At 36.8% G+C, this 72089-nt stretch overlaps 1 protein-coding gene and 1 long non-coding RNA gene across 2 annotated transcripts; both read right to left on the bottom strand.

Annotated features, from left to right (window-relative positions):
• Positions 1-51023: 51023 nt before the first annotated feature.
• On the bottom strand, positions 51024-52673 carry LOC133038588 (uncharacterized). The gene is made up of 3 exons (XR_009688086.1): positions 52564-52673; positions 51733-51801; positions 51024-51262 (listed from the first exon to the last, which is right to left on the bottom strand). It is a non-coding gene; the product is annotated as an uncharacterized LOC133038588 (long non-coding RNA).
• An 11560-nt stretch (positions 52674-64233) lies between these two features.
• Positions 64234-64962, bottom strand: LOC133038333 (uncharacterized). The gene is made up of 2 exons (XM_061116452.1): positions 64582-64962; positions 64234-64431 (listed from the first exon to the last, which is right to left on the bottom strand). The coding sequence occupies exons 1-2, from the start codon at positions 64960-64962 to the stop codon at positions 64234-64236; spliced, it is 579 nt and encodes a 192-aa protein (XP_060972435.1).
• Between the last annotated feature and the right edge of the window lie 7127 nt (positions 64963-72089).

The raw sequence follows: 72089 nt of genomic DNA, 5'->3' as shown, positions 1-72089 counted from the left end.
TATTCTTATGTACATTCTGTGTCTTCTAGATTGCCTTCTCTAATTGCCACTAATTTTGAAATTGGAAGAGATAATTATTTTCTACAATTCCTTATCGTCTAAGGAATTTCAGGTGGCTCAGCTGGCGACCACCAAGAACCTTCAAAGGGTTGGCCTCATCGCTCCTCATCAAAAAATTGGCCCAATGTTAGTGAAGGAGTCTATTTAGGAATCACTCAGGGGGGATCTCGACAAGGTGAAGGAGGCCATTGCAGCCATAACTACTGAAGAGACCGTAAAAGATGTGAAGGTCAATGAATAGTGTCTAGTTGATTGGAAGAGAAAGTTCCAATAAGAGTTGAGTGAAGCTAAAGAGCTCATTATCCCTTTCAGGGACGTAGTCCCCAATGAGGGTGCTCTGGGAGATAGTACTTCTGGAAGTGGTGAGACACCCTTTTGTATAATTAGGGCTCCATACTTAGTAGATTTAAGTAGTGTCGACCAAGGGGGATTTGTCTCATATTTATTAAACTTAGACCAGAATAAATACCCTAGTGGAGATTACATAGATAATATAGATTCGAGAGGATATTTCCCTTTTTGTAAGAGGGAAAGTCAATTATGATAAGATAAACAATTTGCATCTTTCTGTCATATCATCCAGTAACTTGTTTTTCTAATCATATCTATTGTGATTTGATATGTTATGTATTTTTTTTATTTTTTCTAGAACCACCTGCCACCTTCGAAATGGGTATCCTCAATGATTTTTTGGACTACATCAGTTCTAGGTCCAAAGAGGTCCACAAAGTAGCTAAAGAAGGCAAGAATAAAGGCAAAAAGGGGCAAGTCTCTAGGAGTGGATCTCCAAAGCCAACACCTCCGACCTTGAGCGAGGAGGTTGCTCTGAAGGCTCCAGCTCTAGAAGACTAATCCACATCCGTCATTGACCTGGCGGAAATAGTTCTTGATGTCGTGCCACTACGAAGAGTGCTTGTGGGGCATGTTGAGAAGGATAATTTTGATTGTGATGGGCAAGTCCTAGTTCTCAAGAAGTGATACGGAACTGCAGATGGAGGGGCCAATAAGAATGTGAGGGTGGAGACCGAAGAAAAAGTGCAACCATTAGAAACTTTGAGGAGGCAAGTTGCTTCTCTTAATCTCAAAAGGGATCTGATGTCTCCAATTGTTGAAGGCAAGTTCAGAGAAGCACTCAAATAACCAAGGATAATCAAGATCTGTCCCTACCACCCCCAACACCTAAAAACAATGCAGACACCTCCTCTATGACCTCCTCTATTTTCTAATCTTTCAGTTAGGCCTACATCAATGCCAAAGGAGGTAAGAGGTCACATGGAAGCCTTCGAGTAGTTTTACTTAGCTCAACAAAACAAAAATTGGCTCGCGCTTGTAAAGACTCCAATAAAATGACCTTGGAGGTGGAGGGCCAAATTCAGAAAATAGATGAGGAGAAGCAAGACCAAGAGGTTAGGACATCAGAAGCATTAAAGCAATCTTTTTTATATTCTCTATATATCATATAGATTCTCGACAATTCTTTGAAGATAGAGAACAGATGATCCCTCAAGTCCTTCAACTAGCGAGAGTAGAAGAAGCCAAGAGGGTAACAGAGGTGGTCAATCTTGGAACATCCCCTTGAGGGTGAGAACTGCGAAGACCCATCTCTTCCAGCTGTTGACGATCCTTTTGTGATTAAATCTGCGATCCCAAAGGTCTCTAATGATGTTCAACCAGATAATGCTCAACCACTGAAGGATCTAGCCATGCCTTTCCCAAGTTTATCCAACTCTTACTTATTTTTTTTTTCATTAACATCTTTAATATTTGAGGGATACGGACCCCCCCCCCCTTTTGCATATGCAGAGATAATTTTTATGCCCTTACTGCGTGGCTTTTAAGTATGTGATATTTGTGATTTTATCTATTTTTTTAAGTTTTAATCTCATTTCTAGCTCCCTAGAGTTCTTGATCCAAAGGCCTCAACCTTTGGTCTTTTGATGAAATTCTTTGATTTGGATTTTTATTTTTAATAAGTCGTTTGTATTCCTTGGAACATGGTTCTATTGGCTTGAACCTCAATATTTTAAGGACTTATTTTTAGAAAAAATTTAGTAAGTATTTTTTACTTTAGAAATTTGAAACTTAAATATTTAATTAACATGAGTTAATTATTTACTCAAGAATAAAAAATTTTCAGAAAGTGTTACTTACTTCCTGGACATTTTAAACTTAAATACTTAATTAATCGAAAATAATTAGTTACTTAAGAAACCTGAACATAAATTAACTGTGAAGCCTGTGTTGGGATTGTATGCCCTAAATAAAACCTATTTTAATATAATCAGATTTACTAACTATTAAAAGATCAAAAATTAATTTATGTTGCATGGTTCACATGATTACATTCATGATTATAGGTTTGATATATAAATTCTTTTAAATCCCAGAGATATGGTTATTCATGATCATAGTGTTGTCTATACAGTGGAAAATAATCATGACTATCTATATTTCAAAGTTAAGTCCCAAGATTTATCAATTAACTAAATTTACACTGACATGATAATTAGCGATAAAGTTTCCTTACACATTGATATGTGGTATGTCCTTCGTAGAGCATTAGCAAAGTATTCTAGTATCAGATGTATGGAGTATACATTGAACTAGACCGGTATTGACATTGTATAAGATATCATAAACTTACCGTTATACATTTCTAATTAAATATCACATTGTTGATATTATGTCAATAAATTTTAATCCTGAGAAGGTTAGGCTCTGGCTGAAATGTATCATTTATGTTCTTCTACTTGTTCATTAAAGTTGACCAAGTAGATCTTCCCACTACTTATTGTTGGGAATATTTTACCAGGATCTAGATATACTACCAAGTAAGTTGAATTAGCATCCTAAATATGAATATCTCTAAAACAATGAAATTAAATACATAAGGGTCTAGGAAAACCTTACACTGATTGCAGCGAAATATAATGACTCATTCCCCCTGAAATCTCTAACCCTTATTCCTTTTGGTCGCAGAGTATTATCAAGATCTAAGCCTAGATCTCTTTCTATCCTTTAGGTTTGGTTAATGTTGACCTCTCTTTTAGCCAACGATAGTGAGTATTATTTAGTAAGCGATAAGTGATTTATAGCAATTAATATATAGAAAATCAATGTAAAGACACAAGAATTTTATAGAGGTTTAGCCCCGAGCAGTTCGGTAATAGCCTAATCCTCTTTATTTGTATTGACTCAAGAACAAGGAGAAAGGTTCCTTTTCTTATAGCTCTTACAACAATATCTCTGAATATGAATTCTTAGATAATATCTCTAGGATAAAATCTCTCGTCCTTTGCCCAGTGAGCATGCATCACTGTTTATAGGGCTAGGAACTGGGAGAGGAAGTATTTCTGTGATCTGATCCCTGAGTTATAGGGATTTCTTTGATGACTCACGATGCGAAAGCTGAATTCACTAAATGTTGATTGCTCTGTGCGGATCGCTGATCGCTTTGCTTCGGGCATGCCTATGAGGCATCCTGTTCGGACCATACACTCCGAGCAGATACTCAAAGTTGATTCCATGTGTCACCATCATGTGATGCCACATCATAGTGCAACAATTGGGATAACATTTGTCCCCAAGTCTGTACAAGACTTCCGAAGTTGCGTGTAGACTTCATCTGAGCTGCTTCTGCCTTTGGATGGGGACATGTGTCGAGCGTGTTTGTCCGAGACTCGATGTGAGGCGGACTGGGTGTCCCTTAAGTTTTTGGCTAATTAATGCTCTGACAATTAATATTACAAAATCCAATTTCTCTTACCACGGTTGACGGCTGCACTTGAATTTTTTTTATTTCCCATATTCGCTTTTTAGAGGGAAACGAGGCGTCTGAGGTCCTTTTGACATGATTACCTCTTTTTGTGACTCGCCTATAAATACCAATGAGCATTGGCACATAAACTCATTTATCATTCTTTGCTAAGAGAGTTTAGAGGGAAAAGAGAGGTTTTTTGGCTTCAAGTTTGCTGAAGTGCCTTCATCAAAACTGCTCGTTGTTTCGACGTTCCTTGAATCCAAACATGTGACTCTTGAGTAAGTTCTCAATTTCCATTATGCTTATTTTTTGGAATGCACCTTCGACTTTGCCGTAGAACATTCAAAGGAAACCCTAGGTTTAGAAACTCTGCGATTCTTCTTTGTCATGGTTTCATGCGATTTTACAATCCATAACGCTGGCTTTCTGGACTACATAATGCCTGTCTTTCATCTTGCTTATTCTAAGCTTCATGAAATTTTTGCCCTAACTCGAGAAAATTTCAAACTTCTTGATTTTTTACTTTTCTTTGAATATTCTCATTCTTTAATCTGTTGAGTACTCCTAGTCGGCATATTTGGTTATTTATCGCTCGATATTCCGGCCAAACACTCATCTTGTGTGTTGTCTTTTGTAGATGAACCCGGGTGAATTCTGGGAGAGCGAACATCAAATCGACCAGGACTTGCTTCAACTTTTGCACGAGGACAATCCTCGTCTCTGTTCTAGCACACTTTCTTCCAGTGAAGGACACTCTCCCTCAAATATTTTATTCAGCCATAGAATGATGGCTCGTACCAGGAAAACAACGGGTATGGCCGGTGCGTCTGATCCTCGAGTGGCTCGGCATGCCACTTTACCAAGCATTGAACATGATCTAGCCGTCCAGGAGGAGGGGTATCATGAAGGGGACGCTGAGGTCCAGGAGATTGAAGAGCAAGACGATGTTCGTCCTAGTAGTCCCTTCGAGGCGGAGGAAGAAGAGGAGCTTGAACCCCCAAACTACGTGGGATACAACGAGGCTTGGGAGCCAGTCGATGCTGACGGAGATGTCCTAGTTAAGGGCGTGGACTTCGTCAGTGAGGAGCTTATTTCTGCGGTTCCTCACAGAAGGCAAGGTGCCTTGGGCACTAGGTGGGTGAGTCCTCCGTCCAGGGTTACCGAGGCACGCCTGCGGACTCTCGACCAGGGTGGCTACCTTCGCGAATTGGACTGCTACATTCCCGCCCACAATAATTGTGCCGCAAACCCTGACAAGGGGATGTATGCTTGGTCGGGCGCTCATGCTCAGCAAGGGGCATTGATTCTGTTGCACCGATACTTTAAGAATGTGGCGGACTTCTTCGGCCTCTGTCCGGCCCAGCCAAGGCCTATTGAACATGAAATTTGCATTAGGGAGCCCCTCTTCCCTGCTCGGTCGTGTTCTCCCGTGCTCGAAAAAGGGAAAGCTATTATTTCTAAAATAAGAGGCATGTCAGGTGATGATGGACTTTCAAGGCCTGCTCGGGCAATCATCTTACATACTACTCCATCTTGTTTTTAAGCTTCTTGACTATTATGCTTTATGTTTCTAATGTCTGTTTCCTCTAACCATGTTGTTTTTGTTCCGTGCAGACATGCCGCAGAAGATTCTTAATGCTCTAAAGAAGTGGATTAGTGGAAGCTCTAGCGGATCTCCTCCGGCCAAGAAGTCTAGAGGCGGTGAAGAGACCTCTTCTAAGGAAAAGACGCATGCCGAGGAGGTCATTGATCTTTCTGAGGAGCTAACAGTTGCAAACCCCTCTACTCCAAAAGTTGCCAAGTCTAAGGAGTCTTGAGGAGGGAGTTTGGACAGGTCTGACCCACCGAGAGGTGGGTCTGAGCTGATGCGGACCCCTACTCCACCTTTGCGAGTGCTTCTAGAGCCCAAGAAAGGCAAGGAGATGCTCGCCCACTATATGAACCAGTTTGTTCCTGAGGTTAGTGAGCAGTTGGCCGGTGCTGACAATGACTCTTCTCTGGAGCCGCTGATGGGAGTAGTCTTGAAGGAATTCACAAGGGTAAGTCTTTTTTGACGATTTCCTTTAATCCTCTTTACTTGGCTCAAATACTAAAGTTTTTCCTCTGTGCAGGCCGGTCTGAAGTTGGCTTACACATACGGGGCTTTGTCCAACACCATGAGGGCGGAGGTGGACTTGGCCAAGAAGGGTGCTGAGGACGCCAGGGCGAAACTTAAAGTTGTTCGGATGGAGTTGGGTGAAGCCAACATAAACTTTTTACTGCCCATAAGAAAATAGCTGAGCTGACTAAGCATCTCGAGGGTTCTGACCGACTTGAGGAGACCATCGAGACTTTATCTGTTTAAACGAACAACCTTCAAGATGAAAGGACATCTCTTCGAGCCGTCCTTCGTCGGGTGGAGGAGGAGAAAGGAACAACCTTCAAGATGAAAGGACTGCTGCAAGGCTAATCCCTAAGCAAACTTTGACTACTTGGGTGAGGCAAAGGACATGTACCTTGAGTTCTACGCTTCCCAAGTGGCTTATGGTTAAACCGAGGCAGCTGCTTCTACCTCCGCCTAGAATGCTGATGTACCTCCCGTTCAAACAACAAATCCTCCAGCTCTTGCCGGCCAAGAAGACTCAAACCAAGAGCCTCGGACTCCAGCTGTTTAAATACTTCTTCTTTTATCCTTTTATTTTTATATTATCTTATTCGGCCTTAAGGCCTCTTCTAAGACATCATGACCGGCCAAGCGGTCTTTAAACTTGGAATTATTTTTCATTTTACGGACAACAGGCTGACCAGGTAGCTTTTAATCACGGTATTACGTGCTTTTGTTAACTTTAATGAATTTCATTATCTATTTATAATCATCGTGCAATTGTGACTGTTTTATCTTTACCAAATTCTTTGTACAGGTATAGGTGCCCCCCAAGTAATCGAGCAGACTTATGACTCTTGGTCACTTGTTTCTTACAAGTATACTTTTTATCTGTTCGGTGCTTTGGGTTTGACCAAACCTTTTTTATGCACTGGATGGTAAATTAGAAACATGTTGATAATTTCGACTCATTTTGAATTTTGAAATAACTATCTTTATTCATTTATTGATCGAAAAATGTGTTTGTTACGTAGTAACTTACATCAGAGCTATTTAATCTAATCTAATCTTTTAGCTTAACACGAAATAAAACAAATTGTAGAAATAGAAATTGTACTTTAAATGGTGATCACCTGACCTGAGTACTTTTTTACTTTTGTCAAAACCTTTGAGCGTAGTCCGCCCAGCAGGCCATTCACTTAAGAGTAAATGTTCATTTAGTACTTAGCGTGATCATCTGACCCGGTACTTTATTGGTAGTATTTTCTTAAATGTTCCCCATTTTAATACCGTGGTACTAGAACGAGTTGCATTTTTTCATTACACCTACCTAATTTGTATGCTCCAGATTCGAGAAGTTTGAGCACTTGATATGGTCCTTCCCAGTTAAGTCTAAGTACATCTACCGTATTGTCTTTGGTGTTTAAGAATACCCTTCTTAGGACCATATCTCCCACAAAGAATTTTCGAGCATTCACTTGTTTGTTGAAATATCGAGGTACTATTTGTTGATGGGCCATCAACTTCAAGTTTGCAGTAGCTCATCTCTCTTCGATTTCATTAAGTGATTCGGCCAGGAGTACATGATTAGTATCTTGGTTATACATCAATCTTCTATGGGATGGTGGCTCGAGTTCTACAGACACCATAGCTTCATATCCGTATGACATAGCGAATGGTGTCTGTCTGGTTGCCATTTTCTAAGTTGTTTGATATGACAATAGAACTTAAGGAAGCTCTTCTGGCCAATTTCCTTCCCCATCTTCGAGTTTTTTCTTCAGTGTATCTTTCAAGGTCTTGTTGACTACTTTAACTTGACCATTCGCTTGAGGAAGAGCCAGTGTAGAGAAAGTTTTGATGATACCGTTGTTCGCACAAAAGTCATTGAAGGATTGGCTGTCGAAGTGCTTGCCATTGTCTGAAACTGTCTTGTACGGCAGTCCGAACCCGTAGATTATGTTCTTCACAATAAAGTCTTGAACTTTCTTTGATGTAATGGTTGCGAGTGGTTCGACTTCCATCCATTTAGTGAAGTAATCAACTGCTACCACTACATACTGTACTCCTCCTTTGCCTTTGGGTAATTGTCCGATCAGGTCAATTCCCCAAATGGCAAAGGGCCGCGAACTCTACATCTGAGTCAACTCGTTAGGTGGAGCTCGAGGTATCTTTGAAAATCTCTTGCATTTGTCACATTTCTTAACATACGCTTTTGAATCTTCAATCATTGTTGGCCAGAAGTAAGCTTCCCTTAGAATTTTCTTAGATAAACTTTGCCTGGCGGCATGATTTCCACAGAATCCGTCGTGGACCTCAGATAGGAGTCATGCAGCTTCTTCTTGAGTAACACATCTGAGCAATGGCATTGAGAATCCTCTTCTGTACATAATTCCCTCTACTATGATATATCGTGCAACTTTCCTTCTCATTTTTTGAGCTTCATTCTGATTATCTGAGAGTTTCCCAGAGTCGAGCTAGGCTGCTATTTGTGTCATCCAGTTTGGGGAAGTGTTAATTATTTTGATTTCTTCCGTGCCAGTGATGCTAGGCTCTTCGAGGAACTGGATAGGAACCATGTTCGCCTTGCCACTTACATTGTTGCTTGCCAATCGAGCAAACACGTGTACAGTTGTGTTTTATTCCTGTGGAATTTGTCTGAGACCGTAGCTTTTGAATTGTGCGAGCAGATCATGGATATTGCTCAAATCTGCTATCATATTTTCTCCCTGAGTCTCGTATTCTTCGGATACGTGATTTACCACCAGCTGTGAATCACTACAGATTTCAATGTGTTGGACTTTCATCTCCTGGGCTAGTTTTAGTCCAGCGATTAGAGCTTCATACTCGGCTTCGTTATTAGATGCTTTAAATCCAAACTTGATTGCAGCGTGCAGGTGTTTCCCCCAGGTGTGACAAGGGAAATTCCTACACCAGATAGTTGATCTATAGCTGACCCATCTACATATAGTTTCCAGGTCAGCTTATCTTCATTATTACTTGGCTAAGGTGTTTGTACCGGCTCGGGGTTGCTTTCTGCTATGCTTTCTTTCTGGCCTGTGCATTCTAACACAAAGTCTGCTAAGGCTTGGCCTTTGATTGCTATTTGAGTTTGGAAAGTAATTTTGTATTGGCCCAACTCCACCGCCCACTTGAGTAGCCATCCAGAGGCAGTTGGCTTTTGCAGTATTTGGCGTAATCGTTGGTCAGTGTACACTCGAACAGGATGATCTTGAAAATAAGGCCTTAACTTTTTTGTTGCTAGAATAAGGCAGTAGGCGAGTTTCTCTATCAATGGGTATCGGCCTTTGGCCTCAATTAGTCTTTTACTGATGTAATAGACTAGGTGCTTTATGTTGCTCTCTTCTCTGACTAGCACGACACTTACGGCATGTTCCGTGACAGCTAATTATATTCAAAGCTCTTCTCCGTCTAGAGGTTTTGAGAGTACGAGGGGTTTTTGAAGTTTTGCTTTTATCTCTTGGAAAGCTTTTTCACATTCCTCCGTCCACTCGAACTGCTTGTTTCCTCGTAGGATATTGAAGAATGGGACACACTTATCTGTTGATTTTGAAACAAACTTGCTGAGTGCGACGATCCAACCAGTCAAACTTTACACTTCCTTCGTTTTAGTTGGCGACTTCATATCCAGGAGGGCTTGAATCTTCTCTAGATTGGCTCAATTCCTCGTGCATTGACGATGAAGCCCAGAAACATTCCTGAGCTGACTCCAAAGGAACACTTTGAGGGATTTAGTTTCATATTGTACTTTCTGAGGACTTTGAAGCATTCGTCCAGGTCATCTATGTGTTGGAAATATTTTACCATGATCTAGATTTACTACCAAGTATGTTTCATTTGTTGGGTTTTATGCCCTAAATAAAACTCATTTCAATATAATCAGATTTACTTATTAATATAGATCAGAAATAACATTTAATGTTGCATGGTTCACATGATTTATTTCATGATTATATGTACATAATGTATAAATTCATCTGAAACCCTTTTCACATACTTGATCCTGTTTATTGTGCCGTCAACACATTGGAAAGTAAACATGACTATGTGAATAAAGATTCCTAGATTTATCAGACATAGGGTTTTACTAATATGATCATCTACAACACAGTTTACTTGCATTTGGAGAAGTGCTATGTTCTTTCCAGAGCATTGGTTAAAGTAAAGCTCAGGTTGGATGCATGGAGTATGCATCGGAAGGGACCGATATTGAACTTTGACTTAGATTTATTAAACTTACCGTAATATCTATTCAAGTCAATATCGCCTAGCTGATTCTAGATCAAATGATCTTAATCCTGATATGATTAGGCTCAATCTTGAGAGGCTATTCGTGTTCTTTGATGTGTTAGTTAAGCCTACTTTTAGGTCAGGGTGATACATACATTTTGGGAACACGGTAGAGCAATTGAGTGGGAGCGCTATCATAAACGTGGAATCTATATCTTCTATCTGGCGAATAGTAAGAAAAGGATGATCCCCTTCGAGCTTGACCAAACGAAGATAAATGGTGGAGTATTCATTTCACATAAGCTGAAATATCATTTATACGGGGTCAAGTGTTTTAAGAAATAAATACATTGTAGGGTGTAACGGTAATTTAATCCCTTTACTGTGTAGATCATTCATATAGAGGATCAGTGATCAAATTAGGATTATAACAATGGATAACTAATGATGTGTCTATATGGTGGAACATATAGAGCATTCTATATACTGAGAGTGCAATTCTAAGTTCTATGCGTGGATTCAACGAAGAATTAATAAGTTAGTGAATTTTAGTGCTAAATTCTTGATCTACTTATTGGATGCTCGGTTATATAGACCCATGGTCCCCCCACTAGTTGAGATAATATTGCTTGTAAGACTCATGTAATTGGTTTTGATTAATCAATTATAATTCACAAATTAGACTATGTCTATTTGTGAAATTTTCACTAAGTAAGGACGAAATTGTAAAGAAAGCGTTTTAGGGGCATATTTGTTAATTATGATACTTTGTATGGTTCTTAATAAATTTGATAAATGACAATATTATTTAATAATTATTTATAGTTATTAAATAGTTAGAATTGGCATTTAAATGGTTGAATTAGAAAATTGGCATTTTTGAGAAAATCAGATGCAGAAAAGATAAAACCGCAAAATTGCAAAAAGTGAGGCCCAAATCCACTTATATAGGACTGGCCACTTTTGTAGGGTTTTTCCCTCTGATATTTTCATTATTTTAATGCCAAATAATTCAAACCTAACCCTAGTGGAATGCTCTAAATAGATAGTGAAGGCTTCAAGAAAATCACACTTTCTTCTGACACTTCTGAATCAGAAAAACCTGAGCCTTCTCTCTCCCAATCTTTGGCCGAACCCACTCTCTCTCTCTTTCTCATTGAGATTTCAAAATTCTTAGTGTATGAGTAGTGCCCACACACAGCAAGTGATACCTCAATCATAGTGAGGAAGATCGTGAAGAAAGACTTTCAGCAAGAAGGAGGTTTCAGCATCAAAAATTCAGAGAAAGAGATCCAGGTTCAGATATTGATAATGCTCTGCTACAGAAAGGAATCAAGGGCTAGATATCTGAACGGAAGGAGTCATATTATTCCGCTGCACCCAATGTAAGGTTTCCTAAACTTTATATGTGTTTATTTCATCGTTTTAGAAAGTTCATATTTAGGGTGTTAATAAACATACTTGTGAGTAGATCTAAGATCTTGGTAAAATATTTCCAACATCATTAACATCCTAATATGAATTCTAAAACAATAAAATAAACACATAAGAGTTTAAGAAACCTTAGATTGGGTGCAGCGGAATATAATTACTCCTTCCATTCAGATCTCTAGCCCTTGATTCCTTTCTGTAGCAGAGCATTATCAAGATCTGAATCTGGATCTCTTTCTCTCCTTCCTTTGATGCTGATTCTCCTTCTTGTTGTTTGGATCTCCTACAGTCTTACACACTATGATTGATATACCACTTGATGTGTGTGGGCACTACTCTATCACTCAAGGAATTTTTGAAATTTGAAGAGAAGAAAAGAGAGAGGAAAGTGGCTATGGCTTTCTCTGAAAGAAACAATGTGCAAAGTCATGAGTTTCCTGAAGCCAATACTTTCTATTTATAGAATGCCTTCTAGGTTTAGGTTAGAATTGTATGGCATTAAAATAATGAAAAAATAAATGGTAAAGGGTTTGCATATTGGGCGGCCATATAAGGAAATTGGGTCTCACTTTGCAACTTTCCCATTTTGTTATTTTTCATTCCCATTTTCTCAAAAATGCCAATTTTCCAATTTAACCTTTTAAATGCCAATTCTAATTATTTAATAACTCAAAAAATAATTATTAAAGAATATTTCCATTTAATATATTTATTAATTTAGACATATAAAGTATCTTAATTAATAAACAAACCTAGAATCTCTTTTCTTTACAATTTCGCCCTTGCTTAGTGAAAATTCGTAAAGTAGACATAGTCTAACTTTAGAATTATAATTGATTAATTAAAATCATTTAACTGAGTCTTACAAGCAGTATGGTCTCAACTAGTATGGGGACCATGGGCCTATATTTCTGAGCTTCCAATAAGTCGAACCGAATTTACCAAGTAAATTCCCTAACTTTTTAATTCCTTATTGAATCCACACTTAGAACTTGGAATTGCACTCTCAGTCATATAGAACGCTCTATATGTTCCATGATATAGATACGTCATTAGTTATCCATTGTTATAATCCTAATGTAATCAATGACCCTCTAATAGATGATCTACGTTGAATAGGCACTAAGTTACCGTTACACCTTCAATGTATTTTATCCTTAAAATACTTAGCTCCGTATAAATGATATATCAGCGAAGTGAAATGAGATCTCCACCATTTATCTCTGTTTAGCCAAGCTCGAAGGATATCATCGTTTCACTTCTAAATTCCTATAGAAGTTATAGACTCCATATTTATGTTAGCGCTCCCACTCAATTATACTATCATGTTCCCAAAATGTACGTATCACCCTGACCCAAAAGTAGGCTTAACTAACAAATCAAAGAACATGTATAGTACTCTTTAGATCGAACCTAAACATATTAGGATTAAGATCATTTGATCTAGGATCAACGGGTGATATTGAATTGAGTAGATATTACGGTAAATTTTAATATATCTAATCAAAGTTCAATATCGGTCCCTTCCAATGTATACTCCATACATCTGATACTGGTAAACTTTGCCAATGTCCTGGAATGGACATAAAACTTTTCCAAGTTGTAAGAATACCTATCGCTGATTATACCATGTCAGTCTAAATCCAGTGTTCTGACAAATCAGGGAATAAACGTTCGAACATATAATTAAAATTATATTCCACTGTGCTGACAAAACTATAATCATTAACAAATTCATAAGTTCTGGAATTAAATAGAATTCATACATTATATATATAATCATGAAATAAATCATGTGAACCATGCAACATAAAATGTTATTTCTGATCCTTATTAATAAGTAAATCTGATTATATTGAAATGGGTTTTTATTTAGGGCACAAAACCCAACAAACTCCCACTTGCACTAATATAAAACAAAATGTGCATTTCAAATAATCTCAACACCTTGATATACAAATCAAGTGTAGTATTAGTAAACTCCTCGTAATAGGATCTGACAGGTTGAATTAATAACAACCTTTTCTCCACCATTACTTTCCCTTAATCACAAAATCCTTGATATTGTGAAATTCCTCTCTATATTTCTACTCTCTTAGGACACTGGATTCTATACTTTTGGCAACTACTTTTTGGTTATTCAGGAAGTAACACTTGTAGTCAAGACAAGTTGGAATGGTGCCACAAATGTATAGAACTTTCCTTAGACTGAATAAGTACCTTTCCTGCAACTTTAACATTCAGTCTCTTTCTGGTAGACCTAGAGACTTCAGATAGGTTTTGACACTTCTCCAAAATCTCTACTCCACCCCAGAGTAATCACCATCTTATCAGCAGACTTTCTAGCACAAAGGTAAGTCTCGAAAACTAATGTGGTGTAGTCTAAGAGTTTTAAATACACCCTTATTGACTAACATTTAGTTCCTCTCCTTAATCTTAAGATTTACTTGATTGTCTTCCAATGTTCTTCTCCTGGATTAATCTGATACCTACTCATTACCCTCACTCAACAGCAGGTGTCTGGTCTAAGGCATACAAAAGCATATCTGAGACCTCTCACTGTTGATTTAAGAAATTCTTTCATGGCTTTATCTTTTCTAAAATAGTTGAGACTTTTCCTTAGATAAATAAAATCTATGTCTAGAAGTTGTGAAGCTTCTATAGATTGCCATTGGAAAGAAAATGCTTCAGCATCTTACTAGAGTAAGTTGCTTGCATTAGAGTAAGTAATTACCAGGTATACCACAAGCCATAGGTTTAGATAAACTCAAACCTATAATATTAGGAACAGGAAGTTTTGTTAAGTCAATTGAATAGACTTATTAATGAAAATTTCCTTTTATGTCCTTGTAATAGAAAACTTTAAGTTACTTCATCTGAATGGATTAAATCATAGCTCTCTTGGCTTTCTTCTTAGTTTCTTATCTTGACAATCTATTACTTGTTTAAACTCACAATGGATTTTAATCACTAGTGTCTTCCAAGTCATAATAAGGTGAGTTCCTAGAAACCCTCATACTACGACAAGGTACCGTGAATTATGTCTAAGTAAACTAAATGGTATTTAACCTCTTCGGTTGTCTCAAGACAACTGAGGCAGTGGGATCATCATAAGATGATAGAACACTTTTGGAATCAAGAAAAAATAGCTCCTTTATTTGCTACTTTATTTTCAGACTTAGTCATTTTCTTAGAAAAGTAGTATTTGTTTAAACAAATACTTTCTTATCTATTGACTATCGGATGTTCCACCCCTAATCACTTAGAATAGCTAACAAACATGCAACCAAGGTTAACAGTTCTAGCTTTTCTTAAGATTTCGATTTGGTCATCCATGAATCTAGTAATGATTTACATTAAGTATACAACCATTGCATCATTCTGAAATTATATTACCATAGAAGGATTTAGGCAACAACTAGTAACTAATCATCAACATGCAAATCGAATTTCTGGGGAGGTAAGTTTGGATATAATTCAAAAAATCAATTTAATGATCTTTGAAATGCATATCTACTAACTATTTCTCTACCCCTATCAGTTCGCAAGATCTTTAACCACTTACCTTAATGGTTTTTCACCATTGCTAGAAATTCATGAAATTTTTCAAACATTTCAAATTTCTTTTGCATAAGGTAAAATCTAGAGTGATCCTTTTAAGAATACAACTAAAACTCATATCCACCCCTGAATGTACATCCATCTGCGAATGAGATGAACTTAATTTCAGTGGATATAGGCATATTAACTCTTTGCAGAGAATGATCTTGTCAAAACCACTATGAACAAGATACAAATGCCATAGATTAAAAAAAAATGGTTCTAGTCTTTTGATGACTTAGGTTTAGTTACATCAAAGAGTTCTTAGAATAGTGTAAGTGCATCCTGGTCACAGAATACCTAACTCATACAGTTCGAATCCATTGAAAGAAAATGGTTATTAAACACCTGTGAAAGTGTAACTGTATAATGAGTAATTCTTTCTTGGACCACCGCTACTAATCTAACTCTAAGTTTGATTTGCCCATACAAGTAGGAGATTTATAAGATTGAGGATTAATATCATTTTGGGATAGAATTTCAGGAATATAATCATATGCGTCATTTAATATCTTAAGAGAAAATATAATGACACTATATGATTTATAGACCATTCATGCAATGATATGTTATTGAGCTAATTCGAAATGAATAAGCTAAGAGGAATTTAGGATAATTTCGTATTTAAATAAGAATCCAACGATGCTTCGAGAGTCAAAGTAATCTTATTTATACAATCTTCTTGTTTCATATTGTAAATACTAGTCTAAGGTGTCATCAATTGATGAACAACTAGATGTCGCATTTACAATATTTATCTTTCAAGATCTAACACTATTATGTTTGTCTAATGGTGAAAATCCATTAGGGATTTATCTCATTAGAAGAACAAACCAAGTTAGACCAACAATGAAGATTCAAAATTAAACTACAATTTAATAACAGAAAATAACATGGTTCAATATAAATTCGTACACAATTCAAAAATTATTAATCATATAGCAAGTAGGAATGACAAGTGAAAATACTAAAACATACAATCCTAAATAATTTCCAAGGTCTTCAGCAAACTGATATCAGTGTCCCGTTTAGGCGAGAGTCAAAGCTACCATCCATTGAATAGAGTTGTCAGCTCATCTAAGATTGGAATCCGCGTTGTCATGTTTAGGTGAGAGTCAAGGCTATTCTATCTTATGAGCTTCCACCATTGTTTCATACTCTTGCAAGTCTTATACAGTCGCCACCATTAGGGTGATCTATACTATATAAAAAACTTACAAAAATACTTATCTTTCGAGATTAAACGATGCTAACTTGCTAATGACCGTTCCTCCATTAGGGAGGATTACTCACTAAAACAATAGCTATGTAAAACTTGTTGGGTTTTGTGCCCTAAATAAAACCCATTTCAATATAATCAGAATTACTTATTAATAAAGATCAGAAATAACATTTTATGTTGCATGGTTCACATGATTTATTTCATGATTATATATATAATGTATGAATTCCATTTAAGTCCAGAACATATGAATTTGTTAATGATTATAGTGTTGTCAGCACAGTGGAATATAATCTTAATTATATGTTCAAAAGTTTATTCCCTGATTTTTCAGAACACTGGATTTAGACTGACATGGTATAATCAGCGATAGGTATTCTTACACCTTGGAAAAGTGTTATCTACTTTCCAGGACATTGGCAAAGTTTACCAGTATCGGATGTATGGAGTATACATTAGAAGGGACCGATATTGAACTTTGATTTGATATGTTAGAATTTATCGTAATATCTATTCAATTCAATATCACCTGTTGATCGAAGATCAAATGATCTTAAACCTGATGTGATTAGGTTCAATCTCAAGAGTGTTATTCGTGTTCTTTGATTTGTTAGTTAAGCCTACTTTTGGGTCAGGGTGATACGTACATTTTGGGAACACGGTAGTGCAATTGAGTGGGAGCGCTAACATAAATATGGAATCTATAGCTTCTATCTGGCGAATAGAAAGTAAAGGATGATTTCCTTTGAGCTTAACCAAACGAAAATAAATGGTGGAGTACTCATTTCACTTAGCTTAAATATCATTTATACAGGGTTAAGTGTTTTAAGGATAAAATACATTGTATGGTGTTACGGTAATTTAATCCCTTTATAGTGTAAGTCATCTATATAGAGGATCATTGATCAAATTAGGATTATAACAATGGATAACTAATGACGTGTCTATATCGTGGAACATATAAAGCGTTCAATATTACTGAGAGTGGAATTCCAAGTTCTAAAAGTGGATTCACTAAGGAATTAATAAGTTAGGGAATTTACTTGGTAAATTCGGTTCGACTTATTGGAAGCTCAGTTATATAGATCCATGGTCCCCATACTAGTTGAGACCATACTGCTTGTAAGACTCAGTTAATTGATTTTGATTAATCAATTATAATTCTAAAAGTTAGACTGTAATGACCGCTCTAGTATATGGATTAGTAAAGGCAATTAGCACTAATTTTTATTATTTTACTATTATTTGTGAATTAATTTATTTGTGGACCCCAATATTTAGAAATAAATATTAGAGTTATAATTTCTCAATTCCGGAGATTTTATTAAACTCTAGGGGTATTATCTAGCTTATATGTGTAATATGTTATTTTTGTAATTTTTGCTTGGCGACAACGGAAAATGCGATGGATGGCTAGATTGATCACATGGGTAAGTTTAGAACCTTATTTCATAGGGGGAAATATTTTAGAGAATAAATTATCGGGATTGAGCAGGGTTATGGAATTGACCATTTTACCCCTAGTTTTAGAAATACCCTAAGTTTGAGTCAAAGGGCAATTTGGACATTTTATTTAAGTTATGGAGAGGTGGCTTTGTGGTTAGTTGACACCTAGCAAACTTTATTCAGCAAGGAAAAAGGATTTTCCCAACCTTAATTCATTTTGAGAAAATAGGAAAAACTTAGAAATTCATCTCACCATTTTCTCTCTCTCTCTTGCTTTCGGCTGGGGTTAATCAAAGGCAAAATCAGAGTTTTGCTTTCATTTCTTTGGATTTTCAGCAAGGTTTCAAGGGGGAAACTCAATCTAAGGTAAGCCCTAATGGTTCCTTCTCTCTTTTTTCAAGTTTTGAAGTAGTTAAAATAGTGAAATGGTGTTATAGGAGCTGTTAGAGTTTGATGATGGTTTGGTTCGAATTCTAGGGTTAGGTTGAGTAGAATTTAGGCCATAGCAGCTGGTTTTGATTGGTGTTAATGATTTTATGCAATTTTAAGTTTTGAATGCAAAGCTTTGTTCATTAATGGCAAATTAATTTTGGATGGTTTGTTCTGCGAAATACTGGCTGGGTTTTATTGTTTATGCATTGAATAGGAGCTCTGGAAGGTTTCATGGCAATTGGTGAAGAATTGAGCAACAAATGAAGAGTTTGGGGAATACTGGTGCAAACCGGCTAGCCGGTTTGCAGTGCCACAAAAACCGGCTAGCCGGTTTTGGCAGGGTTCCCCGGGCCTTTCATTTTCTCAATTTTTGCCATTTCGATGCCTCGGTCGGGTGTTTCCCCATTTCCAGAGTTAGAATAACCCATTAAGAGCATAGCAGAACCTAGGGTTTTGGTTTTGGGTTTCCCGGGATTAGGGTTTTGAATCATGTAACTTACCCGGTTTCAAAATGTGATTAGGGCATCCATCTAGCACGAGATTTCCGTTCAAGTCGGCCAGCACGTTTGAATTCGGAAAACAGGTAAGAACTGAATATAACGTGTGATATAAATATCTGGGTGTATGTATATGTATGATATATATATGCATGCTATGTGTATCTTTGTATGTATTTCGGTGATATCATAGCGACACAACCATTGTGTCGGTTCAGCAGTACAGGCATCGTACTGGTTAAGAGTGTTATTCACCCTGGAAAGTATGTTTTGGTACTATCATAGCGACACAACCATTGTGTCGGTTCAGCAGTACAGGCATCGTACTGGTTAAGAGTGATATCATGGCCAATCATACTTTTGGATGCTATTGATGCTATCATAGCGGCACAAACATAGTGCCGGTCCTACAGCACGATTATAGTGCTAGTAGGAGTGATATCATGGTCAGTAGCACAAGCAGTTAGAACGTTCTTGATCATCTGTTAAGCCCTGTAGATAGGTGTATGGGCGCCTATTTACAGGTCGGAATTTATGTGATATGTTATATGCATTTCTTACTGAGTCTGTCGACTCACAGTTTCTACTTTCATGTGTAGGTAAAGGAAAGGCGAAGGCTGAACAAGGGTGGACCTGAGCTCGGGTGAGATGGTACATGTCAAAGCAGCGCGACCTGGAGTGTTTGGTCTCGGGACATCTGGGAGTTGTATTTTGAAAGTCGCTGTGCGACCTGTAAATCTGTATATTTTGGAATGTATGCTTGAAAAGTAAAGTTTGTAAAGTTTTAAAAAAATCGGGATCCCGGTACTTGTAGACTTTTTATTAAATTACAAAGTTTAGTATTTAATGCAAAAGTTTTAATTTGACACGTTTTTCGAGAAATTTCTTTGATTAGCAAAGATTGCACAATTATTGAAAAAGCACTGTAGCGTGCCTTAGCATTAGGGCGTTACAATTTTGGTATCAGAGCCGCCAGGTTTGTCTACCGAAGCTTGCTAAGATATGTACAATCTTCATCAGAGAAAGCTCGGTTCACGGTTCAGTAAGCCCGTACTTGTTTAGTATTTTCTTTTAAAAATTACGAATATGAAAGCATGTTAGGATGCATATTAGATTATAATTATTTATGATTAAGTGCATTGCCTTAAAATCCTTAAGTGCGGTAGTAAGTATGTAATAGGCCGTTGCCTGACCAGACTGACTTACTAACTGACAGGTTAGTCTTATAAAATGGACACCTGGTTCTATATGGAGAGTCAGAGTAGAGTGGCCAGGGCTAGTAACGGTTGGAGAGAATGGAGTCCAAATTGTCCCCGTAACCAAGGTGAAATCTCTTGGAGGGCTTCCGACGGGAGTGATGGTTATCCGTCACAGGCTCCGTTGGATTTGGAGCAAAGGTTTGCAAAAATGGAAGCTGTGATTCAACGACATGAAGAAGAGATTCAGAGGTTGAAACAGCAAAGGTCTCCTGTAGTAACTTTACCGCATATGCCAATCATTTTTGATTCGGTATTACCCGCGAAGCATGGAATGGCTGGTACTCTGGAACCATTACATGGAAAGATTTGGATCCAAGAACCTTCAGACTTTCAGGGAGGTTCAAATGTGGAGAATGCTTCTTGGACTGAAAGTCCTGAGGAAATTATTATGAGACCTCAGGAGATTATGGCAGAGGGTCAGAATATTACCTGCCTGAATCCAGATTATGGTGAAAGTGGTAGGAGCTCCATGATTGAGCAAAAGAGGAAACCTACGTCATCAGTGGTGGGTTTTAGACAGAACAAGCGGTTCCGAAGGTTTCAAGGCAAGGGAGGACGTCAGGGTTATTCTTACCCTGAGTGCCCACGTTGCATGAAACACCATCCCGGAGAATGCAACCGAAAGGCATGTTTTCAATGTGGCAAGGCTGGGCATTTTAAGAAAGATTGCCCACAGGTGGAGAAAGAAGAACAAGAGCAGAAAGCGGTATTTGTTCCTACCCCGGTGAATGCTTATGCTCAAACTGATGATGCAGTAAGCCCTTCTGTAGTGGCAGGTCAGTTCCCTGTAAACGACTTCTTTTATATTGTGTTATTTGATTAGGAAGCTACATGTTCATATGTAGCTATGAGAATAATTCATTTTTGGGTAGGCCTTGGGATATTTTAGAAAGAGGGTTTGGAACCCGAGTGCCTAGTGGGGAGTTGGTGGTCTCCAATAGGCGTATTAGGTCTATGCCAGTTAGGATCAAAGATAGGGAGTTGAGCGTTGATCGTATAAAACTGGAACTAACTGAGTTTGATATTATACTGGGAATGGATTTCTTATCCAAGTATTCGGCCAGTATAGATTGTAGGCGTAAAATGGTGATTTTTTCAGCCGGAAGGTGAAGATCCATTTGTTTATGTTGGATCGGTTCAGGGGTCTCGGATCCCGGTTATTTCTGTGCTGAGAGCTAGGGATTTACTATGCAATGGTTGTGTAGGATTTCTAGCGGTGGTATTTGACTCCAGCAGACCTGAAACATTTGGGCCTGAGGTAGTCCTAGTAGTGAAAGATTTTCTTGATGTGTTTCCCGAGGAGTTGCCGGGATTGCCGCCACAGCGAGAGATTGATTTTGTTATTGATTTGGCACCTGGAGTCGAACCTGTTTCTAAAGCTCCATATAGGATGGCTCCAGCAGAACTCAAGGAGCTTAAGTTGCAACTTCAGGGGATGCTGGACATTGGGTTTATTCGACCCAGTGTATCGCCCTGGGGAGCTCCGGTTCTCTTTGTGAAAAAGAAAGATGGTTCCCTCAGAATGTGTATTGATTATCGGGAACTTAACAAGCTGACGATTAAGAATAAGTACCCGTTGCCCAGAATCGACGATTTGTTCGATCAGCTTCAGGGAAAGACTGTGTTTTCAAAGATTGATTTACGGTCGGGTTATCACCAACTCAGAATTCGGGAGGAGGACATACCGAAGACTGCTTTTAGAACCAGATATGGGCACTATGAGTTTCTAGTAATGTCATTCAGATTGACTAATGCTCTTGCGGCCTTTATGGATCTCATGAATAGGGTGTTCAAGGATTTCCTCGATAACTGCGTTATAGTGTTTATCGATGACATTCTTGTATACTCTCGGTCAAAAGAGGAGCACGAGCATCATCTTCGAATGGTGTTACAGCGACTTAGGGATCACAAGCTGTATGCCAAGTTCAAAAAGTGCGAATTCTGGTTGTCTGAAGTGTGCTTTCTGGGACATATTGTTGGGAAGAATGGAATTATGGTCGATCCAAACAAGGTGGAATCAGTGAAGAATTTGCCGAGACCCAAGTCTGTGACGAAAATTTGAAGTTTTCTCGGGTTAGCAGGGTATTATCGACGTTTCGTCGAAGGATTTTCCAAACTTTCTATGCCCCTAACCGAATTGACTAAGAAAAATCAGAGATTTGTGTGGTCAGATAAGTGTGAGTCAAGCTTTCAGGAGTTGAAGTAACGTTTGATAACAGCTCCGGTGTTAGCTTTGCCATCACATCAAGAGAAATTTGTGGTTTAATTTGATGCGTCCAGATAGGGTCTGGGATGTGTGCTGATGCAAGCTGACAGAGTCTTAACCTTTGCCTCTCGTCAACTGTAAGATTATGAGCAGCGTTATCCAACTCATGATTTAGAGCTCGCTGCTGTGGTTTTTGCTTTAAAGATTTGGCGACATTATTTTTACGGTGAAAAGCGTGAGATTTATACTGATCATAAGTGTCTTAAATACTGTATCACCCCGGGAAAGCCAATGTTGTAACCAATACTTTAAGCAGAAAAAGGTCTCGTGCAAGTTTATACCCCAGTTATGATAGCCCCTCAACTAGCCTCGGAAATGGTTAGTGCAGGGATTGAGTTCATGGTCGGGAAATTATATAATGTAGCACTCCAATCTGATCTGTTAGAGAGAATCAGAAAGGCATAGCGGGAAGATCCTGAGCTAGTTAAGGTTCGAGACAAAGTAATAACTGGTCGGCCAAGAAGCTTTTCAGTCTCGAACAATGAAATGTTGTTATGTAAAGCTCGAGTTTGTGTTCCTAGTGTGGGTGAGCTTAAGAAAGAGATACTTGATGAAGCTCACACCACGCCTTATTCGTTGCATCCGGGAACCACCAAGATGTATCAGGATTTAAAACCTTACTTCTGGTGGTATGGGATGAAAAGAGATGTGGTGGACTACGTGTCCAAGTGTTTAACCTGCCAGCAGATTAAGGCTGAACATCAGAGGCCGGCAGGGTTATTACAGCCTTTAGTCCTTCCAGAATGGAAGTGGGAGGACATCGCAATGGACTTTGTAACTGGTTTGCCTAGAACTACAGGAATGTATGATTCTGTTTGGGTTATCGTGGACAGATTCACAAAGTCAATTCACTTTTTACCAGTGAAAGTTACATATTCAGTGGATCTATATGCTGAATTGTATGTGAAGGAGATAGTTCGTCTCCATGGAGCCCCTAAATCTATTATATCAGACAGGGATCCAAAGTTCACATTGAAGTTTTGGGTGAGTCTTCAGAAGGCTATGGGTACCAAGTTAAAATTTAGTACAGCCTTTCACCCTCAGACTGATGGTTAATCAGAAAGAACTATTCAGATTTTAGAAGACCTACTGCGAGCCTGTGTCATGGACTTTGAGGGTTCATGGAGTAAGTACTTGCCTTTAGTTGAATTCTCCTACAACAATAGCTACCAGAGTACAATAGGGATGGCTCCCTATGAGATGTTATATGGTAGAAAATGTCGTTCTCCTATTCATTGGGACGAGACATGAAAAAGGAAGTACTTGGGTCCAGAGTTAGTGCAGAGGACCAATGAAGCTATTGATAAGATCAAGGCTCGGATGCTTGCTGCTCAAAGCAGGCAGAAAAGTTATGCTGATCCGAAGCATAGAGATGTTACATTTCAGGCAGGGAAACATGTTTTCCTGCGGGTTTCACCAATGAAGGGTATTAGACGCTTCGGGAAGAAGGGTAAGTTAAGCCCTAGGTTCATTGGGCCATTTCAGATACTCGAGAAGGTCGGGCAGGTAGCATATCGGCTAGCAGCGTTATTTATTGGCTGTTCATGACGTATTTCACATATCTATGTTGAGGAAATACGTATCAGACCCGACTCATGTCTTGAGTTATGAAGCCCTTGAACTGTAACCAGATTTATTCCATGAGGAGCAACCTGTACAAATCATTGGTTAAGGTGCTCTGGAGGAACAGTAAGGTGGAAGAAGCCACCTGGGAGTTGGAGTCGGATATGAGGACTCAACATCCAGAGCTATTCAGTTTAGATTTCGGGGACGAAATCCTATTAACGGGGGGATAATTGTAATGACCGCTCTAGTATATGGATTAGTAAAGGCAATTAGCACTAATTTTTATTATTTTACTATTATTTCTGAATTAATTTATTTGTGGACCCCAATATTTAGAAATAAATATTAGAGTTATAATTTCTCAATTCCGGAGATTTTATTAAACTCTAGGGGTATTATCTAGCTTATATGTGTAATATGTTATTTTTGTAATTTTTGCTTGGCGACAATGGAAAATGCGATGGATGGCTAGATTGATCACATGGGTAAGTTTAGAACCTTATTTCATAGGGGGAAATATTTTAGAGAAAATAAATTATCGGGATTGAGCGGGGTTATGGAATTGACCATTTTACCCCTAGTTTTAGAAATACCCTAAGTTTGAGTCAAAGGGCAATTTGGACATTTTATTTAAGTTATGGAGAGGTGGCTTTGTGGTTAGTTGACACCTAGCAAACTTTATTCAGCAAGGAAAAAGGATTTTCCCAACCTTAATTCATTTTGAGAAAATAGGAAAAACTTAGAAATTCATCTCACCATTTTCTCTCTCTCTCTTGCTTTCGGCTGGGGTTAATCAAAGGCAAAATCAGAGTTTTGCTTTCATTTCTTTGGATTTTCAGCAAGGTTTCAATGGGGAAACTCAATCTAAGGTAAGTCCTAATGGTTCCTTCTCTCTTTTTTCAAGTTTTGAAGTAGTTAAAATAGTGAAATGGTGTTATAGGAGCTGTTAGAGTTTGATGATGGTTTGGTTCGAATTCTAGGGTTAGGTTGAGTAGAATTTAGGCCATAGCAGCTGGTTTTGATTGGTGTTAATGATTTTATGCAATTTTAAGTTTTGAATGCAAAGCTTTGTTCATTAATGGCAAATTAATTTTGGATGGTTTGTTCTGCGAAATACTGGCTGGGTTTTATTGGTTTATGTGCTTATTGCGAAATACAATTCTAACCTAAACCTAGAGGGCATTCTATAAATAGAAAGTGTTGGCTAGAGGAAACTCATGACTTTGAACATTGGTTTCTTTCAGAAAAGCCATGCGCCTCTCTCTCTCTCTCTCTCTCTCTCTCTCTCTCTCTCTCTCTCTCTAAAATTTCGAAAATTTCTTGAGTGAATGAGTAGTGCCCACACACATCAAGTGGTACCTCAATCATAGTATGTAAAACTATGGAAAATCAGCATCAAAGAAGGAGAGAAAGAGATCCAGATTAAGATCTTGATTATGCTCTCCTACACAAAGGAATCAAGGGCTAGAGATCTGAATGGAAGGAGTCATTATATTCCGCCGCACCCAGTGTAAGGTTTTCTTAAACTCTTATGTGTTTATTTCATTGTTTTATAATTCATATTAGGATGTTAATGAAACATACTTGGTACTAAATCTAGATCTTTGTAATATATTTCCAACAAATGGCACCAGAGCCATGGTAATTATTTACTTTCATGTAATATGAATTAAAACGATATTTTATATGTTTTGTGTTGATTTTGATGGTTTCATGTTGGTTTATGTGCTTATGTGATGAATATATGTGTTGTACGGAATTTTTCCATAAAAAATAATTTTTCTATTTTTGAAAATATTTTATTTGGATTCCTTGTGAAAAATTAAGCAATTTTTTGTTTTTACGGAACTCGATTCCGATAAAAATTGAAAGAGTTATGATTTTTGGAAAATCGGGGTTCAATGGTGTCCCCACAAATTGCGATTTTTTAGGTTTTTTCCCCAAAAAATCTAATTTTTCATGGGATTGTTTCCCAAAATTCATTTTTCCAATTTTAAATATTTCCAATTTGAAATATTTTCAATTTTAAAATATTTTCAATTTGGAATTTTTTCCAATTTTAAATATTTCCATTTTTGAATATTTTCAATTTTAAATATTATCTATTATGGTCAGATTTAAAAATTTGTTAACTTCTTTAATATTTATTTATTATTTAATTATAATATTAGAAATTTTGATATTTAACATATTTTAAATTAAAAGATAACTTTGTCTTTTTATTTAAAATATTATATTAAAATTATCTTATATGACAAATTAAATAATTAATAAATTTGAAATTAACATAGATATTTTTATAGATACACTTACCATAATATTTTCAAATTCAAAATTTATTATTTTGTTAAATATTTAATTATTTATAAATTATAAGTTTAAAAATGATATTTTTCTATATATATCCTTTTTTTTTTCTTATTGGAAATTTATAAATCATATCTTGAATATTTAAATAACTTAGATATTTTGTAGAAATTTGAATATTGCTTAATTTAAGATATTTTGACATATAATTATGGTAATTATTATTTATTTATTATTTTATTCCTAAAATAATAATTATCTAACCAAATCTATTTTAAAATTAGTTTATTTTATTAAATTATAAGATTTGAAAGTGATTTTGAAGATTCTTTCCTTTTCAAATCATTGATCTTATTTGATATTTAATTTAATTTTATTCAAATAAAGCTAGATATTTTAAAATTGGTTTCCTTTATTTTGGGATTTTAAGGTTTGTTTTAACAACCCTAAATTTTCAAAATTTATTTGGTTAGTTTAAGAATAATCATTTAATTATATTAATATCTTATTTCACATCTGTTATATGGACAATGTTTGTTTGTTTATTTATATTGTTTATTCAAAATTCTTTTTAACAAACCTATTATTTATTTGATCTAAATTTCTATGATTAATTTGTTGACAGATCCAATGATCTGATTTTAATCATAGTCCAATTGTCAATAGATCTTATAAATAATTTGTAACAGGTAAATTTTGTACTTCTTTCATCTGTGTAAACCTAGTAACATGATAGGGCCCATCCAAATCATTTGACATGTGTGAGCCTTTATGTTTTCTATTTGGAAGCCCATTTAAGTTTTACTAAGTAAATGGACTAGGTTGCTAAAATAAAATTAGACATAAGTAATTTTATTTAGGCCCAATTAGATTTGGGCTTATTCAATGAATAACAATTGTTTATTTAAAGGTTAAATTCATCTCTTTTAGGCCTTGTGTGAGAGTTGGGGGCCAATAGAAGTGGGTACGACATACTGAACCGTGCTCTCCCTTTGTGAAGGCCCATTTGCCTCATTTAAATAATTGCATTAGGTTAATTATATTAGTCTAACCTAATTAAAATTGAATTAGCAACATAATTAACTTTTAAAGTATATGAAATTTATTATTCATTTAATATTTTAAAGTTAATTTTAGAAAAACACTTAGTTAATGATATATATTCTAGATAGTTATTTCTAGTACTAATTATTATTTCTAATATTAAATAGGAAAATATCATAGATTGTGAAATTAATTGTATGATAATTAATTTTGGTACAATCTAAGTTTAGTATATTTTCCTAGTATTAAACTAGAATTAATAATTAAGTTTCCTTTATACTTAATTATTTATTTCTTGAATTTAATACATTTAATTAAATGAAAATTTCAATATCTAAGTTGATTTTCATCATGATACTTAAATATTGTTATTTTCATGTTATTTAATTAAAGTTGAAAATTATCTTGAGTTTGGAATCTTATTTCAGAATAACTTAAATCTGAATAATTTTCAAAATATATTTTATTTTATTTTATTAATCTTTTTCCCACAATTTTGAAATTGAATTTCTTTAATGCAGAAATTTCGAATTTTATTTGAAAAATATATTAAAGTTGAAAATTATTTATTTTGGACCAACTTAAATCAATGATTTTTTTATTTAATGATTAATTAAAATAAATGAACTAAAATATATTATAATTAGAAATTGAATTAATTAGTCCATGAAAGTCTAGATAGTTATTATCTGTTTTGCTTAAAGTATTTTTCTGGTGTATTTAATTAAATAGAAAATTAATATTTAAGTTGATTTTCATCATGATACTTAAATATTTGAAATTTTCCTTTAATATTTAATTAAATAGGAAAATTATATTTTTGTTGTAAATTAATTTTATTAATTAATTTTGGGTCAACATAAAATTAAGATAATTTTACCAAGATTTATTGTAACACCCTAACTATCTTAGGCGTATTACGTGATTTTTAAACGTATTGTGCAGCTCGTTGCTAATCAACGAGGTTTATGGAAAAACGTGATTAATTAAAATTTTGCTTTTTCATTAAACTTATAAATCATTTTGCAAAAAGTCTCGGGATCCCGATTTATAAAAATATTTACAAACGTTTTTACTGCTCAACTTTTACATCAAAATAAAGTCGTCTAACGACAGTTACAAAATCTCACCGTCGTCCCGAGGATCGTACGCTCCAGTGCCTAACCGCCCCGACATGTACAATCTCATAAGCTCGGCTCACGGTCCATCAAGAATCGCCTTGCCTTTACCTACACATGAACATAAACTGTGAGTCGACAGACTCAGTAAGAAAAGCATAATAATATCATACATAAAACTGACTGCCGTGTCCAACACGATACTGAGTCCCGCTACTGCCATGTCCAACATGGTACTGAGCACTACTGCCATGTCCAACATGGTACTGAGTTTTGAACGTTCAGGGGACGGTACTATTGACAAGTATCCTCCTGATCGGTCGAACCGGTCATACTCCGCCGCTGGTCATACTCCAGCTGTACCGACGGGATAGGTCAATAGCACCGAACCACCAACCAAGTGTCGGCTGATCGGTCCGAGCAGGTCATACTCAAATTTGCTTGGTCATACTCCACTGTACCGACGTGACAGGGTTGGGTGGTTCGAAGCCTAAATACATATCTAATGTAATCTAGCAGGCTTCCTACATGCACGCTAAACATGTAATCTACATATGCATACTGTTATACTAATCTTACCTGGATTCCGATTTCAGGTGTGCCGGTCAACCTGACTGGAACTGAAGCTCAACGGCGGATTACTGGCTCCTAAACCATAAAAATCACAACGCTATAAGTGACACGCTAAATCACTTCCCGGTGACTAAAACTTGAAACTAAAAGTTTCCCTATCGATAAAAACCCAAAAACGAGGAAAACTAGGGTTCTGAAAAATCCCCAACCGGCAGACCGGTTGCCCAACCGGAATTCCGGTTCTGAATTCCGGTTCTGGGAAATTCTGAACCCCCATCCGGAATTCCGGATGCTCAACCGGAATTCCGGTTCCTCGCAGGCAGCAACTTCAAAAATTCATAACTTGCACAATTCAACCCCAAATCACATGAAACCTTCCAGACCTGTTCTATACCTCCCCTAGAACATTTCTAAGGCAACAAAACCACCCAGATTGCACGAATTCAAAAACCACCATTAGAGCTCAAGCTTTGAGTTCTAAACTCAAACTTGAGCGAACCTAGCTAGCATGCAACCAAACCCATCAAAACCTACTTAGACAAGCTTAACTAAGCCTCTGAAAACAACCCAAAACATCAACAATAACACAGCAACAGAACACAACCATTTCATTCAAGAATTCACATATTTTACATAGAAAACCAAAGCTTAACTCAATCTAACATTCATGCTTCACAACACAGCTCAAACAACAACACTAATCATGCTTTAAATCACACAAAATAATCACAAAACACAGCAGCCAACAACATCCAAAACAACATGCATTCATCATCTTTTTCACACATTTTCCTCAAGAAAACAAGGTAGAACAATTATTTAAAGAAATACCTCAACAAGGGTTACTAGAGCTTGCAATCCAAGCTTGAATCACCACCAAAAATCCCAGCTTAGAACCCCTTGTTTCAGCCGAAAAAAGAGAGGAAAGGAAGAGAGTTTTTTCTATTTTTTTTCTTTCTTTTCAACACTTAATGATTTTTTTGATAAAAAAAGGGGAAAACAACATATAACACATACACTTATTTATTTCAGCCAATTAATCACTTAATTAATTATTTATTTTCCATTTCATAAAGTCATAAAAGACAAAACACTAATGGGGCAAAAAGACCATTTTGCCCCTCCACCATAAAATCACTAAAATCATACTAAAGGGGTATTTTTGGGACATTCTAAATTCCCGGCCATTCCCGACATTCCCAATGTCTAAAACCCGTCCCCAAAATACTAACATACTAAGTTGTGATTTCTACTGAGCCAAACGCCGCGTTCCAAAATACCGGACACCGGAAATGCGAAATATAAAAACTGCTGATGACATAATTATGCATATCTGAATTCCATAAATATCAATACTAAATTATTTAAATAGCTATAAATAATTTCCTGATTAACATAAATAACTGCTAATTTCCAAATTAACTAAGCGGGCTTTACAACTATCCCCCCCTTAAAAGGATTTCGTCCCCGAAATCTAACCTGAATAACTCTGGAAATTGAGCTCGCATATCTGATTCTAGCTCCCAGGTGGCTTCTTCCACCTTACTGTTTCTCCAGAGAACCTTGACCAACGCTATGGTCTTATTCCGAAGGACTTTATCCTTTCTATCCAGGATCTGCACTGGCTGTTCCTCATAAGACATATCTGACTGAAGCTGAAGGCTCTCATAACTGAGTATATGAGAGGGGTCTGAAACGTATTTTCTCAACATTGAGACATGAAATACGTTGTGCACTGCTGATAAAGCTGGAGGCAATGCTAACCGATATGCCACTTGACCTATCTTCTCGAGAATCTCGAAAGGTCCTGTAAACCTAGGGCATAACTTGCCTCTTTTCCCGAAACGTTTAATCCCCTTCATCGGAGATACTCGCAAAAACACATGGTCCCCTACTCGGAACTCAACATCCCTACGTTTCGGATCTGCGTAACTCTTCTGTCTGCTCTGGGAGGCAAGCATTCTAGCTTTAATCTTCTCTATTGCCTCATTGGTCCGTTGAACTGACTCTGGACCTAGGTATTTCCTCTCCCCTATCTCATCCCAGTGGATAGGGGATCTGCATTTTCTACCGTACAACAGTTCGTAGGGTGCCATCCCTATCGTACTCTGGTAACTGTTGTTGTACGAGAACTCTATCAATGGTAGATATTTACTCCATGAACCCTCAAAGTCCATAACACAGGCTCTCAGCATATCCTCCAATATCTGAATTGTCCTTTCGGACTGACCATCTGTCTGAGGATGGAATGCTGTACTAAATTTTAGCTTCGTACCCATTGCCCGTTGCAAACTCTGCCAAAATTTGGAGGTGAATTTCGGATCCCTGTCCGAAACTATAGACTTCGGTACCCCGTGAAGTCTCACTATCTCCCTGACGTATAACTCTGCCAACTGATCCACTGTAAACGTTGTTCTGACCGGCAGAAAATGAGCAGATTTCGTAAATCGGTCCACCACTACCCAGATGGAATCATACATACCCGTGGTCCTAGGTAACCCGACCACAAAATCCATAGTAATATCCTCCCATTTCCATTCTGGTAGGGTTAGAGGCTGTAACAACCCTGCTGGTCTCTGATGTTCAGCCTTGATCTGCTGACACGTGAGGCATCTCGATACGAATTCTACCAAATTCTTCTTCATACCGTTCCACCAGAAGTACGGTTTCAAGTCTTGGTACATCTTGGTGGTGCCGGGGTGCAGAGAGTATGGAGTAGAATGAGCCTCCTCAAAGATCTTGTTTCTCAAGTCCACACTGTTCGGGACACAAACCCTGGCTTTATACAAAAGCATTCCACTATCTGACACTGAAAAGTCTTTGGCTTGACCAGCCAATACCTCATCTCGGATCTTCACTAACTCCGGATCTGTCATCTGAGCAACCTTTATTCTTTCTAACAGATCAGATTGCAGCGTTAAGTTGTGAAGCTGACCTACCACAAACTCAATGCTGGATCTAACCATATCCTCTGCTAGCTGAGGTGAGATCTGAACCATGCTAGCTACTTGCCCGGGACCCTTTCTGCTCAGGGCATCGGCCACTACATTGGCTTTCCCGGGATGGTAAAGGATCTCACAATCATAATCCTTCACTAATTCCAACCAACGCCTTTGTCTCATGTTCAAATCTTTCTGAGTAAAGAAATACTTGAGACTTTTATGGTCGGTATAGATCTCGCACTTCTCACCATACAAGTAATGCCGCCAAATCTTCAGTGCAAAAACCACTGCGGCCAATTCTAAATCATGAGTCGGGTATCGCTGTTCATAATCCTTTAACTGACGGGAGGTGTAAGCGATAACCCGATCGGCTTGCATCAATACGCACCCCAAACCCTGTTTGGATGCGTCACAATAGACCACGAACTTCTCCTCGTCCGAAGGCAAAGCTAGTACCGGAGCAGTAATCAACCTCTGTTTCAGCTCCTGAAAACTAGCTTCGCATTTATCTGACCAGATAAATCGCTGATTCTTCTTTGTAAGCTCGGTTAGGGGCATTGAAATTTTGGAGAACCCCTCCACGAACCTACGGTAGTACCCAGCTAATCCCAAAAAGCTTCTGATCTCTGTCACTGTCTTCGGTCTCGGCCAATCCCTGACGGATTCAATCTTCCCGGGATCCACCTTGATCCCATCTTTACTCACTATGTGCCCTAGGAAGGACACCTGAGACAACCAGAACTCACATTTCTTGAACTTGGCGTAGAGTCTATGTTCTCGAAGTCGTTGCAGTACCATCTGAAGATGTAACTCATGCTCCTCTTCTGACTGAGAGTACACGAGGATGTCGTCGATAAACACAATCACACAGATATCGAGGAAATCCTTGAATACCCTATTCATCAGGTCCATGAATGCTGCAGGAGCATTGGTTAGTCCGAATGACATAACCAGGAACTCGTAGTGTCCATACAGCTGAAGTGCGGAAAGCCGTCTTTGGAATGTCCTCCTCTCGGATCCTCAACTGATGATAACCCGAACGGAGATCAATCTTAGAAAAGACCGTCTTCCCCTGAAGCTGATCGAACAAGTCATCGATCCTAGGTAGTGGATATTTATTCTTCACCGTCAGCTTGTTCAACTCTCTGTAGTCGATGCACATTCTCATAGATCCATCCTTCTTCTTGACGAACAAAACCGGGGCTCCCCAGGGTGACACACTGGGCCGGATGAACCCTATGTCAAGCAACCCCTGGAGTTGAATCTTCAATTCCTTAAGTTCAGCTGGAGCCATCCTATACGGGGCTTTAGAAACCGGATCCACCCCTGGTGCCAAGTCAATCACGAAGTCAATCTCCCGATGAGGTGGTAACCCTGGAAGTTCTTCGGGAAAAACGTCCAAAAATTCCCGAACCACTCTGATGTCCTCTGGCCGAATGGTGTCTGGCCGAGTGGTGTCCACCACCACGGCCAGAAACCCTAAGCACCCACCGTGCAATAATTCTCTCGCTGACATAGCCGAGATCACGGGATCCGAGATCCACGAAGAACCCACAAATACGAACGGTTCTTCACTTTCCGGTTGGAAGACCACCATCTTCCTCTTACAGTCAATGCTCGCCGAATATTTAGATAGGAAATCCATTCCTAAAATAATATCAAATTCGACTAAGCTCATCTCTATCAGATCAGCGCTTAACTCTCTACCATCTATCCTGATCGGCATAGACCTAATCCACCTATTGGAGATAACCAATTCTCCGCCAGGTAACAGGGTTCCAAACCCTGATTCATATCTATCAAAGGGTCTACCCAACTTACTAAAGACTCTGGCCGCCACATAAGAACGTGTAGCCCCAGAATCAAACAGCACTGAATAAAGCGAGTCATTAATAAAAATCTGACCTGTAACAACTGATGGGCTGGCATCTGCATCAGCCTGCGTGATAGCGAACACCCTGGCTGGAGTGGGTATCGCTGGAGCTCTCGGTGCCTCTGGCCGGAGCTGGGGACATTCCCTCTTGAAGTGCCCGGGCATGCCACAATGAAAGCATCCCTGCCCCTTGCACTCTCCCCGATGATGCCTCTTGCAGCTAGGGCACTCGGGGTAGGAGAATCGGGTCTCATTACCACCAGGACGACTCCCTCTGTTCTGGTTCCCCCGGAACCTCTTGTTCTGACCCGAGCCGCCGGAAGCAGTGGGTGCCCTCTTCCTCTGATCAATGGCCGAACCACTACTCCCCCTGCTAAAGCCTGATGCAGGAGGGGTAGGAGCTCCGCCACCAACCGGAGTACTGGCTGAATCTGACATACACCCCACTGCGCCCTCAGCTCGCAGTGCCTTCTCCACCATCTGAGCGTAGGTGGTGCTGTCGTCAGTGGTAATCATCAGGTCATGCCTGATCTTGGGATTCAACCCGTCCAGATACTTCTCCTTCCTGCTGAAGTCGGTCGGCACAATTCCCGAGGCTAACCTCGCCAACCGGTCAAACTGAGTAGTATACTCAGTGACACTCATGTTCTCCCGCTGGGTCAGGTGAACGAACTCTTTCCTCTTGGCGCTTCTAACCGCCTCATTGTAGTATTTCGCGTTGAAGAGTTCCTGGAACCTTTCCCAGGTCATGGTGGTGACATCGTGAATCTGAGACACCATGTCCCACCATACCAGGGCATCCTCCTGGAATTGGAATGTGGCGCACACCACTCTGTCGTTACCGGTGACACCCATAAAGTTCAGAATTCTGGTGATCACCGTAAGCCACTGCTCGGCTTTCGACACATCTGGACCTCCCAGGAATACCGGAGGTGCTTGCTTCCGGAACCGCTCATACAATGGTTCCAATCTATGGGCCGCCACCACTATCTCGGCACAGGCGGCGAGGGGCAGGTGCCGGCGGAACTACCGGCACCGGAACCGGCAGAGCACCTGGCGTCTCAACCTGCGAGATCTCGAGGTCTTGTTCTTCGATCCTGGCTTGCATCTCCGCAAACCGTAACTCCCAGTTCGGGGCTCCCTGATCGGCTGGGGGAGCCTGGGCAGCCTGTGGCGGGTCCTCAACACCCCGACCACGAGCCCTGCCTCGGGGACCTCTACCTCGGCCCCTAGCAGGTGGGGGAAACCGAGCTCCCTCTCCCTGATTCGACCCCACGGAGTTGCCCCGACTCCTGGTAGTCCGCCTGGCGTCCATCTAATTAGAACCGCCTGCGAAACCAAGAGTTGGCATATCAGGTCGTATTCAAGGCGAGCTTACTAATGCCGCTTAATTTGGAAATTAGAAATGAAACATGCGCCTATTCTACTATCAGGCTACTAACATGCTTCCTAACAGGCTTTTCTTTTTCATAACTGAATAAAATAAACTACTAAAGCAATAAAGGCTTACTGAACCGTGAACCGAGCTAACTGCTGATGATGATTGTACATGTCGTGACGATCTTCGGAAGACAACACGGCGGCTACGATACCAAATTGTAACACCCTAACTATCTTAGGCGTATTACGTGATTTTTAAACGTACTGTGCAGCTCGTTGCTAATCAACGAGGTTTATGGAAAAACGTGATTAATTAAAATTTTGCTTTTTCATTAAACTTATAAATCATTTTGCAAAAAGTCTCGGGATCCCGATTTATAAAAATATTTACAAACGTTTTTACTGCTCAACTTTTACATCAAAATAAAGTCGTCTAACGACAGTTACAAAATCTCAGCCCTGCTGTCCCGAGGATCGTACGCTCCAGGCCTAACCGCCCCGACATGTACAATCTCATAAGCTCGCTCACGGTCCATCAGCAACTGCCTTGCCTTTACCTACACATGAACATAAACTGTGAGTCGACAGACTCAGTAAGAAAAGCATAATAATATCATACATAAAACTGACTGCCGTGTCCAACACGATACTGAGTCCCGCCATCGCCATGTCCAACATGGTGCGAGCACTACCGCCATGTCCAACATGGTGCGGGTTTTGAACGTTCGGGGGATTGCAGACTATTGACAAGTATCCTCCTGATCGGTCGAACCGGTCATACTCCGGCTGCTGGTCATACTCCAGCCTGTACCGACGGGATAGGTCAATAGCACTGAACCACCAACCAAGTGTCAGCCTGATCGGTCGAACCGGTCATACTCCGGCTGCTGGTCATACTCCAGCCTGTACCGACGTGACAGGGTTGGGTGGTTCGAAGCCTAAATACATATCTAATGTAATCTAGCAGGCTTCCTACATGCACGCTAAACATGTAATCTACATATGCATACTGTTATACTAATCTTACGGATTCGATTTCGGGTGTGCGGTCAACCCGTGGAACCGAAGCGAACGGCGGATTACTGGCTCCTAAACCATAAAAATCACAACGCTATAAGTGACACGCTAAATCACTTCCCGGGGACTAAAACTTGAAACTAAAAGTTTCCCTATCGATAAAAAGCATGGCAATACCCCTAAAAACCCAAAAACGAGGAAAACTAGGGTTCTGAAAAATCCCCCAACCGGCAGACCGGTTGCCCAACCGGAATTCCGGTTCTGGGAAATTCTGAACCCCCATCCGGAATTCCGGATGCTCAACCGGAATTCCGGTTCCTCGCGACGACAACATCAAAAATTCATAACTTGCACAATTCAACCCCAAATCACATGAAACCTTCCAGACCTGTTCTATACCTCCCCTAGAACATTTCTAAGGCAACAAAACCACCCAGATTGCACGAATTCAAAAACCACCATTAGAGCTCAAGCTTTGAGTTCTAAACTCAAACTTGAGCAAACCTAGCTAGCATGCAACCAAACCCATCAAAACCTACTTAGACAAGCTTAACTAAGCCTCTGAAAACAACCCAAAACATCAACAATAACACAGCAACAGAACACAACCATTTCATTCAAGAATTCACATATTTTACATAGAAAACCAAAGCTTAACTCAATCTAACATTCATGCTTCACAACACAGCTCAAACAACAACACTAATCATGCTTTAAATCACACAAAATAATCACAAAACACAGCAGCCAACAACATCCAAAACAACATGCATTCATCATCTTTTTCACACATTTTCCTCAAGAAAATAAGGTAGAACAATTATTTAAAGAAATACCTCAACAAGGGTTACTAGAGCTTGCAATCCAAGCTTGAATCACCACCAAAAATCCCAGCTTAGAACCCCTTGTTTCAGCCGAAAAAAGAGAGGAAAGGAAGAGAGTTTTTTCTATTTTTTTTCTTTCTTTTCAACACTTAATGATTTTTTTGATAAAAAAGGGGAAAACAACATATAACACATACACTTATTTATTTTAGCCAATTAATCACTTAATTAATTATTTATTTTCCATTTCATAAAGTCATAAAAGACAAAACACTAATGGGGCAAAAAGACCATTTTGCCCCTCCACCATAAAATCACTAAAATCATACTAAAGGGGTATTTTTGGGACATTCTAAATTCCCGGCCATTCCTGACATTCCCAATGTCTAAAACCCGTCCCCAAAATACTAACATACTAAGTTGTGATTTCTACTGAGCCAAACGCCGCGTTCCAAAATACCGGACACCGGAAATGCGAAATATAAAAACTGCTGATGACATAATTATGCATATCTGAATTCCATAAATATCAATACTAAATTATTTAAATAGCTATAAATAATTTCCTGATTAACATAAATAACTGCTAATTTCCAAATTAACTAAGCGGGCTTTACATTTATTTTTATTTTATTTTAAAGCATTTTTCGGAGAAAGTATTCTTATACACTTCATTTTTTCGAAATGCAATATATATTTATAGAAAATTAAACTTGAGTTGTAAATTAATTTCAATTAATTTTGAAACAACTTAAATTGAATAATTTTTCTAAATATTTATGGAAATTATTACTAAGATGGAAATAATTCACGTTATTTTCATATCCATCTAAGTATAATTTATAAATATTACATTAAAATTTATATTTAGAATTTTTCATTCTAAATTGGAAATTTTAATTAAATAAATATATATTTAAAATAAATTGATTAAAATAAATATTAGAAGAAAATACAACTCTTTAAAATAATGTGCTTTTAGTTATAAGGATATTCGATCTCCATTGTTGGTCTTACAATAATTAAATGTTTTCAATATAACCTCGAGACGCTAGACTTCGTCCCCCTTATGGATGGTTATTTGTTGAACGCATTTAACACCGTAAGATCTCATTTGATAAGTCTTTTGTAAGTTTTCGTCTCTATTAGACTCTCCCCTACGGTGACTACTTAGAGATAAACTTATAAGACATGAAACAGTGGTGGAAGCTAATAAAATGAGAATAACCTTGACTCTCGCCTACCGGGACAATGTTGGATTCTTATTTTGATCGAATTAAAGGTTGCTAGAATGGTTTGCATTTTAGATGAGCTGACAACTCTATTCAATGTGATATTTTGACTCTCGACTACTGGGACACTGTATCAGTTTGTTGAAGACCTTAGAAATTATTTAGGATTGTATGTTTTAGTATTTTCACTTGTCATTCCTACTTGCTATATGTTTAATAATTTCTGAATTGTGTATCAATTTATATTGAACCATGTTATTTTCTGTTATTAAATTGTAGTTTAATTTCAAATCTTCTTTGTTGGTCTAACTTTGTTTGTTTTTCTAATGAGATAAATGCCTAATGGATTTTCACCATTAGACAAACATAATAGTGTTAGATCTCGAAAGATAAATATTGTAAATGCAACATCTAGCTGTTCATAAATTGATGACACCTTAGACTAGTATTTACAATATTAAACAAGAAGATTGTATAAATAAGATTACTTTGACTCTCGCTAATCGGAGCATCGTTGGATTCTTATTTAAAATGAAATTATCCTAATTCCTCTTAGCTTATTCATTTCCAATTACCTCAATGACATATCATTGGATGAATGGTTTGTAAATCATATAAAGTCATATATTTTCTCTTAAAAAATTAAATGACGAATATGATTATATTCCCGAAATTCTATCCCGAAATGATATAAATCCTCAATCTTAGAAATCTCCTACTTGTATGGGCAAATCAACTAAGAGTTAAACTAGTAGTGGTGGTCCAAGAAAGAATTACTCATTATATAGTTACACTTTCATAAGTGTTTAATAACCATTTTGCATCAATGGATTCAAACTGTATGAGTTTAGTATTGTGTGACCAGAATCCACTTTCACTATTCTAAGAACTCTTTGATGTAACTAAACCTAAGTCATAAAAAGATACAAGCACATATTTTATAAATCTATGGCATTTGTATATTGTTCATAGTGTTTTGACAAGATCATTCTCTGCAAAGACTTAATATGCCTATATCCACTGAAATTAAGTTCATCTCATTCGCAGATGGATGTACATTCAGGGGTGGATATGAGTCTTCGTTGTATTCTTAAAACGATCACTCTAGATTTTACCTTAAGCAAAAGAAATTTGAAATGTTTGAAAAATTTCATGAATTTCTAGCAAAGGTGAAAACTATTAAGGTAAGTGGTTAAAGATCTTGCGAACTAATAGGGGTGGAGAAATAGTTAGTAGATATGCAGTTCAATTAATTTAATTTTTGAATTATATCCAAACTTACCTCCCCAGAAAATTCATTTTGCATATTGATGATTAGTTACTAGTCGTGGCCTAAATCTTTCTATGGTAATATAATTTCAGAATGATGCAATGGTTGTATAGTTAATGTAAATCATTACTAGATTCATGGATGACCTAATCGAAATCTTAAGAAAATCTAGAAATGCTAACCCTGGTTTGCATATTTGTTAGCTATTTTAAGTGATTAGGGGTGGACCATCCCATAGTCATTAGAAAAGAAAGTGTTTGTTTAAACAGATACTACTTTTCTAAGAAAATGACTAAGTCTAAAATAAACAGGATGAGCCCACTGCCTCTGTTGTCTTAACACAATCGAAGAGGTCAATACCATTTAGTTTTCTTAGATAATTCACGGTACCTTGTCGTAGTGGGAGAGTTTCTAGGAACTCACTCTTCTTATGACTTGGAAGACACTAGTGATTAAAATCCATTGTGAGTTTAAACAAGTAATGGATTGTCAAGATAAGAAACTAAGAAGAAATGCCAAGAGAACTATAGTTTGATCCATTCACATGGAGTAACCTAAAGTTTTCTATTACAAGGACATAAAAGGAAATTTTCGTTAATAAGTCTATTCAATGGACTTAACAAAACCTCCTATTCCTAGTATTATAGGTTTGATTTTATCTAAACCTATGGCTTCTGGTATACCTGGTAATTACTTACTCTAATGCAAGCAAAGATAAAGCCATGGAAGAATTTCTTAAATCAACAATGAGAGGTCTCAGATATGCTTTAGTATGCCTTAGACCAGACACCTGCTGTTGAGTCGGAGTAATGAGTAGGTATCAGATTAATCAAGGAAAGGAACATTGGAAGACAATCAAGTAAATCTTAAGATTAAGAAGATGAACTTTATGTTAGTCGATAAGGGTGTGTTTAAAACTCTTAGACTACACCACATCAGATTTCAAGACTTGCCTTTGTGGTAAAAAGTCTGCTGATAAAATGGTGATTACTCTGGGGGTGGAGTAGTGATTTTGGATAAGTGTAAAAACCTATGTGAAGTCTCTTAGTCTACCCGAAAGAGACTAAATGTTAAAGTTGCAGGAAAGGTACTTATTCAGTCTAAGGAAAGTTCTATACTTTTGTGGCACCGTTCCAACTTGCCTTAACTACTAGTTTTACTTCCTGAATAACAAAAGAGTAGTTGCCAAAAGTATAGAATCTAGTATCCCAAGAGAGTAAGCATATAAAGAGGAATTTCACATTATCAAGGATTTTGTGATTGAGGAAGAGTAATTTTGAAGAAGAGGGTGTGTTTAATTAAACCTGTCAGATCCTATTACGAGGAGTTTACTACTATTACACTTGATTTGTGTATCAAGGTGATGAGATTATTTGAAATGCACATTTTGTTTTATATTAGTGCAAGTGGGAGTTTGTTGGGTTTTGTGCCCTAAATAAAACTCATTTCAATATAACCAGATTTACTTATTAATAAAGATCAGAAATAACATTATATGTTGCATGGTTCACATGATTTATTTCATGATTATATATATAATGTATGAATTCCATTTAAGTCCAGAACATATGAATTTGTTAATGATAATAGTGTTGTCAGCACAGTGGAATATAATCTTAATTATATGTTCGAAAGTTTATTTCCTGATTTGTCAGAACACTGGATTTAGACTGTCATGGAATAATCAGCGATAGGTACTCTTACACCTTAGAAAAGTGTTCTGTCCTTTCCAGGAAATTGTCAAAGTTTACCAGTATCGGATGTATGGAGTATACATTGGAAGGGACCGATATTGAACTTTGATTAGATATATTAGAATTTACCGTAATATCTATTCAATTCAATATCACTTGTTGATCCCAGATCAAATGATCTTAATCCTGATATGATTAGGTTCAAACTCAAGAGTGTTATTCGTGTTCTTTGATTTGTTAATTAAGCCTACTTTTTGGTCAGGGTGATACGTACATTTTGGGAACACGGTAGTGCAATTGAGTGGGAGCGCTAACGTAAATATGGAATCTATAGCTTCTATCTGGCGAATAGAAAGTAAAGGATGATTTCCTTCGAGCTTAACCAAACGAATATAAATGGTGGAGTACTCATTTCACTTAGCTGAAATATCATTTATACAGGGTTAAGTGTTTTAAGGATAAAATACATTGTAGGGTGTTACGGTAATTTAATCCCTTTACAGCGTAAATCATCTATATAGAGGATCAGTGATCAAATTAGGATTATAACAATGGATAACTAATGACGTGTCTATATCGTGGAGCATATAGAGCGTTCTATATAACTGAGAGTGCAATTCCAAGTTCTAAGAGTGGATTCAATAAGGAATTAATAAGTTAGGGAATTTACTTGGTAAATTCTGTTCGACTTATTGGAAGCTCGGTTATATAGACCCATGGTCCCCATACTAGTTGAGACCATACTGCTTGTAAGACTCAGTTAATTGATTTTGATTAATCAATTATAATTCTAAAAGTTAGACTATGTCTACTTTATGAATTTTCACTAAGCAAGGGCGAAATTGTAAAGAAAAGAGATTCTAGGTTTATTTATTAATTAAGATACTTTATATGTCTAAATTAATAAATATATTAAATGGCAATATTACTTAATAATTATTTTTAAGTTATTAAATATTTAGAATTGGCATTTGAATGGTTAAATTGGAAAATTGGCATTTTTTAGAAAATGGGAATGAAAAATAACAAAATGGGAAAGTTGCAAAGTGAGGCCCAATTTCCTATTCTGGCCACCCACTATGCATAGGATTTTACCATTTATTTTCTCATTATTTTAATGCCATACAATTCTAACCTAAACCTAGAGGGCATTCTATAAATAGAAAGTGTTGGCTTCGGGAAACTCATGACTTTGAACATTGGTTTCTTTCAGAAAAGCCACGCGCCTCTCTCTCTCTCTCTCTCTCTCTTTTCTTCCCTAAAATTTCGAAAAATTCTTGAGTGAATGAGTAGTGCCCACACACATCAAGTGATACCTCAATCATAGTATGTAAGACTATGGAAAATCAGCATCAAAGAAGGAGAGAAAGAGATCCAGATTCAGATCTTGATTATGCTCCGCTACAGAAAGGAATCAAGGGCTAGAGATCTGAATGGAAGGAGTCATTATATTCCGCTGCACCCAATGTAAGGTTTTCTTAAACTCTTATGTGTTTATTTCATCGTTTTAGAATTCATATTAGGATGTTAATGAAACATTCTTGGTAGTAAATCTAGATCCTGGTAAAATATTTCCAACCAAACCAACAATGGAGATTGAATGTCCTAATAAACATGGTACTGAGCCACTACTGCCATGTCCAACATGGTACTGAGTTTTGAACGTTCAGGGGACGGTACTATTGACAAGTATCCTCCTGATCGGTCGAACCGGTCATACTCCGGCTGCTGGTCATACTCCAGCCTGTACCGACGGGATAGGTCAATAGCACTGAACCACCAACCAAGTGTCAGCCTGATCGGTCGAACCGGTCATACTCCGCCGTCGGTCATACTCCAGCTGTACCGACGTGACAGGGTTGGCTGGGTCGAAGCCTAAATACATAACTAATGTAATCTAGCAGGCTTCCTACATGCACGCTAAACATGTAATCTACATATGCATACTGTTATACTAATCTTACCTGGATTCCGATTTCAGGTGTGCCGGTCAACCTGACTGGAACTGAAGCTGAGCGGCGGATTACTGGCTCCTAAACCATGAAAATCACAACGCTATAAGTGACACGCTAAATCACTTCCCGGGGACTAAAACTTGGAACTAAAAGTTTCCCTATCGATAAAAAGCATGGCAATACCCCTAAAAACCTAAAAACGAGGAAAACTAGGGTTCGGAAAAATTCCCCAACCGGTAGACCGGTTGCCCAACCGGAATTCCGGTTCTGGGAAAATTCAGAACACTCATCCGGAATTCCGGATGCACAACCGGAATTCCGGTTCCTCGCAGGCAGCAAACATAAAAATTCATAACTTGCACAATTCAACCCCAAATCACATGAAACCTTCCAGACCTGTTCTAAACTATCCCTAGAACAAATCCAAAGCATCAAAACCACCCAGACACCACATACACAAAAATCACCATTGGAGCTCAAGCTTTGAGTTCCAAACTCAAGCTTGAGCAAACCTAGCTAGCATGCAATCAAATCCATCTAAACTTACTTAAACAAGCTTAACTAAGCCTCTGAATATAATCAAAAACATCAACAACATTCCAGCAACAAAACATAACCATTTCTTTCAAAAATTCACATATTTTACATAGAAAAACCAAAGCTTAACTCCACCTAATTATCATGCTTCAAAACAACCTAAATAACCTTAATCTAACAAGCTTTAGCCTCTGAATTTAAGAACTAATTCACAGCAGCAACAACATTCCACAATCATGCATGCATCAACTATTTTCAACATATTTTTCCAAGAAAACAAAGGAAGGGAACTAGGAAACACATACCACAACAAGAGATCACTAGAGTTGCAATTTAGGGCTTGAATCACCAAAGAAAAATCCAGCCTTTGCACTCCCACAACCAGCCGAGAGAGAGAGAGAAAAGAGAGAGTGTGATTTTGAAGTTTTTTCTATTATTTTGACTAAGTGTAGAAAATGAAAGAAATTAAAAGAGTAATGCCATTTAACTAAACTTATTTCAGCCAACTAACAAATAATTAAACATTTATTTTCAAATAATAAAATCACTAAAAGACAAAATATCATTGGGGCAAAAAGACCATTTTGCCCCTCCATACTAAAACCACATAATAACCACTAAAGGGGTATTTTTGGGAAATTCTAACTTCCCGGCCATTCCCGACATTCCCAATGTCTAAAACCCGTCCCCAAAATACTAACATACTAAGTTGTGATTTCTACTGAGCCAAACGCCGAGTTCCAAAATACCGGACACCGGAAATGCGAAATATCAAAGCCGATGACATAATCATGCATTTCTGAATTCCATAAATAACGGTAATAAATTATTTAAATAGCTATAAATAATTTCATAATTAAACATAAACAATCGCTAATTTCCAAATTAACTAAGCGGGCTTTACAACTATTCCCCCCTTAACAGGATTTCGGCCCCGAAATCTAACTCCGAATAACTCTGGATATTGAGCTCTCATATCCGACTCTAGCTCCTGTGTGGCTTCCTCCACCTTGCTGTTTCTCCAGAGAACCTTGACCAATGCTATGGTCTTATTCCGAAGGACTTTATCCTTTCTATCCAGGATCTGCACTGGCTGTTCCTCATATGACATGTCTGGCTGAAGCTGAAGGCTCTCATAACTGAGTATATGAGAGTGGTCTGAAACGTATTTTCTCAACATTGAGACATGGAATACGTTGTGCACTGCTGATAAGGCTGGAGGCAATGCTAACCGATATGCCACTTGACCTATCTTCTCGAGAATCTCGAAAGGTCCTGTAAACCTGGGGCATAACTTGCCTCTTTTCCCGAAACGTTTAATCCCCTTCATCGGAGATACCCGTAAAAACACATGTTCCCCTACTTGGAACTCAACATCCCTGCGTTTCGGACCGCGTAACTCTTCGTCCGCTTCCGTGAGGCAAGCATTCTAGCTTTTATCTTTTCTATTGCCTCATTGGTCCGCTGAACTGACTCTGGACCTAGGTATTTCCTCTCCCCTGTCTCATCCCAGTGGATAGGGGATCAGCATTTCCTACCGTACAACAGTCATAGGGTGCCATCCCTATCGTACTCTGATAACTGTTGTTGTAAGAGAATTCTATCAACGGTAGATATTTACTCCATGAACCCTCAAAGTCCATAACACAGGCTCTCAACATATCCTCCAATATCTGAATTGTCCTTTCGGACTGACCATCTGTCTGAGGATGGAATGCTGTACTGAATTTTAGCTTTGTACCCATTGCCCGTTGCAAACTTTGCCAAAATTTGGAGGTGAATTTCGGATCCCTGTCCGAAACTATAGACTTCGGTACCCCGTGAAGTCTCACTATCTCCCTGACATATAACTCTGCCAACTGATCCACTGTAAATGTTGTTCTGACCGGCAGAAAATGAGCAGATTTCGTAAATCGGTCCACCACTACCCAGATGGAATCATACAAACCCGTGGTCCTAGGTAACCCGACCACAAAATCCATCGTAATATCCTCCCATTTCCATTCTGGTAGGGTTAGAGGCTGCAACAACCCTGCTGGTCTCTGATGTTCAGCCTTGATCTGCTGACACGTGAGGCATCTCGATACGAATTCTACCAAATTCTTCTTCATACCGCTCCACCAGAAGTACGGTTTCAAATCTTGGTACATCTTGGTGGTGTCGGGATGCAGAGAATATGGAGTAGAATGAGCCTCCTCAAAGATCTCGTTTCTCAATTCCACACTGTTCGGAACACAAACCCTGGCTTTATACAAAAGCATCCCACTATCTGACACTGAAAAGTCTTTGGCTTGACCAGCCAATACCTCATCTCGGATCTTCACTAACTCCGGATCTGTCATCTGAGCAACCTTTATTCTTTCCAACAGATCAGATTGCAGCGTTAAGTTGTGAAGCTGACCTACCACAAACTCAATGCTGGATCTAACCATATCCTCTGCTAGCTGGGGTGAGATCTGAACCATGCTAGCTACTTGCCCGGGACCCTTTCTACTCAGGGCATCAGCCACTACATTGGCTTTTCCGGGATGATAGAGGATCTCGCAATCGTAATCCTTCACTAATTCCAACCAACGCCTTTGTCTCATGTTCAAATCTTTTTGAGTAAAGAAATACTTGAGACTTTTATGGTCGGTATAGATCTCACACTTCTCCCCATAAAGGTAATGCCGCCAAATCTTCAGTGCAAAAACCACTGCGGCCAATTCTAAATCATGAGTCGGGTATCGCTGTTCATAATCCTTTAACTGACGAGAGGCATAAGCGATAACCCGATCGGCCTGCATCAATACGCACCCCAAACCCTGTTTGGATGCGTCACAGTAGACTACGAACTTCTCCTTGTCCGAAGGCAAAGCTAGCACCGGAGCAGTAATCAGTCTCTGCTTCAGCTCCTGAAAGCTAGCTTCACATTTATCTGACCAGATGAATCGCTGATTCTTCTTTGTAAGCTCGGTTAGGGGCATTGAAATTTTGGAGAACCCCTCCACGAACCTACGGTAGTACCCAGCTAATCCCAAGAAGCTTCTGATCTCTGTCACTGTCTTCGGTCTCGGCCAATCCCTGACGGATTCAATCTTCCCGAGATCCACCTTGATCCCATCTTTACTCACAATGTGCCCTAGGAAGGACACCTGAGATAACCAGAACTCACATTTCTTGAACTTGGCGTAGAGCTTATGTTCTCGAAGTCGTTGCAGTACCATCTGAAGATGTAACTCATGCTCCTCTTCTGATTGAGAGTACACGAGGATGTCGTCGATAAACACAATCACACAGATATCGAGGAAATCCTTGAATACTCTATTCATCAGGTCCATGAATGCTGCAGGAGCCTTGGTTAGTCCGAATGACATAACCAGAAACTCGTAGTGTCCATACCTAGTGCGGAAAGCCGTCTTTGGAATGTCCTCCTCTCGGATCCTCAACTGATGATAACCCGAACGGAGATCAATCTTAGAAAAGACCGTCTTCCCCTGAAGCTGATCGAACAAGTCATCGATCCTAGGTAGTGGATATTTATTCTTCACCGTCAACTTGTTCAACTCTCTGTAGTCGATGCACATCCTCATAGATCCATCCTTCTTCTTGACGAACAAAACCGGGGCTCCCTGTGGGTGACACACTGGGCCGAATGAACCCTATGTCAAGCAACCCTTGGAGCTGAATCTTTAATTCCTTAAGTTCAGCTGGAGCCATCCTATACGGGGCTTTGGAAACCGGATCCACCCCTGGTGCCAACTCAATCACGAAATCGATCTCCCGGTGAGGTGGTAACCCTGGAAGTTCTTCGGGAAAGACGTCCAAAAATTCCCGAACCACTCTAATGTCCTCTGGCCGAAAGGTGTCTGGCCGAGTGGTGTCCACCACCACGGCCAGAAACCCTAAGCACCCACCGTGCAATAATTCTCTCGCTGACATAGCCGAGATCACCGGGATCCGAGATCCCTGAACCGAACCCACAAATACGAACGGTTCTTCACTTTCCGGTTGGAAGACCACCATCTTCCTCTTACAGTCAATGCTCGCCGAATATTTAGATAGGAAGTCCATTCCTAAAATAATATCGAATTCGACTAAGCTCATCTCTATCAGATCAGCGCTTAACTCTCTACCATCTATCCTGATCGGCATAGACCTAATCCACCTATTGGAGATAACCAATTCTCCGCCAGGTAACAGGGTTCCAAACCCTGATTCATATCTATCAAAGGGTCTACCGAACTTACTAAAGACTCTGGCCGCCACATAAGAATGTGTAGCCCCAGAATCAAACAGCACTGAATAAAGCGAGTTGTTAATAAAAAGCTGACCTGTAACAACTGATGGGCTGGCATCTGCATCAGCCTGCGTGATAGCGAATACCCTTGCTGGAGTGGGTATCGCTGGAGCTCTCGGTGCCTCTGTTCGGAGCTGGGGACATTCCCTCTTGAAGTGTCCGGGCATGCCACAATGAAAGCATCCCTGACCTTTGCACTCACCCCGATGGTGCCTCTTGCAGCTAGGGCACTCGGGGTAGGAGAATCGGGTCTCATTACCACCAGGACGACTCCCTCTGTTCTGGTTCCCCCGGAACCTCTTGTTCGACTCGAGCCGCCGGAAGCGATGGGTGCCCTCTTCCTCGATCAATGGCCGAACCACTACTCCCCCGCTATAGCCTCGATGCAGAGGGGTAGGAGCTCCGCCACTGATCGGAGTACTAGCTGACTCTGACATGCACCCCACTGCGCCCTCAGCTCGCAGTGCCTTCTCCACCATCTGAGCATAGGTGGTGCTGTCGTCTGTGGTGATCATCAGGTCATGCCTGATCTTGGGATTCAACCCGTCCAGATATTTCTCCTTCTTGCTGAAGTCGGTCGGCACAATTCCCGAGGCTAACCTCGCCAACCGGTCAAACTGAGTAGTATACTCAGTGACGCTCATGTTCTCCCGCTGGGTCAGGTGAACGAACTCTTTCCTCTTGGCGCTTCTGACCGCCTCATTGTAGTATTTCGCGTTGAAGAGTTCCTGAAACCTTTCCCAGGTCATGGTGGTGACATCGTGAATCTGAGACACCATGTCCCACCATACCAGGGCGTCCTCCTGGAACTGAAACGTGGCGCACACCACTCTGTCGTTACCGGTGACACCCATGAAATTCAGAATCCTGGTGATCACCGTCAGCCACTGCTCGGCTTTCACTACATCCGGACCTCCTAGGAAAACCGGAGGTGCTTGCTTCCGGAACCGCTCATATAAAGGTTCCAATCTGTGGGCCGCCACCACGATCTCGGCACAGGCGGCGAGGGCGAGGTGCCACCGGTACTACGAGACCGGAACCTGCAGGAGCACCTGCTGTCTCAACCTCTCGGATCTCGAGGTCTTGTTCTTCGATCCGGGCTTGCATCTCCGCAAACCGCAACTCCCGGTCGGGGCTCCCCGATTGGCCGGGGAGCCTGGGCAGCCTGTGGCGGGTTCTCATCACCCCGGCCACGAGCCCTGCCTCGGGGACCTCTACCTCGGCCCCGAGCAGGTGGGGGAAACTGAGCTCCCTGTCCCTGATTCGACCCTACGGAGTTGCCCTGACTCCTGGTAGTCCGCCTGGCGTCCATCTGATTAGAACCGCCTGCGAAACCAAGAGTTGGCATATCAGGTCGTATTCAAGGCGAGCTTACTAATGCCGCTTAATTTGGAAATTAGAAATGAAACATGCGCCTATTCTACTATCAGGCTACTAACATGCTTCCTAACAGGCTTTTCTTTTTCATAACTGAATAAAATAAACTACTAAAGCAATAAAGGCTTACTGAACCGTGAACCGAGCTAACTGCTGATGATGATTGTACATGTCGTGACGATCTTCGGAAGACAACCTGGCGGCTCTGATACCAAATTGTAACACCCTAACTATCTTAGGCGTATTACGTGATTTTTAAACGTACTGTGCAGCTCGTTGCTAATCAACGAGGTTTATGGAAAAACGTGATTAATTAAAATTTTGCTTTTTAATTAAACTTATAAACCATATTATAAAAGTCTCGGGATCCCGATTTATAAAATCATTTACAAACGTTTTAACTGTTTAACTTTTACATCAAAATGAAAGTCGTCTAACGACAGTTACAAAAATCTCAGCCGTGCTGTCCGGAGGATCGTACGCTCCAGGCCTAACCGCCCCGACATGTACAATCTCATAAGCTCGCTCACGGTCCATCAGCTACAGCCTTGCCTTTACCTACACATGAACATAAACTGTGAGTCGACAGACTCAGTAAGAAAAGCATAATAATAACATACATAACTAACTGTCGTGTCTAACACGATACTGAGTCCCGCTACTGCCATGTCCAACATGGTACTGAGCCACTACTGCCATGTCCAACATGGTACTAAGTTTTGAACGTTCAGGGGACGGTACTATTGACAAGTATCCTCCTGATCGGTCGAACCGGTCATACTCCGGCTGGTCATACTCCGGCTGTACCGACGGGATAGGTCAATAGCACCGAACCACCAACCAAGTGTCGGCTGATCGGTCGAACCGGTCATACTCATTCTTGGTCATACTCCGGCCTCGTACCGACGTGACGGGGTTGGATGGTTCGAAGCCTAAATACATAACTAATGTAATCTAGGGCTTCCTACATGCACGCTAAACATGTAATCTACATATGCATACCGTTATACTAATCTTACGGATTCCGATTTCGTGTGTGCCGGTCAACCCCGACCGGAACTGAAGCCGAGCGGCGGACATCGGCTCCTAAACCATGAAAATCACAACGCTATAAGTGACACGCTAAATCACTTCCCGTGGACTAAAACTTGGAACTAAAAGTTTCCCTATCGATAAAAAGCATGGCAATACCCCTAAAAACCTAAAAACGAGGAAAACTAGGGTTCGGAAAAATTCCCCAACCGGTAGACCGGTTGCCCAACTGGAATTCCGGTTCTGGGAAAATTCAGAACACTCATCCGGAATTCCGGATGCACAACCGAATCGGTTCCTCGCAGGCAGCAAACATAAAAATTCATAACTTGCACAATTCAACCCCAAATCACATGAAACCTTCCAGACCTGTTCTAAACTATCCCTAGAACAAATCCAAAGCATCAAAACCACCTAGAAACCACATACACAAAAATCACCATTGGAGCTCAAGCTTTGAGTTCCAAACTCAAGCTTGAGCAAACCTAGCTAGCATGCAATCAAATCCATCTAAACTTACTTAAACAAGCTTAACTAAGCCTCTGAATATAATCAAAAACATCAACAACATTCCAGCAACAAAACATAACCATTTCTGTAACACCCTAACTAACTTAGGCGTATTACGTGATTTTTAAACGTACTGTGCAGCTCGTTGCTAATCAACGAGGTTTATGGAAAAACGTGATTAATTAAAATTTTGCTTTTTCATTAAACTTATAAACCATTTTACCAAAAAGTCTCGGGATCCCGATTTATAAAAATATTTACAAACGTTTTCACTATTCAACTTTTACATCAAAATGAGGTCATCTAACGACCGTTACAAAAATCTCAGCCCTGCTGTCCCGAGGATCGTACGCTCCAGGCCTAACCGCCCCGACATGTACAATCCCATAAGCTCGCTCACGGTCCATCAGCAACTGCCTTGCCTTTACCTACACAAGCAACGCAAACTGTGAGTCGACAGACTCAGTAAGAAAAGCATAATAATATCATACATAAAACTGACTGCCGTGTCCAACACGATACTGAGTCCCGCTACTGCCATGTCCAACATGGTACTGAGCACTACTGCCATGTCCAACATGGTACTGAGTTTTGAACGTTCAGGGGACGGCACTATTGACAAGTATCCTCCTGATCGGTCGAACCGGTCATACTCCGGCTGCTGGTCATACTCCAGCCTGTACCGACGGGATAGGTCAATAGCACTGAACCACCAACCAGTGTCGGCTGATCGGTCGAACCTGGTCATACTCCGGCTGCTGGTCATACTCCAGCCTGTACCGACGTGACAGGGTTGGGTGGTTCGAAGCCTAAATACATATCTAATGTAAACTAACAGGCTTCCTACATGCACGCTAAACATGTAAACTACATATGCATACTGTTATACTAATCTTACCTGGATTCCGATTTCAGGTGTGCCGGTCAACCTGACTGGAACTGAAGCTGAACGGCGGATTACTGGCTCCTAAACCATAAAAACCACAACACTATAAGTGACACGCTAAATCACTTCCCGGGGACTAAAACTCGAAACTAAAAGTTTCCCTATCGATGAAAAGCATGGCAATACCCCTACGAACCCAAAAACGAGGAAAACTAGGGTTCTGAAAAATCCCCCATCCGGAAGTCCGGTTGCCCAACCGGAATTCCGGTTCTGGGAAAAATCTGAACCCCATCCGGAATTCCGGATGCTCAACCGGAATTCCGGTTCCTCGCAGGCAGCAACCAAAAATTCCCATATCTTGACCATTTCGAACCCAAATGGTCCCAAACTTTCCAGACCTCCTACATAGGTCCCAAATGACCATTCCAAGGCCTCAAACCTACCCAGAAACCTCACAAGCAAATTTCACCATTGAAGACCAAGCTTTGAGTTCAAGAACTCAAACTTGGTTAAACCCACTAGCATGCACCCTAGCCTAGTTAATTCTACTTAACTAAGCATTAAAACACCTCTGCAAACTAACAATAACATCCAGCAAATATACAGAAACAAAACATGGCATTTTCTCACAAAATCATCAATTTTCACATATAAATTAAAAGCTTGAACAACCTAGCTACTCATGCTTCAAATAACTCATTTATCATCAAAAATCATGCTTGAATCCATAAACTAACAACAAAATTACAGCAGCAAGAACACTTCACAATCACATGCATTTTCAACACTTTTCATCATTTTTTTCCAAGAAATTTAAAGAGAAATGAACAAGGAAGCACATACCACAACAAGGGATCACAATTAGGATGAATTAGCTTTGAGAATTGAAGGAAAAACCCAGCTTTAGCACCCCAAATTCCCAGCCGAAAAGAGAGAAAAAGAGAGAGAGTTTTTTTTGCTTGAATTTTCTATTTTTTTTTTTCTAAGTTAAATGAGAAATGAGTAAAAAGAGCCTTTACACACTAAATCATTCAGCCAAATAACATGCATAATTTAAACATTTATTTCACTTATTAAATCATATAAAACAAAATATCATTGGGGCAAAAAGACCATTTTGCCCCTCCATACTAAAACCACATACAAAACACTAAAGGGGTATTTTTGGGACATTCTAAATTCCCGGCCATTCCCGACATTCCCAATGTCTAAAACCCGTCCCCAAAATACTAACATACTAAGTTGTGATTTCTACTGAGCCAAACGCCGCGTTCCAAAATACCGGACACCGGAAATGCGAAATATAAAAACTGCTGATAACATAATTATGCATATCTGAATTCCATAATAACAATGATAAATTATTTAAATAGCTATAAATAATTTCCTGATTAACATAAATAACTGCTAATTTCCAAATTAACTAAGCGGGCTTTACAATTTCTTTCAAAAATTCACATATTTTACATAGAAAAACCAAAGCTTAACTCCACCTAATTATCATGCTTCAAAACAACCTAAATAACCTTAATCTAACAAGCTTTAGCCTCTGAATTTAAGAACTAATTCACAGCAGCAACAACATTCCACAATCATGCATGCATCAACTATTTTCAACATATTTTTCCAAGAAAACAAAGGAAGGGAACTAGGAAACACATACCACAACAAGAGATCACTAGAGTTGCAATTTAGGGCTTGAATCACCAAAGAAAAATCCAGCCTTTGCACTCCCACAACCAGCCGAGAGAGAGAGAGAAAAGAGAGAGTGTGATTTTGAAGTTTTTTCTATTTTTTTGACTAAGTGTAGAAAATGAAAGAAATTAAAAGAGTAATGCCATTTAACTAAACTTATTTCAGCCAACTAACAAATAATTAAACATTTATTTTCAAATAATAAAATCACTAAAAGACAAAATCTCATTGGGGCAAAAAGACCATTTTGCCCCTCCATACTAAAACCACATAATAACCACTAAAGGGGTATTTTTGGGAAATTCTAACTTCCCGGCCATTCCCGACATTCCCAATGTCTAAAACCCGTCCCCAAAATACTAACATACTAAGTTGTGATTTCTACTGAGCCAAACGCCGAGTTCCAAAATACCGGACACCGGAAATGCGAAATATAAAAACTGCTGATGACATAATCATGCATTTCTGAATTCCATAAATAACAGTAATAAATTATTTAAATAGCTATAAATAGTTTCATAATTAAACATAAACAACTGCTAATTTCCAAATTAACTAAGCGGGCTTTACAAAAATACTGCAAGCAAACAGATAATATATATCTAGACTTTCATTGACTAATTAATTCAATTTCTAATTATAATATATTTTAGTTCATTTATTTTAATTAATCATTAAATGAAAAAAATCATGGATTTAAGTTGGTCCAAAATTAAAATAAATAATTTTCAACTTTAATCTATTTTTCAAATTAAATTTGAAATTTCTGCATTAAAGAAATGCAATTTCGAAATTGTGGGAAAAATATTAATAAAATAAAATAAATATATTTTTAAAATTATTCAGATTTAAGTTATTTTGAAATAAGATTCCAAACTTAAGATAATTTTCAACTTTAATTAAATAACATGAAAATAACAATATTTAAGTATCATGATGAAAAATCGGGATTCAAGGCTGTCGAGTGGGTGCTCGTGAGCACCAGGCACTCGGGCTGGAAGCCCCCATCCGCGTGCGTGACACATCCGTGTGCACCCTGCATCCGCCCGTGCGTCTCGCCCAAGGAATCCTACAGCCCGCCGAGATTTCTCGGCAGATGGGGCTGTTTGGTTTTAAGCTCTAAATAAAACTCCATTTCAATGTAAACTATTTTATTTAACATCAATAAAGAAACAGAAGTATTTTTCATTCATTTGTGTATGTTTTGGTTCACTTTATCAATTGTTTGTCTATTTGATTTATAAATTCATCTTAAACCCTTTTCACATACTTGATCCTGTTTATTGTGTTATCATCACTTTGGAAAGTAAACATGACTCTGTGAATAAAGTTTCCTAGATTTATCTGACACAGGGTTTTACTGATATGATAATCTACAACAAGAGTTTACTTGCATTTGGAGAAATGCTATGTTCTTTCCAGAACATTGGTTAAAGTAAAGCTCAGGTTGGATGCATGGAGTATGCATCGGAAGGGACCGATATTGAACTTTGACTTAGATTTATTAAACTTACCGTAAAATCTATTCAAGTCAATATCGCCTAGTTGATCCTAGATCAAATGTTCTTAATCCGGTTATGATTAGGCTCAATCTTAAAAGGCTATTCATGTTCTTTGATATGTACATTTTGGGAACACGGTAGTGCAATTGAGTGGGAGCGCTAACATAAACATGGAATCTATAGCTTCTATCTGGCGAATAGTAAGCAAAGGATGATCTCCTTCGAGCTTGACCAAACGAACATAAATGGTGGAGTACTCATTTCACATAGGCTGAAATATCATTAATACGGTGTCAAGTGTCTTAAAGATAAAATACATAGTAGGGTGTAACGGTAATCTAATCCCTTTACAATGTAGATCATTCATATAGAGGATCATTGATCAAATTAGGATTATAACAATGGATAACTAATGATGCGTCTATGTGGTGGAACATATAGAGCATTCTATATACTGAGAGTGCAATTCTAAGTTCTATGCGTGGATTCAACGAAGAATTAATAAGTTAGTAAATTTTAGTGATAGTTTCTTGATCTACTTATTAGAAGCTCGGTTATATAGACCCATGGTCCCCGCACTAGTTGAAATAATATTGCTTGTAAGACTCATGTAATTGGTTTTGATTAATCGATTATAATTCTCAAATTAGACTATCTCTATTTGTGAATTTTTACCCTAAGTAAGGACGAAATTGTAAAGAAAGAATTATTAGGGGCATATTTATTAATTATGATACTTTGTATGGTTCAATTAATGAATATGATAAATCACAATATTATTTAATAATTATTTATAGTTATTAAATAGTTAGAATTGGCATTTAAATGCTTGAATTAGAAAATTGGCGTTTTTGAGAAAATCAGATACAAAAGTGATAAAACTGCAAAATTCCAAAAGTGAGGCCCAAATCCAATCAGCCATGGCCGGCCACTTTTACAGGAGTTTTACATCTGATATTTTCATTATTTTAATGCCAAATAATTCAAACCTAACCCTAGTGGAATGCTATAAATAGGTAGTTAAGGCTTCAGGAAAATTACACACTTTTCATTCAGAAAAACCTGAGCCTCTCTCTCTACCTTTGGCCGCCACTCTCTCTCTCTCTTCTTACTTCATATTTCGAAACCCCTTAGTGATTAGAGTAGTGCCCACACACAGCAAGCAATACCTCAATCATAGTGAGGAAGATCGTGAAGAAAGATTTTCAGCAAAATGAGTTTCAGCATCAAAGATTCAGAGAAAGAGATCCAGGTTCAGATCTTGATAATACTCTGCGACAGAAAGGATACAAGGGTTAGAGATCTGAACGGAAGGAGTCATTTAATTCCGCTGCACCCAATGTAAGGTTTCCTAAACTTTATATGTGTTTATTTCATCGTTTTAGAAAGTTCATATTTAGGGTGTTAATCAACATACTTGTGAGTAGATCTAAGATCCTGGTAAAATAATTTTCAACAAGGGCTGCATTCCTTCCCTCCGCGCGCGCGTCCGAGGAATGTACAGCCTCCTGGGGCTGCCGCGTGCAGCGTAACTGCTAGCTCACTCCTAAACCGAATTTTGTGGGATTTTTCCCCGAAATTCGAATTTTTATGGGATTGTTTCCCAAAATTCTATTTTTCCAATTTTAAATTTTTCCAATTTGAAATATTTCCCTTTTTGAAATATTTCCAATTTTAAATATTTCCAATTAAGGTAAGATTTAAAAATATGTTAACTTCTTTAATATTTATATATTATTTAATTATAAGATTAGATATTTTGATATTTAACATATTTTAAATTAAAAGATAAACTTGTCTTTTTATTTAAAATATTATATTAAAATTATCTTATATGACAAATTAAATAATTAATAAATTTGAAATTAACATAGATATTTGTGTAGATACACTTACCATAATATTTTCAAATTCAAAATTTGTTATTTTGATAAATATTTAATTATTTATAAATTATAAGTTTGTACAATGAGTTTTATTCTAGCTCGGACAACAACTACTAATCTAACTCTAAGTTTAAATTGCCTATAGTAAGCATATACAAGTAAAAGATTTCTAATATCGAGGTTTTATGATAGAATGTCAGGAATATAGTCATTTGCGCCATTAAATTTCATAAGAGAAAGTAGAATGACATCATAAGTAGATGATTTATAAACCATTCATCCAATGATATACTATTTAAGCAAATTCTAAATGAATAAGTTAAGAGGAAACATTAGGATAATTTCGATTAAAATAAGAATCCAATAATATCCCGGCAGGCGAGAGTTAAAGTTATTCTTATTTTACACGAAATGTTCAACTACAATTAATAACTGAAAACGACATGGTTCAATATAAATTCACACATAATTCAAAAATTATTAAGCATTTAGCAAGTAACAAAGACATGTGAAAATACAAAACTATCATATCTTAAATAATTTCCAAGGTTTTGAACAAACTGGTACAATGTCCCGGTTGGCGAGAGTCACAGATATCATTCATTGAATAGAGTTGTCAGCTCATCTAAAATGGACACCATTCTAGCAACCATTTATTCGATCAAAATAAGAATTTAACGTTGTCCCGGTAGGGGAGAGTCAAGGTTATTCTTATTTTATGAGCTTCCACCAACATTTCATACTTCGTAAATTTATCTCTAAGTAGTCACTGTAGGCGAAAGTCTAATAGAGACGAAAACTTACAAAATACATATCATAAGAGATAGTTACAGTTTTAAATGCTTTAACGAGTAACCATCCATAAGGGAGCAAAGTCTAGCATCCCGAGGTTATATTCAAAACAATTAACCATGTAGGACAAAGAATAGCGAACGAATGTCCTTATAACTAAAGCTCATTATTATAAAGAGTTGTATTTTTTTTGGATACTTATTTTAATCTATTTATTTAATTAAAATTACTAATTTAGATAAATCTAAATATAAATTTTAATTTAATAGTTATAAAATTATACCATAGGAAGATCTAAAAAATAATAATCTATTTTCCATCCTTAGTATTAATTTTACAATATATATTACGAAAATTACTTAACTTAAGTTGGTCCAAAATTAGTTAAGCAATTAATTTTCAACCCAAATTAAATTTTCTATAATATATAACTGGATTCGAAATCCAATATCTTATAAAAAAAAATACATTTTCTAAATCCTACAAAAATAAAATAAAATAAAACTCGAAAAATTATTCTAATTTATGTTTGTCTAAAATTAAATAAATAAATTTTCAACATAAATATAATTTTCCTATTTAATTAAATCTCTTAAGAAAAATATCAAATATTTAAGTCTCTTCAACAAATCAACATAAATATTAATTTTTTTATTTAATTAAATATATATAGAAAATATAAAAAAAAGTCTACCCAGAAAATATCTATCTAGATAATTCATAAACTAATTATTGATTTTCTACTTAAAATAATATATTTTACTCTTTTTATTTTAGATAAATCATTAATGAAAATTACTTTATTGAAGTTGACATAAATTAATTAAATTAATTTTCAGCTTTAATTTAATTTTCAAAATTAAAAAAAAAAATCAAAATATCTACTTTAAAAATGTATTTTGAAATTATATATAAAATTAATTATTAAAATAAAATATAATATATTCTGAAAATTATTCTAATTTAAGTTGATCTGAAATTGAAAAATTTCCAACTTAAATATAATTTTCTAATTTAATTAAATTTATTAAAATAGAAATAATTAAGTATCCAGAATGAAATAAATTTAATTATTAATTCTAATTTAATATTTAAAAAAAATAATCTAATTTAAGTTGGTCGAAAATTAATTAAAAAATTAATTTTCAACTTAAACATAATTTCTAATTAATTAAATTTTATGAAATAGAAACAAATAATTAAGTATCTTGAATAAAATAAACTTAATTATAAATTCTAATTTAAGTTCTAAGAAAAATATCCTAATTTAAATTGGTCTAAAATTAATTAATAAATGAATTTTCAAATTAAATATATCTTTCTACTTAATTACATATTAGAAAATATAAATTAGTTACTAGAATTTTCTATCTAGAATATTTCATTAAACTAAATGTGTTTTTCTAAATTAATTTTAAAATAATCCAATGAAAAAATAATTCCATTTATTTCAAAATTAATTATGTTGCTAATTCAATTTTAATTAGGTTAAAGTAGTATAATTAGCATAATACAATTATTTAAATAAGGCAAATGGGCCTTCACAATTAGGGTTGTTCATGTGAGGGAGGGCTGGGTTCAGTATGTCTTACCGACTACTAATGGCCCCCTAACTCATGTGAGGGAGGGCTGGGGTTATTATACCTGAAATTCGGTTGGAGGACACGTGTCAAGATAAAGGGAATGTTAATCGGTGCCATATCTTTTTTGGAATAACTCATTAATTGCGAGGAATCAATGTACGAACTGGTACTTAGTGTATTAAGGAGAAACCATATGTCGCTAAAGGAGAATAGCGAGGCACTGGAGAAGAGTAACATATACCGTAGCTTGGAATAAGTAAACTAAGTGTAAAAGTCAGATGGGCTCGAAGCACAAGAATGCGAGATGACCGTCTTGCTACGAGGAAACTTCCTATAGTCTCCTCCGACTAACGAAAGCGAGACTCATATCCCTGGCAAGTCAGAAGATTTCCATGTACCCGCAATCGACGTAAAACATGTCTTGTCGACCCCAGAAAGAAGAATGGTTCCAGCTCGCAATTGGGATCTGTTCAATCAAGTTTTTGTTGAGACATCTCCAGATTCAACAATTAAAGACGTGTTTAATACACGATATTCTTGACCCAGTAAATGCGGGAAAATTACAGCTAAGTGATTTTTAGAATCATACATCGCATTTACATTTCGTGATATGTAATCAAATCCCACGATTTAAGGGATAATGACTGTAAACACATTTTGGTCAGCCTTGTAATTAACTGCCACACAAGGCCCAATGGAGAATAACTTAACCTTTCATTAAACAATAGTTATTCATTGAATAAGCCCTATACTAATTGGGCCTAAATAAAACTATCAATAGTGAAAGTTTATTTTAGCAACCTAGTCCATTTAAGTATCTAGAAATAAATGGGCTTCCTATATGCATCTAAGCCCAAAAGCAAACATATAGGCTCACACATGTCAAATTGATTTGGATGGGCCCTATCATGTTTTTAGGTTTACACAAATGAAAGAAATTCAAAATTTTCCTGTTACAAATTATTTATAGGATCTATTGACAATTAGACTATGATTAAAATTAGATCATTGGATCTATCAACAAGTTAATCATAGCAATTTAAATAAAATAAATAATAGGTTTGTTAAAAAAAGGTTTTGAATAAACAAATAAATAAACAAACAATGTCCATGTAACAAATTGTGAAGGAAGATATGTTGGGAATTGTTTTTACCAAGATCTAGATTTACTACCATGTATGTTATTTCACATCCTAAATATGAATTTCTAAAACAATTTAATTTAAACACATATAAAGTTCAAGAAACCTTACATTGGTTGCAGTGAAATTAAATGACTCCTTCCGCTCAGATCTCTGACCCTTGTATCCTTTCTATAGTAGAGTATCACCAAGATTTGAGCCCTATTCTCCTTCACTTGAATTGGATTCTTCACAGTCTTACACACTATGATTGAGTACCAACTTGTTATGTGTGGGCATGCACTCAATCACTATAGGGTTTGAAAATAGAAGAGAGAAAGAGAGAGGAAGGATTCGAAATAGATAGAGAAGAGAAGGCTCAAAATTTGAGTGAGGCAAGTGAATTATTAAGCTTCAAATGTTGAGTCCATCACTTTCTATTCATAGGAAACCTTCTAGGTTTAGGTTTGAATTAATTTAGCATTTGATAAAATAAATGGTAAAATAGACCTCAAGTGACTGGCCATAGGATGTGGGCCCACCACTTGCAATTTTGCCATTTTTCAATTATTTATCTTATTTTTCTCAAAAATGCTATATTTTCCAATTCAACCACTTACATGCCAAAATTATTTATTTAATAATTAAAATTAATTATCAAATAAAATTGCCATTTCATATATTTATTAATTAGACTTAATAAAGTCTCTTAATTAACAAATAAACCCTAGAATCTCTTTTCTTTACAATTAAGCCCTAACTTAGTGAAAGTTCATAAACTAGACATAGTCTAATTTTAGAATTAAAATCAATTAACTGAGTCTTATAAGTAGTATTGTCTCAACTAGTATGGAGACCATGGGCCTATATAACCGAGCTTCCAATAAGTAGATCTAGAATTTACCAAGTATATTCCCTAACATATTAATTCCTCATTGAACCACTATAGAACTTAGAATTGCACTCTCAGTTATATAGAACGCTCTATATGTTCCACGATATAGATACGCTATAAATATTGAACAATCATTCTAATCCCAATAATCAAAGATCCTCTATAGATGATTTAGACTGAGTAGGGACAAATTTACCATTTTACCCCTCAATGTATTTTATCCTTAAAATACTTAGCTTCCTATAAATGATATTTCAGTAAACTAATATAATCACTAAAATAAGAGCTCTTCCATTTATCTCTTTTAAGCCAAGCTCGAAGGAAATCATCATTTCACTTCTATGTCCAGATAGAAGCTATAGATTCCATATCTATGTTTAGTGCTCCCACTCAATTGTACTATCATGTTCCCAAAAATATACGTATTACCCGGACCAAAAGGTAGGCTTAACTAACAAATCAAAGAGCACAAATAACACTCTTGAGATTGAACCTAACCATGTCAGGATTAAGTTCTTTTGATCTAAGATCAAACAGTGATATTGACTTAGAAAGATACAACGGTCAGATTATAATATCTTTACCACGATCAGTATCGGTCCTAGTCTAATGTATACTCCATACATCCGAAACTAGCATACTTTTCAAATGTTCTGGAAAGAACATAACACTTATCCAAGGTGTAAGTATACTTTATCGCTCACTATGACATCAGTGTAAATCTAGTACACTGATGTATCAAGGCACATTATCTTTTGAAGCATATAATCACAATTATCTTCCATTGTGTTGACATCACTGTAATTGTGAATAACTATTTGTTTTGGATTTAACAGATTTTGTACACATTAAACCATAAACATGGAAACTACATGTAAACATAAATGACTTCTAATCTTCTATTGATAACAAGTCAGATTAAATTGATATGGGTTTTCTTTAGGGCATAAAATCCGAACAAACTCCCACTTGCACTAACATAAAACAAGTAGTGCATTTCAATTAATCATTTTTCTTGATATCCAGAGCAAGTGTAGTGTATTTGACTAAACCCAAATTACAGGAACTGTAAGTTTGTGGTAAGCTACTACTTTCTCCACCATTACTTCCTTTGTGTTCATAAAACAGTATGCCACATCATTTTCTATATGCATTACTCATCTAGGGATGCTAAATTCTTTACTGTTTATTAAGTGCATCTGAATAAACAAAAGACAAATCTCTAATTCTATCCTAGATTTAATAGAGATAAACCAGTTAAGAACTTTCTTCAGTTGAACAACTTTTCAGTGCTTTTCGAAAGCAACTAAGTTATGTATCTTCACTGATGGAGCTTAAATTATTATAGATGGGTTTTTTTACATCCTTCTAGAATAATTCCTCCACTGCCAGAGTAACTACCATCTCTAATAGGTTATGAGTTGGTGTAGATATAAGGATTCTAATATACACCCCTATCATCTAACATATAGGTCACTTTCATAAATCTTTCCTTGATTGTCTCCTAATGTTCCTTGTTTGATTACATCTTAGATGGCTCCCACTCAACAGTAGGAGTCTGGTTAAATTCATGTATATAAGTACATTTAACCTCTTACTATTGGTTCTCACGGACATCTTGTTGTGACATATTGTCTTAGTCTGAAACTATAAGTTCCTTCTAGACTAAGTCATCAACATAGTGTTCTAGTAATAACATTAATGTGAAATACTTGCTTAAGATTAAGTAATCATTAGAGATACCATAAAACATTTCATGAGGATTAGGTATTTTTGTCGAAGTCATTCGAATAGACTTAGCAAAATTCTCCTATCTTATCCTCAAAATGATGATAAGTTATTTCTATCCATATGAATGGTTAGATTTACTTTCTCTGTTACATTTAAAGTTCCCATCATGATCCTAACATAGTAATCTATCACTAGTGTCATCCAAATAAAGATGGGCTTGGGGTTTTGAAATTCTCCCACTCGAATAAGGTATTGTGATACTATGTCCAAGAACTTTATTGGTGTCAATTTCTATTACTACCGTAACATATTAATTGGAACAATATTAGGATCAAGAATAAGTTCTAATAATTTCCTAATTTTTTCATTATATTACATCCATGTCTAATCAAAATATGTGTGTCATAGAGATACTGTGGCTTATTGAGTATAATCTAGAGTTCAAAATCAAAAGTATTTGAACTGCATATGTTAATAGCTTCTTCCACCCCTAAGTGTTACAGAGATCCTGTGGAATTATGAATATAATATAAAAGATCGTTAAACTGGATATATTACTTCTTAACTTCTTCCACCCCTATCAGATCAAAAGATCTTTTTATTAAACAAAATCTTAATAATTGCGTAAGAATTAACAATTATTCATAAACATTGAATTTAAATTCTATGTGTTTATAGTGTATTATCTCTTTGTAGAGAATAAAATACCATAGATTTTGTATCAATAATAAAATACAAACACATACAAACATGATAAACATAAAATATAATTGTTGTTTGCATACAAGTTAAAGAAAAATGAAGCTCAATCTCATAAATGGAATTCATAGAAAAATTTCTTAAAGGGAAAATTTTATTAATAATCTCAAAATTGTCATAATGAATTGTTTGCATAAATATGAAATAGGGAAAATAATCTAAAACTAATAATTGAAACTAAATTTTTCATAAACTGAAACAATTAAATTAAAAATAAAGAAGATCCGAGCTTCATCTTCACTTGGACAATCTCCACCCTTCTGTCCAACCATCTGACTCAACTCGCTAGGATAGACATCCCAGTTTAAGTAGCTGGAGCTGAAATAAGAAGAAAATGAACTTTGTTATTAGATCTAGAATTAATAACCCAAGGGGATAATAATTCTCTAAAACACATGAATTAATAGCATAGATAGAAATACTTTGATTCTTTGCCGAAAACTTAGAACACTGGGTTTCTAGTTACCCTTTTCGTTGCAATAGAAGCCCTTTCCTTTTTGCTTTGCATTGGGATTAGCAACCTTTTTCTTATTAGGCATTTTAACAGCTTTAATTAAGAGGCTTCTTGCTATTCTTCCGATTTTTCTTGTTGTTGGGTTTCGAAGTAGATGCAATGTTTGTCTCAGCCTTGGTCGTACCATTAGCAGTGCCAGAACTAGGAGCTTTAGTTCCTCCTTTATGTGGTCCTCCAATCAAATTTTCAAATGTCTTAAGGTGGTTGATCAACTCGTGGAAGTTAAACTCCAACTTTTTCATGACATAATTTGATGTATAAGGTAGAAAAGCTGGAGTCAAACTATTCAATATTAAACTCACTTGAGTTGTTTGATCTATAGCAGCTCCATGATTCTCAGCCTATCGGGAGTAACTAGTCATCTAGAGCAGGTGATCATGCACATTCTGATGAGGTTTCATCCGTGGATTGATAAAATTCTTTGTCGCCTCAAAGCGAGCTTGAATTGAAGCCATCCCAAATAGTTCAGTCAACTGGTTCATGATATCTGCAGCCATGAGAGTATTGGCAAACCTTGTTTTCAAGGTGTCGACCATCCTAGACAGCATAAAGTATCGAGCTTTGTTGTTAGCATTCTGCCAACACTCGAACTTTTCTTTAACTACCTTGGTCGCATTCTCACTTGGCTGCTCATGAGCCTCTTCAGTCAACACAAACAGGGCATTTTGACCAATGAGAGCAATATTAATATTCTCTTTCCATTTGACAAAGTTAGCTCCAAAGATCTTGTTGTCGGTCCACAGTGACACCATGGGATTGTTCATAGTTATATTGAGTACTACAAGCATCAATAAAAAGAAAACAGGTAAGGTTTAACACAAAATAATACACATTCAGAAATTATTAGCACTTAGCAAGTATGAATGACAAGTGAAAATACTAAAACAAACAACCTAAATAATTTCCATGGTTTCCAACAAATTGATACCAGTGTCTTGTTCAGGCGAGAGTCAAAGATATCATTTATTGAATAGAGTAGTCAGCACATCTAAAATGAAAAACATTCTAGCAACCTTTTATTCGATCAAGATGAGAATCCAGCGTTGTTCCGTTTAGGGGAGAGTCATGTCCATTCTATCTTATGAGCTTCCACCATTATTTCATACTTTTGTAAGTCTTACTCTTAGCAACCACCATTAGGGTGATCGTTACTAAGAATAAACCACTTACAAATAATACTTAACTTTCGAGATTCTACGGCATCAAATTTCTAATGAACGTTCATCCATTAGGGATGATTACTCACTAAAGTAGGCACTATGTAGAACAAACAATGCAGATCGAATATCCTTATTGTAAAGCTCATTATTTAAAGTGTATTTTTCATCTAATATTTATTTTAATATATTAATTTTATATATATTTATTAAATTAAAATAACCAATTTAGATAACTCTTAATATAAATTTTAATTTAATATTTATAAAATTATACATAGATAGATTTGAAAATAAATAAAATTATTTTTCATCTGAGTAATAATTCTCAATAAATATTTTGAAAATTATTCAATTTGAATTGATCCAAAATTAATTAAAATTAATTTTCAACTCAAATTTAACTTTCTATAAATATAAATAGGAAAATTCAAAATCCAATGTATTTAAAATAAATACATTTTCTAAATTTTCCTAAAATAAAATAAATTAAATCGTGAAATATTATTCTAATTTATGTTGGTCTAAAATTAATAAATTTATTTTCAACAAAAATATAATTTTCCTATTTAACTAAATCTTTAAGAAAAATATCAAATATTTAAGTATCTTGAATAAAATTAATTTAAATATTAATTCTTAATTTAATTAGATATAACTAAAAAAATACTTTAAGAATACAGAAAATAACTATCTAGACATTTCACTAATTAATTACTTATTTTCTAATTAAAATATAATATATTTTACTCTATTTATTTTAATAAATCATTAATGTAAAATTTACTTTATTTAAGTTGATCTAAAATTAATAATTAATTTTCAAATGTAATCTATTTTTAGAAAAAAAAAATCAAAATTATCTGCATTAAATAATGTAATTTCGAAATTGTTGGGAAAATGATTAATAAAATAAAATAAAATATATTTCGAAAATTATTCTAATTTAAGTTGTTCTGAAATTAAAATTTCTAACTGAAATATAATTTTCTATTTAATTAAATATGTTTGAAAATAACTAATATTTAAGTGTCTAGAATAAAATCAACTTAAATATTTAATTTTCTATTTAATTAAATGTATTAAATAAAAGAATCAAATAATTAAGTATCTCGAATAAAATAAACTTAATTATTAATTCTAATTTAATATCTAAGAAAAATATTCTAATTTAAGTTGATCCAAAATTAATTAATTTTTAACTTAAATATATTTTTTCAATTAATTAAATATTAGAAAATATAATTAGTGTTAACGCACATTTTCGTTAACCAAATTTGAGCCTCACAAATATGATTCAACACAGAAAAACTATAGAAAAATAAAAATATGAACACCGAATTTTTACGTGGTTTTGTAGTTAAAATTCTGCATAGTCCACGAGTCAATCTTATTCAGATTTCTGAGTATGGATTTTCAGGGCCTCTCGTATAAGAGTTTTTTTCATCCTCCTTTTAGATCCTATCTACCACTATTTATAATTGCATAGTGGCAGTTAATTACAAAGCTGACCAAAATACATTTACGACTATTATTCCTAAAATTGTGGGATTTGATTACGAATCAAGCGAAATAAAGGAGGTTTTTACACAACTATGAATATCCCGCCTTTAAAGGGCCGAGATGAGCGCATAATTAAAGATATATTGTAAGTCATATCACATAGGGATGCCTCACCAAGGAGGGAGCCAAGATCACTTTGATAGCGAGCAGTTGCATGTCATTTTAGCTTCTCGAGACTAATATTGTCTTAACCTTGATGGTTATACTCTCTGGGGTCGAGAAGATCTTCCTTGCATGCAAAACATCTTTTAGCGAGATAAACGCCTCGCTGTCTGTTATCTTGGCTCGCCATACGATCTATACTCAGTTTGTATATCGCATAATATACGCTAAGTATTTTAAGTGTTGTTGCTTTCTCTTTCACGTAGCGAGGTTGAGGCCTCATCATGAGCGTATGCACTCACATGGTTTCTCGTCAATACATAAATTAGCAATTTGTATGTTTCTGTCTCGCAGAAGGCTATTTAGCCAGCCGAGTTATAAACCTACCCTACGAATTATATTTCCAACAAGTTGTTCCATGATAAGCATACTTGTCGTTTGTGTGTTTGAGTTCTTTCCAGCTCGACACGTGTCCTCCTTTGATGTGCTTACCGAACTTCGAGTATAACTATTGCCCCTTAAAAAGTTTTTTTTATTTAAAAAGTTCTTAGTTCTTTTTAATTAAAAAGAGCTTTTTAATGATTACCAATGGTATTTTTGTCACGCTCCTGTGGTTTTGAAAAGATACATTCGTTCTGATTTTGGCAGTTGTGCAGTTTCGAGGTACATTAGAATTAAATGACCATCTTTTCCACTTCCACTTTGAATCACGTCCATTGGATCAAATCTTTTTTGAAATAATTATCATGAGTCGAAATTAAGGAAAAGGAACAACCTTTGCACCATTTTAGAAAGTTTGAAAAATACCCATAACTTCTTCATTAAGGATCACCATTAAATTAGTCTGAAGATTTGCATGCCTTCCTTGGCTCTAACCTTTTTTCGTACAAGTTTCCTCCGACTTCATTTTTTCAAGGCAATCCTTGCTTCGTTCGAAGGTTTGCAGACGGATTTCCCAGGCGTTGCCCCAAGCCCTAACTTCAAACGGTAAGTTATTTTCTTCTTCCTCATGTTTATTACATAGTGTGGATCAGTTGCTTGATTCACTTGTATCATTATCATCTCATTTGGTTTTGGTAGCTTTTTAGTGTTAAAATTGTTCATACTAGTGTTCAGGAAATATGTAGGTTGTTTTAAGATCTCCAACTCATTATCTTCTGGTTTGATAAAATTCTCTCCAGGGATTAGGACTGCTTTTTGCTGGTAGCAATGTCCCACTCTAGTTCAAGAGTTTGTCATCCAGAAGCTTTAGAGTTTGATTTTGCTACAGAATTGGCCATCCCATATAAACACAATCCCTCAAAACCCACAGCAAAATTAGAGCTACATTATGCTAGGGCTAGGGAACACACAGTGAGAACCCAATTGGAAGATATTTCTAGTCACCACAGCGTGAAGGCAGACGCTGGTTCTTGCGAGAAGCAGCCTGGCCAGAATCACCCACTGTGACCTTTATTCATGTGGAAAATCCTTTGTTTTTACCCACCGTCACAATTGATTTTGAACCAGGTTACTTGGATTTTGAAATTATGCCTCCCAAACCACGTACGTCCAAAACTCCTTAAGATCCTAGCATCACCTTCGAGGCTGAGTTAATAGAATCGAAGGTGCGATCTATCTTAGGCTACATAGGCGACACGTTGAAGACTTGTGGAATTGCACTTAGGTAATCATGTCAGGTTCGGTCAGTACGAGAGGGTGAATTTAGTTGCTACCCCCTGGATGCTTTGCCAGTAGTAACCCAGGAACTAGTGGTGAGACAAGTACTAGTGGTTCAACTAGTATGGGCGCTTGGAGCATTGAGCATATTTGTGTAGGGGCCATCCTCCCTCTTCGGGTATACTTCAAGGATTACATAAATCACATCGGGTTGCTGTTGGAATTTATTTTACCAGGATCTTAGATCTACTCACAAGTATGTTGTTTAAACACCCTAAATATGAACTTTCTAAAACGATAAATTAAACACATATAAAGTTACGAAAACCTTACATTGATGCAGCGGAATTAATGTCTCCTTCCGCTCAGATCTCTAACCCTTGTATCCTTTCTGTAGCAGAGTATAATCAAAATCTGAGCCCGAATGTCCTTCTTCTTCAAGTTTGATCCTTCAAAGTCTTCCAATCAATGATTGAGTTACTGCTTGCTGTGTGTGGACACTTACTCTTTCACTAGGGTCAAAATTGATGAAGGAAAAAAAAAGAGAGAGTTTCGGCCAGGTATAGAAAGTGGGGAAGGCTCAGTTTTTCTGAAAAGAGAAATTTTTGTCAGAAAGCTAATGAAAACTTCTGATTTGACTGAGCCATCACTTTCTATTTATAGGCAACTACTAGGTTTAGGTTAGGAATTATTTGGCATTAAAATAATGAAAATATTAATTTGAAAAACCTCAATAAGTGGCCGGCCATGGTGTTATAGTGGGCCCCAGTTGATTTTGCAGTTTTATCAAATTTTATTTCTATTTTCTCAAAAACGCCAATTTTCCAATTCTAACCTTTTAAATGCCAAAACTAATTATTTAATAACTAAAATAGATTATTAAATAATATTGTCATTTAATTTAAATATTAATTAGACATATAAAGTCCATTAATAAATAAATAAACCTAGAAACTCTTTTCTTTACAATTTCACCCTACTTAGTGAAAATTCATAAAATTAGACATAGTTTAACTTTAGAATTATAATTGATTAATCACGAATCAATTAATGAGTCTTACAAGCAGAATGTTCTCAACTAGAATGGGGACCATGGATCTATATGCTGAGCTTCCAATAAGTGAACCAAATTTACCAAGTAAATTCCTACTTATTAATTCTTCGTTGAATCCACTCTTAGAACTTAGAATTGCACTCTCAGACTTATATTGAGCATATCGTATGTTCCATGATATCAATATGCTATCTCATTTAACCATTGTTATAATCTTATTGTGATTTAAAGATCCTCTATATAGAAGATCTACATCGAGATGGGATTTCTTTACCGTTCTCACCCCTCAATGTATTTTGCCCCTTAAAATACTTAGCTACCTGTAAATGGTGTTTAATAATCTAATAATTAGTCAGTTAAACAAGAGCTCATCCATTTACTTCTATTTGCTAAGCTCGAAGGGAATCATCAGTTGACTTCTATACACCAGTAGAAGCTATAGATTTCATATTTATGTTCAGCACTCCCACTCAATCATACTATCATGTTCCCAAAATATGCGTATCACCCTGACCTAAAAGTAGGCTTAACAAATAAATCAAAGAACATGAATAGCACTCCTGAGTTGAGCCTAAGCATATCAGGATTTAGATTCTTTTGATCTTAAGATCAACTACTGATATTGACTTGGAAAGATATATAACGGTAAGTTTGTAATATCTTAACTTAGTTGCAATATCGGTCCAGTCCAATGTATACTCCATACATTCGAAACTAGTATACTTTACTAATGTCCTGGAAAGAACATAACACTTACTCCAAGTGTAAGTACACATCATCGTTGATTATCACATTAGTGTAAATCCAATAACACTGATGAAACAGGGACCAAGTCTTTTGAGTCAAATGATCACAATTACATTCCACTGTGCTGACGATACTGTAATTGTGAATAAACATATGATCTGGATTTAACTGATTTTGTGTGTGTGAATGTAATAAACATATTTAAACCATTAGCATGTAAAATTCATGCAAACATCAATCATTTCAAATTTCTTATATTGATAACTAATCAGATTGTAAAGAGTTTTATTTAGGGCATAAAACCCAAAAAACTCCCACTTGCACTAATATAAAACAAACTGTGCAAATAGGTCAATCTGATGTCTTGATCTTCAGATCAAGTGTAGTATATTTGAATCCACCCAAACTTCTGGAAACTAGTTCATAAATACACATATGAAACATCCTTTACTATATGCTTTACTCATCAAGGGATACTGAAATCTTTATTGTTTTAAAAGTACATCTGAATTAACAGAAGACATATCGCTCATATTTTAAAATATGTAATTGAGATAATACAGTGTAGACTTTTCTTCAGCAATATAACTTTCTGGTATTTTCGAATAGACAAAGTTATAATTCTTCTCTGCTAGAGCTTGAATTATTATTCAATAATTCCTCCACCCCCAAAGTAAGCACCATCTCAAAGATCTCAAAATGAGTTGATGAGATACCAGGACAACTGATACATAGTTCCTTAATATCTAACATATAGATCACTTTCATAAATCTTTCTTGAATATCTTCTAATGTTCCCTATTTGATTACATCTCAAATAGCTCCCACTCAATAGCAGATGTCTGGTTAAATAATACTTTTAACCTTTGATTGTTTGGAGAGTTATCTAGTTGTGACTTTTGTATTAGTCTGAATCATTAAGTTAAGACTAAGTCATCCACATAGCAGACTAGTATTTGAAGTGAAAAATACATGCCAGAGATAAAGTAATCAAAATTAAGATACCATCAAATTTTATGAGGATTCAGAATTCTAGGTTCAAGTCATTCGAATGGACTGAACTAGAGTTCTTTATCTTATTCTCATAATTCTGATAAGCTATTCCTATCCATGTGAATGGTTAGATTTGCTTTTCAGTAGTGTTCTTAAGTACCTATCACAAGTATCAACTTAATGAAGATGGGTATAGAATTTTAAAATTCTCCCACTCAATTATGGTAGTGTGAAACTTTATCAAAGAACTTTCAAAAGTATCAAACTTTTACTTACAACAGTAAAATCGTAATGGAACATACAATCAAGATCAAGAATTTATATTGATAATAGCTGACTCATTATATTACTTCTATGTTTAAAGAAGATATGTGTTACATAGGGAATTGTGAAATGGACTCCACCCCTAAGAATATACATATAGGGTACTATGGATAACCTCCACCCCTAAGTATATAAAGATTATGATCCACCCCTAAAGGTTGTAAAGATCATGATTCTCTTAGTGTGATAGAGTTTATGTGGAGGTGAATACTATCCAGAGTTCATTAGATATAAAAGATCGTTGAACTGCATAGTTTTCTTAACTTTTCTCCACCCCTATCAGATCAAAAGA

This window comes from Cannabis sativa, chromosome 5 (assembly GCF_029168945.1).
Source record: "Cannabis sativa cultivar Pink pepper isolate KNU-18-1 chromosome 5, ASM2916894v1, whole genome shotgun sequence".
Lineage (NCBI taxonomy): Eukaryota > Viridiplantae > Streptophyta > Magnoliopsida > Rosales > Cannabaceae > Cannabis > Cannabis sativa.
This window is presented reverse-complemented; position numbering and strand designations above follow the sequence as displayed.

Coding starts and splice junctions, on each gene's coding strand:
- LOC133038333 (XM_061116452.1), bottom strand. CDS start 64,962: ATGAACAATCCCATGGTGTCACTGTGGACCGACAACAAGATCTTTGGA. Junction 64,432..64,581: donor GGATGAAACCTCATCAGAAT/GTGCATGATCAC, acceptor GTCATGAAAAAG/TTGGAGTTTAACTTCCACGA.